The sequence below is a fragment of the Asterias rubens genome, chromosome 14 (genome assembly GCF_902459465.1).
Source record: "Asterias rubens chromosome 14, eAstRub1.3, whole genome shotgun sequence".
Taxonomy (NCBI): domain Eukaryota; kingdom Metazoa; phylum Echinodermata; class Asteroidea; order Forcipulatida; family Asteriidae; genus Asterias; species Asterias rubens.
The window spans coordinates 14,341,857-14,413,024 of NC_047075.1; the positions used below are offsets into that span (position 1 = coordinate 14,341,857).

The following is a 71,168-nucleotide window of genomic DNA, read 5'->3' on the forward strand; positions in this document are numbered from 1 at the left end:
TATATTTTTTTTATTTAAAAAAACGTTTTAATCTTAGATTTTGTGTTGTGTTTGAACTACTTTTCTTTCTGGATTTTGCAAAGATACAGTCGAGTGTTCATTATAGTGTAAGCTGAGTAAAAAATAATTGCTTTCGTCATGTTCGTATTCTTTCTCTTTGCAAACAAACTGACAAATAAAAACATTACAAGCCATGAAAAGACTTGATTGTGCCCTCCCCCGCACTAAAATTAACCAAATGATTTTTCTTGTTTTTACAGAAGCCTAAAACAAATTTGCTACAACTACAAGATGTCTTCTACAAGTACAAGTACAACCATAATTATTATTATTATAAACGTCACGTAAAAAAAACATGAAAATCGTTTTTCAGTGTGCATCTTACAATAAAAACACTAAAAGGAGATAAAATAAGGTTTTCAGCATTGCTGAAGGAGGTTGCTGCCATAAATCCGTATGGGAAAGAGACAAACGCCAAAGAATGGGACTCCATTGTGGATAACGTCAACTCCACTCTTAAAAACGGGAAAACAGTCACACCCAGAGGTTGTAAGGACAGAATGAAACCTTACTGAAGGCACACCGACAAGCAGAAATGCAGTCCTTAAAAGCGTAAGGAACGTTTTACTTCAACCTTGCATTAGGGCCTACTTTGAAATCACATTGTTGTTTTGGTTGGAATTTGTAAACAAAAATTGTGTACACCTTTTTTTCCGATCTATATGGGTCAAACCAAAATTAATATCCATCTTTTTCATTAAAAAAGCATAATAAAACATTAGCCACACAGCATAGGAAAGCAGCGAACGTTGCCAGGACTTTTTCGGTGGGGGGATTGCTTTTAAAGGGAGGGGCAGTGGAACTGGTTTGTGTGGTGGGGGTCATGCTTTTATTTTGGAAGCGGGACTCTACAGAGGGTCCCCATCCTCTTATATTCTTGCCATTTTGTGGTCGCAGTAGCAACCACAATCGTTTACTAGATTAGATTATGCAAACACCCATTTTCCTCAGTTTCTATTTTTTAAAGTTGATTCAATAATAAATCAATACAATAAAATAATCACCTGTTTTAACAGTTCTCTATATGTTTTTCAGTTCAGGCACAGAGGAAGAGTTCACTGAGCGTGAAGCACTCCTGACAGAATGAATTGTGCACTGAAGCAGCGAAAGTAAAGGAGGGGGAAAAAAGACTCAAGAATATGAAAAGAAGAACCCAGCTAACACACGAGCTTACTGCAACGTTGCCTGCAGGTTGCGGCTTCGTCATGTTACCTAGTAACGTTCACACAATGTTGCAACAACGTTAAATGGTGACGTTGTATCGCAACATTGCTAGAAAGTTCTGCCGCAATGTTGCTGGAAGGTTGCGCTTTCGTCATGTTACATGCTGACGTATGTACAACGTTGCAACAACGTTTTAGTTGTACATTGCTTTGGAACATTGCTTCCACGTTTTGTCGCAACGTTGCATGAAGGTTGCAGTTTCGTCATGTTACATTATAACTTATACCAAACGTTGCAACAACGTTACAATTGTCTGTTCCCTAAACATCTCCCGCACGTTTCTTAGAAACGTTGCCTGAAGGTTGTGGTGTCGTCATGTTACTAGAAACGTTCATACATTGTTATGACAACGTTAAATGGTGACGTTGTGTCGAAACATTGCCAGAAGGTTTGGTCGCAATGTTGCTAGAAGGTTGCGCTTTCGTCATGTTACATGCTGACGTATATACAACGTTGCAACAGCGTTTTATTCGGACATTGCTTTGGAACGTTACTTCCACGTTTTGTCGCAACGTTGCAGGAAGGTTGCAGTTTCGTCATGTTACATTCTCACCTATACCAAACGTTGCAACAATGTTACAATTGTCTGTTCCCTAAACATCGCCCGCATGTTTCTTAGAAACGTTGCCTGAAGGTTGTGGTTTCATCATGTTACTAGAAACGTTCATACATTGTTGTGACAATGTTAAATGGTGACGTTGTGTCGAAACATTGCCAGAAGGTTTGGCCGCAATGTTGCTAGAAGGTTGCGCTTTCGTCATGTTACATGCTGACGTATATACAACGTTGCAACAGCGTTTTATTCGGACATTGCTTGGAGCGTTGCTTCCATGTTTTGTCGCAACGTTGCATGAAGGTTGCAGTTTCGTCATGTTACATTCTCACTTACACCAAACGTTGCAGCAATGTCACAATTGTCTGTTCCCTAAACATCGCCTGGACGTTTCTTCCAAACGTTGCCTGAAGGTTGTGGTTTCGTCATGTTACTAGAAACGTTCATTCATTGTTGTGACAACGTTAAATGGTGACGTTGTGTCGAAACATTGCCAGAAGGTTTGGCCGCAATGTTGCTAAAAGGTTGCGCTTTCGTCATGTTACATGCTGACGTATATACAACATTGCAACAGCGTTTTTTTCGGACATTGCTTTGGAACGTTGCTTCCACGTTTTGTCGCGTTTTGTCTGTTCCCTAAACATCGCCGCACGTTTCTCTTAGAAATATTGCCTGAATGTTGCGCTTACGTAAATACAACATTGCAACAACGTATCAATATTGGACATTGTTTACGAACGTTGCTTCCGCGATTTGTCGCAACATTGCAACAATGCTACAATTTTCTGTTCCAATAACATCGCCCAGACGTTGTTTTAGAAACGTTGCGTGAAGGTTGCATTGTCGTCACGTTACCGCGTAACCTATATAAAATGTTTCAACAACGTTTAATGGTGACGTTGTATCGCAACATTGCGAGAAGGTTTTGCCTCAAGGTTGCCTAAAGGTTGCACTTTCCTCATGTTACATACTGACGTATATACAACGTTGCAACAACGTATCAGTTGGACATTGTTTTGGAACGTTGCTGCCACGGTTTTGTCGCAACATTGCCTGAAGTTGCAGTTTCAATTTCATGTTAGATTGTAACTTATACACGTTGCAACAATGATACAATATTTTGTTCCCTGTTTATAACATCGTCCAGACGTTTTTCTAATAGAAACAGTGACAAGATGCTAAAATTCAACATTTTGGCGGGTAATTTTGTTCTTGTTTTTTGGATTGAAAAATGCTTTTAACCCTAAGTTTAGGTAGCTGATGGGACATCTCAAACTAAATTTTGTGCAAATCCCATGTTGCATTAACATTTTACAAGCAAAAAGCTATACATACTCACTGGGATTTGAGAGCACAGTGACAAGATGTTAAAATTCAACATTTTGGCGGGTAATTTTTTTCTTGTTTTTTGGATTGAAATATGCTTTTACCCCTAAGTTCAGGTAGCTGATGGGACATCTCAAACTAAATTTTGTGCAAATCCCGAGTAGCATGAACATTTTACAAGCAAAAAGCTATACATACTCACTGGGTTTTGAGAGCACAGTGACAAGATGCTAAAATTCAACAAATTTACTGCAGTAAAAACTGCATCAAAACCCAAGTCAAACTATAGTGAATCTGCAGTATTTAAGAAGTAATACTGTAGTATTTCTACTCTTAGTTTACTGTAGATTCATTTTAACTTTACTGCAATAAAACCTACAGTAATACTGCAGTATCCTTGTAGTAAAACAATGGTAGTTTTTTTGATAATACTACAAATTTACTGAAGTAAAAACTGCATCCAAACCCAAGTCAAACTATAGTGAATCTGCAGTATTTTAGAAGTAATACTATAGTGTCTCTACTCTTAGTTTACTTTAGATTCACATTAACTTTACTGCAATAAAAACTACAGTAATACTGCAGTATCATTGTAGTAAAACAATGGTAGTTTGTTTGATAATACTTGAAATTTACTGCAGTAAAAACTGCATCAAACCCCAAGTCAAACTATAGTGAATCTGCAGTATTTTAGAAGTAATACTATAGTGTCTCTACTCTTATTTTACTGTAGATTCACTTTAACTTTACTGCAATAGAAATTGCAGTAATACCGCAGTATCCTTGTAGTAAACAATAGTAGTTTGTTTGATAATACTTTAAATTTACTGCAGTAAAAACTGCATCAAAACCCAAGTCAAACTATAGTGAATCTGCAGTATTTAAGAAGTAATACTGTAGTATTTCTACTCTTAGTTTACTGTAGATTCACTTTAACTTTACTGCAATAAAACCTACAGTAATACTGCAGTATCCTTGTAGTAAAACAATGGTAGTTTTTTTGATAATACTACAAATTTACTGAAGTAAAAACTGCATCCAAACCCAAGTCAAACTATAGTGAATCTGCAGTATTTTAGAAGTAATACTATAGTGTCTCTACTCTTAGTTTACTTTAGATTCACATTAACTTTACTGCAATAAAAACTACAGTAATACTGCATTATCATTGTAGTAAAACAATGGTAGTTTGTTTGATAATACTTGAAATTTACTGCAGTAAAAACTGCATCAAACCCCAAGTCAAACTATAGTGAATCTGCAGTGTTTTAGAAGTAATACTAAAGCATTTCTACTCTTATTTTACTGTAGATTCACTTTAACTTTACTGCAATAGAAACTGCAGTAATATTGCAGTACCCTTGTATTAAAACAATGGTAATTTATTTGACAATGCTAAAACTTTACTGCATCAAAACTGCATCAAAACCATAGTCAAACTATAGTGAATCTGCAGTATTATAGAAGTAATACTGTAATATTTCTAACCATGGTTTACTGTAGATTCACTTTAACTTTACTGCAATGATAACGGCAGCAATTCTGCAGTATCCTTGTAGTAAAACAATTGTTTTTTTGTGCATGAAACTATAAGCTTTTGTAATACGAAAGTATCATTGTCGCACTTAGAATGTTTTCAGAAGATGGATGCTGTCAGTACATATTATAGTCATGTAGCAAAGTTTATTTAAAAATTGGCTTCCCCACTTTTCTATAGAATTTTTAAAGTTATTGTCTTTAGAAATCAGTTTCCTCCGCCGCCTGTTGAATTCTAGTTTTCTATGGATCTAAATTCTAGTATAAAAACTTTTATTTTCAAAAGAGTCCCGTTTCAGGTTGTCTAATATTCTATAGAACTTAGACTTAGTTTCTTTTATAAATATATCCATAAACAAACAAAAAAACTGTTCAAAAGTAGAATTAATGCCACAGGTGTCCGTTTTCAGGTTTTCAAGTTATTTCCAGTAATAATTATGATTTAATACAAAGACCACTGTCGCTGAAGTGTGTAGGCCTATTTAATGACCAGTTAAAACGACTGTTTGTACAGCCAGTTATTGTCCGGCCTAAAGACTTGTGTAAACCTAGTTTATAATCGAATGCAGGTTCCCCCCCCCCCCCCAATACTCTGGCACCCAAAATAGTGCATCACATCAGTAACAATGTGCTGCCTTGTCCGCCTGTTCACAACAATCAAACTTAAACAAATTATGCTGAGCCTGCCCCACCCTCTACAAAAAGTTCCTGGATAAGCCGAGGGGCATAGTAATTTAGTTGTCAGTTTGTGGTTTAAACAATTTTATATGCCCGACAAAAAAAACATATTATTTAAATATGTCAAGGAAAAATTCATTTTCCAGATGAAGCGGGTTTGGGGTTATAAACATGACTATGAAAATAATTAATATTAATAAGCATATCTCATTATGATTTTTCCAAAGAGATCATTTTATAACCAGGAGTACATATTAAGATATTGCTCAGTGAAAATTTTTTAATTACCCAACCACATATTGACAAATTGTTCTTAATTCATTAAAAATTAAAAATGTAAGAATAAATATCATTTATTAAATAATACTCTCAACCATCGACACAAATATAAACACATTAACTTCTTCAAGAAAAATTATTTGAATCGTTTAATATCATAGCGAAAATGAAAGTAATATGCACATCTGGTCATGCAGAGGTCAATCAACATAATGACAAAAACCACATACTGACAAAATCAACAAACTGACAAATTAGAAATGCTCAGACTACAGAGTGACAAAAATACCATTAATTAATTGTCAGTTTGTGGTTGTTACAGTAAATTGCTCAACCACATACTGACACTCTGTGCACAATTGTATAGCCCTGGTATTCCCTATTGGTAATTACTCAAAATAATTATTAGCATAAAACCTTTCTTGGTGACAAGTAATGGGGAGAGGATGATGGTATAAAACATTGTGAGAAACGGCTCCCTCTGAAGTGCCATAGCTTTCGAGAAGGAAGTAATTTTCAACGAATTTGATTTCAAGACCTCAGATTTAGAACTTGAGGTCTCGAAATCAACCATTTAAAAGCACACAACTTCGTGTGGCAAGGGTGTTTTTTCTTTTATTATTATCTCGCAACTTGGATGACCGATTGAGCTCAAATTTTCACAGATTTGTTTTTTATGATTATGTTGAGATACACCAACTGTGAAGGCTAGTCTTTGACAATTACCAATAGTGTCCACTGCCTTTAATAAGTCTTTTTAAGATTGTTTTTCTAGTGAGAAGTTGCCTCAAGAGGGATTCATACCTCACAATGCTTTATACTGTACCAATACGTTTTTGTGCAGATACATGTACATAAGTAATTACCAAACGCGCCAGTGCCTCCTAAATGAAATAGCATAAAATCGATAAAAGCATAGAAAAGAGTATAACGAAAGAAACAAAAAAGGAACAGATATTTTTGTACACAGAATGTCAAGAAAAAAAAATCGATACCAGAAAGAGGAAACAGCATAAAAAGCAACAACACCAGACAATTTATTCCGTTTCCTTTAGAGATGAGCCTGCTTCATACTGGTTATATAGAACAACATGTTACAATGTTCTGGTATAGAAACAAAACACATGAAAAAAACCAGTGTCCACAAATTTACAATTTTACACGGTGTGAAGAAAATGGTGGTAGAAAGTTTTCCTTTCTACTCATAATTATGCTTTAAAATATCACTTGCTGAGGTGCTGGGGCGGTATTCACGAACCTTAACTTAGTGGAGTACTTAAGTTTTCACTTAAGTCTAAAGCACCCCGCTAACTTAAGCGGGGCGCTTAAGTAGCTGTTCACAAAACATCTAAGTACCCCACTTATCTTAGTACCCCACTTAAGTCAAAACAAGTTAAGTTGTTTAGATCAAGTAAGTGCACATGCGCACGAAGCATACGTCATCAATGGTTACCATGATGACTCAGGAGCAATCAATCAATTATCATTAGGCCTACCCCGAGACGAGAATGTTATAATACATTTTTTTCACGACAGCGGTGCCACAAAATAATTACAGAGGGAGTTGATAGTTTGAAACAAATTAATTGTGTTTTCTTTGTTATTTTGTGCGTTGGCCTCATGTTAGAACGCGCGCGTCCACGCACAATATGAATTTAGGCATGTATTAATGGTAGAAAAATAGTATGTTTTAACACTTTAAAAAAATGTTACACGCGCGCGTTTTAGCACTACATAGTTTAAACAGTTGTAATTAATTGTATTACAACAATGGCCGCAACCTTGAAGGAGAAAAATGTCCGGAAACCAAATTTTTCCGAGAAGGAGAAGTTGCTCCTTCTTAGTGAGTGGGAGAAGCGGGCCGATGTGCTCCGACCGAAATTTTCGTCAAAGGTCACGTCCCAAATTAAGCACGAAGCATGGCGACAAATTGCAGAGGCCCTTTATTCAAGCTTCCCGTCAGTCCGTCGAGATGTGCCGGAACTTCAGAAGAAATGGCAGAACATGAACAGTAAGATGAAGGAGGAAGCCTCCAAATACCGAAAGGAATCAGTCAAAACCGGTATGTAGTACTCATTTGTTTTATTGTTTTAAATGAGTGAACTATACAAAATACAACAAAATAAGTACAGATAGTCGAAATTGAATAAATACATTTTAAAATTACTAACCAATAGGCATAACTACACTTAAATAAAAAGAAATTAATAAACGAAGAAAATAATAATATGATTAAAACAATATTTCAAATGAATAATAATATTAATAAATAAATAAAGAAACAAAATTACAAAAAATAACACAAAATATAAAATAATAATATATAAATAAATAAATAAACAAATAAATAAATAAACAAATAAACAAATAAATAAATAAATAAATAAATTAATAAACAAACAAATTAATAAAACAATATTATAATACACCAATCAACCAATCAAATCCGTTCACAAATCAATCAATTAATGGGTCAAAAAACATTTGGGAACTTGTAACTTATTTATCATAAACAACATACTCAACGAATAATACCTCCATAAAGAACACCTCCTCAAAATAATCATTAGCATAAAACCTTACTTGGTAACGAGCAATCTAATAGTGAGAGGTTGATATTATAAAACATTATGACAAACGGCTCCCTCTGAAGTGACGTAGTTTTTGAGAAAGAAGTAATTTTCCAGGAAGTTGATTTCGAGACCTCAAGTTTAGAATTTGAGGTCTCGAAATCAAGCATCTAAAAGCACACAACTACGTGTGACAATGGTGTTTTTTCTTTCATAGTTATCTCGCAACTTCGACGACCAATTGAGCTCAAATTTTCACAGGTTTGATATTTAATGCATATGTTGAGATACACCAAGTGAGAGGACTGGTCTTTGACAATTACCAATAGTGTCCATTGTCTTTAAGTTAACTTAGTTATTATGCACACTTAACTTGGAAAAAGCACACATAATGTTTGATATTGACTTTTTCGAACTTGCAATTTTGGGAAACTCTCAACAATTTTAAAACCGTTTCTTTCAAGGAGGAGGACCTGCCCCACCTGATCTGAGCCCAATGGACCAAAGATTGATGACCCTGATAGGAGAGAACTCTCCAACTATCGTAGGGATCGTTGGTGGCATTGACAGCCTCCCTCCTGATGATAACTTTGAGCCCGCAGTCGCCATATCAGCTGCTCATGGTTCCATTGCTGATACACCGGATGACAGGTAAATATAGTTACTATTATTGCTTATAAACACTAATAAAAAAGGCGGTGTAAATAACTGGTGGTCAAGCAAATTCAGTGACGTGTTGCTTTTAAACAAAGCGTTTGAAATTAATGATAACTGGTATGGCGGATAGTTATTACTAGTTAAAGCTTATTACGTATTACTCAAATTATTATTTTTTTTTTCCTTCAGCACTTATACTGAGTTGCCAGTCACATTTGGACCATCATCGTCAGCGTGTAGATTATCGATGGTGCCTACAAAAAAAACAAGATCAGAAGAAAATGAGGAGTACGGAAAGCTGCTCAAGCTGGAACAGCGGAAATGCGAAGTGGAGACAAGAAGAGCAGAGATAGAAATTGAGAAACTTCTCATAGAGAAAGAGATGATTATCCTCAACATGGCAGTATTGCAACAGGGGTTATTAAACCAATAAGTTATAATTATTTGTTGTCTTATCTATTATTTATTTGCTGACGCTTTTTTGTACATTTGTATAGGTTTTGCCTGTGATTTTCGGGCAACCATATCTTTGTGTATAACAAAAAATATGAACAAAAATTAACAATGTTTATTGTCTCTGAATTGCCCTGTGTGACAAAGAATTTTGTTTGCAGTCGTGGAGCTCCGTATAACTATGTAGAGTTATGATTTGACTGTTTTTGTGTCGTGATAATAAAATGAATTTGTTCTATGAATCGATTGAATATGAAATAACTGTCATTTTTGTTGTCATAGTTATTTTGAAGGTGGTGTTATAACATAACGTTTTCTGAAATATAACGTTTTTCAATTAAAGGGTCTGGATGGGTACCTTCTGAAGGACACAAAACAAAATGTCCACAGATTCACGCGGTTTGAAAATAATGATGGTAGAAGGCTTCCCTTAAAATAGCACTAGGTGGTAGTCGAGCATTGATCTACTCCTCACCTGTGGCAATAATTTGTGGGTTTCTTCTGATTAAATTATAGAGCTATAATTGTTACGGGTGTAAAGAATATTTGGATGATGAATGGGCTCAAACAAATCTTAAAAACAGATGGTACAATTTAAATATTTTATTTATTATTATTTATAGTCCCTAGCCATCCCCAAAAAGTAAAAAAAGTTGTGTTGTTGACAAAAATTATGTTGTTTACATTACATCCTCCTCCTACCCGGCCCGCAAGCACAATAAGTTTCTAGCGCCCTATTTTATTAGACAATATGTATCAAAATAAAATGTATCAAAATGTAATTGTATCAAAATAACGCAAATTATTTCATGAACTTTGCCGACTTGGTTATTCAGTCAGTCATTGATTTTTGTGTGCAAAAAACAACAGTGACACGTCAGTTATGCTTAGGTCACGGTGTAATGCAGACCCGGGTGGTGCTCTCTCTTTTTTTAGAGTGGAAACGTAAAATTCAGAATGGTGGATTATAACTTAAACTCACTGGAAATAGGTGTGAACTACGTGGTTCCTGACTAGGTTGCCATCATCGTGGTGCACTGGTTGTTCTGGCTGTGGATGTGGAGGGTTGTTCATGTGATCCTCTTCAATGTCTGGAAGGCCTCGTTGCTTTGCAATGTTGTGCAGCACAGCACATGCAGCAATCACTCTGCACGTTCTTTCTGGGGACAGCCTTATTTCACCATGAAGGCAGTGAAAACGACGTTTCCACTGCCCAATCGTCCGTTCAACAAGACTTCGAGTTGTTCTACCAAAAACACAAAAAGACGCAGCTTATGTCAACGTGTGAATATGAAATTTTGTGAAACATGAATTTATAATTAAAACAAAACTTAAAAAAGTATTGCGAAATGAAACAACTTACTTGTGTGCACCGTTGTATCTTGCCTCTGCACGATTTCCTGCCTGGAGAAACGGTGTGAGGAGCCTTGGTTTTGACGGGTAGCCAGTGTCGCCTAACAAGTAACCTTACTCATTGTTTTCCCCTCTCCCCGCCGGCCGGTGGCGCCCAAACACGTCCGCTAATCGGCTCTCTCGAAGCACTCTTGAGTCGTGGGTACTTCCCGGCCACTGGGCATTTATTTGCGTCCACAACAACTTGAACATTTATGGAGTGGTAATTTTTCCTGTTAACAAATTGCTCTTTGTGTGTTGAGGGTGCCAAGATTCGGACATGAGTTCCGTTGATGAGTCCAACTACGCCCGGAAATCCAGCGATGGTGAAAAATCCCCTTTTGATATTTTGTTCATCTGCAGCTGCTGGCCACCTTACAAATTCAGCAAGTTTTCTAGCTAGACTTGATGACACAATGCTGACCATTCTGGATACGGATGACTGAGAAATTTTGATTGTGTCTCCAATAGTTCTTTGAAATGTTCCACAAGCATAAAACTGCAATGCAATTATGACCTTGATTTCTGCGGGAATAGCGCAAGATCGTTCCGTTGGCGACTGAATTTCCTCTCTTAACAGCTGAGAAATAAATAAAATACCGTTTCTGTCGAATCTATACCGCGAGTAAAGTTCACCGTCAGTAAAATCTGCTAAAGGATTACTCCTTTCTCGAAATACTCGCTCTCTACGAAGAATTCTAGCCTCAAAATTATGGCGGTGTGCGACATGCAAAAAAGCGGCCATGACACCCTAGTGCCCCGCTTAAGTCAGCTCGGACCACACTTAGACTTAAGACGCGAAAGTAAGCGGGGCACTTAGCGCAAACGCTTTGTGAATACCACTTAGTCGGTGAGATTCGTCTAAGTTGGGAATTTAAGTGGGGTGCTTATTATTTTGTGACTTAAGTAGTTTCATGAATACGGCCCCTGGAGGTCTCAGGACGGAGACAACCTTTTTTAGCATTTAAATCGGAAACCAGCACTGGTAAAAACGTTTTTTTTTTGTTTTTTTTTACATGCAAAAAAAAACAAGTCTCCCGAGACGAAAATTATTATTTCCAATCTCAAAACATACGGCTGCTTAACAAGTACTACTTTAAGGCAAACTTTGGACATTGTATTTTGTTGTCGTACACAAATTACCCACATAAAAGCATTTAAAATAAAACTTAAAGGCCCACACCGTGGGCCGGTGCCGTTTTATGTTTGTCGAAAATTTAACAAAAAAAAAACCGATTTCTTCTTTTTTTCAGTAGTGTTTTTATTTTTAAAAACAGGATTCACTTAGGCTGACATATTATTATACTATTATAGCTAGCTACCAAGTTAATAGGTATTATTACCTAGCAAATTTGAGCTTGCATGCCTCACCAAAAAAGGCTTGTAAACCGTGGTGGGTGTAGGCATACTTCCAACGTAAACTTACATGTGAATTTACATTCATGAACTTTGTAAACAGGGATGTCGAGTTGTCCGAATGGTCTAGTTGTCAGACGGACGAGTTGTCTGAACACCATAATCATCGCCTGTGTTATATAATGATCGAAAGTGTTGTGCTTGATGTCACAGTAGTCATCGTGTGACATTGCATTGCATTGCATTGCATTGCAATGTGGGCTCTGCGTGCAAAGCGCCATCATAGGTACACAATATAAGACCTAGATCGGCCGGGGTCCGCCCGATAGTCCGAAGGTCCGTTAGTCCAAAGGTGCAATAGTCCGAAGGTTCGATAGTCCGAACGCGCAAATTTTCCATAAGAGGGGGTTCATTAGTCCGAAAATGTAATAGGGTTCGTTAATCCAAACATATGATGCGATAGTCCGAAGGTTCATTAGTCCGAAGGTGCAACGATCCGAAGGTTTACTGGTCCGAAGGTTCGGTAGTCCGAATTTAAAAAAGGTTAGTTGGTCCGAAGGTTCGATAGTTCGAAACAAAAACGAGGTTCACCAGTCCGAAGGTTCATTATTCCGATCGACGATAAGGTTCGGTAGTCCGAATCGACGATAAGGTTCGATAGTCCGAATTGACAATAAGGTTCGATAGTCCGAATTGACAATAAGGTTCGTTAGTCCGAATTGACAATAAGGTTCGTTAGTCCGAATTGACAATAAGGTTCGATAGTCCGAACTGACAATAAGGTTCGATAGTCCGAATCGATAATAAGGTTCGATAATAAGGTTCGAAAGACGCACACCATAGGGAAATTTAAATAAGAAGTCCGTTTTGTTCATAGATATAAAATTAAAATAACTGAAATAACTAGATCGGCCGCGCGTACATACACGGGTTCTGGCATGGGTCTCCCCTGTTCACTTTCTGTGCGTTGCCGTGGTCACATGACTTGTTGCCATCGGCACGTGACATTTAGCGCGTCCAAAGCCTATCTCCCGTGTGCATTTTCTGCGAGTCGGCTTTCGAACGTGAAATCGTTACCGCGTCACAGCTGTTTCACTGCCAAATAAAGAGCGCCTTCTGTTGACCACTAGTGGTTAGTGACGAAATGACGTCCCTGCATCAAATTCGCGAACGGAATGGGCGTGGTATGCAGACACACTAATGTTGACGTAATGGGAGGCTATGAATAAGATTGGTTTTTGATTGGTTAAAGACCTCAAAAAACAATGAATATTCATATATAGTTTTTTTATTATTTAAAACAGATAAATAACTGGTCCTCAAGCCCCAGAGGCTTGAAAATTAATGAATAAAGGAGATTACCAGGTGCATTCACAGCGCGGAAAAATTCTACGCAATTTTGTGACTTTATTTTGCCACTATTCGAAAATCGTTCATATTTTAAAAGATCCGGTGGTTTATGGGTGACGATGATAAACAGTTTACTATTGAACAATTATGTAATCACTGGGAATGTAATTATTTGTAGGACATTGGCAGTATTCGAACAAATGTGATTTTAAAATCACCATTTACCATGGCTGAAAGTCTTTTGTGGCTTGTTGAAACGTCACACGTGTGTTATAGTGCATGTGTTTACGTGTGGCTTTTCATCGTCGCGATGCCTTCATTTGAAGTCGTTCCCTACCTACATCCATCGTTGTCAACCAATTATCGAGACATCATTGGATTGTTGGGTAAGGTATGTTATGAGATTAAATCACAATTACTGGAATTTATGTATATTTTAGTGGAAAATATATCCTCATTGTTTCACTTTCAAAGAACGTTCTTGTAGAAAAACGGTCGTCGGTTGAAATAGAACATACACGAATGTATACGTTAAAAGTTCTATGTACGGCTGTTTCATGCTTTATTTTTTATCTTATTGCTCCTGATCAAACCAGATCAACAATTAAAAAACATATATCATTATTTACACATAAGTCATTAATTATTTATTTTTACAGTTTATATCATGGATCAAGCACCCCTACCTTTGTTTTACATATACTCTGGGATATTTGTACTTAAATAATTATAAAATAAAATCAGTTTGCAATGAAAGCTTTCTGTTCTGAATCTTTGATGACAGTACCAATATTCCAGGACAACATTTTAAAATATTTATCAAATGTTTTTTTACAAAAATATGTGTCACTATCATCGTTAGATGCAGTGTGCACACATCGAGGATGCGGTTCAAGAATGAGTCAACAATTATCAAGCCAAAGCCAAAGGTCACTTAGAGTGTGTGCGTGCTTCAAACCGTTTACGGTGAGTTGATGGAGTGGTACTGTGTCGATCCCTTACTTCTACCTAGAACTATGAGGTTGGTTCCGCTACCGTCTCTCGTGGAGGGGACGATAGCGGAACAAACCTCGGTCATGGTTCTACGAGTACCGTGTCCCTGGTTTACCGGTCACCTCAAATCAATGTCTCAGCTGACTTTAAAGTACAATTGAAGGAAGGCTGCGGCGGTAGACCTGCATTTTGTTTAATGATGGGAAATCTGGGTTGTGTGTATATGTTTTTGTAATGCTTTTATTATGCATGTTGCATCAAATAAAATTTTACGTTCGTAGAAAAATACAAAATTTGTTACGTTCTAATGGCTTGTTAATTTTCCCATGTTTATGCAGACCTCCGGTAGATGATGTGTTGGATGACGTCTCATTATGACAGTGAGCTTCAGATCTCAATTAATACCCGGCACAGCTCCTGCAATTTGTATCACCATTCAGAGAGATTTACTGAGCGATAAAGGTACCTGCCAACTAGACTGTCGATATAAGTTAATTTTTCGCCACCCATACATCTCATTTACTGTCAAGGCCATTTTAATTTATCAAAGTTTTTATCTATCTATTTACAATGTACATTTGTATCTATTCTTCTATAATATATGTTACCAGTGTAGTCCATCATTGATAATTTTGATTGTTTCAATTTACAGATACCATTGCACTTTACTGAGGCAATCCTGCTCAAGGAGGCAATCTCTGATCATTGCTAGAGCCATGTCTGCTGTCATTGCCTGAGATACCTTGGGTGTACCATCTTCTGATTGCACGGCGAAGTCGGTCTTTCCAGACAAATAACCATACATTTATCATAAGTTAATTAGTTATTGATTTAAGGAAGTAATAGTAAAGCCTGTACATGACACGTACTTTGTAGTGGCGGAATATTTGTCTGAAAGCCAGCCTTTATCTTGAACGAATGTCATGTCACTATTGTGGGATGCCAATCAAAGCGCACACCAATTATTCACAATAAATTTGAATGCTCCTGCAGCTAGTGTGACAATTAAGATTACAGTTACTTTTGTGTTTAAACAAACGTTCAGCGTTATGAGTTGAAGCAGTTTCATTCAAATTGTGTGATTTATTTATACTTTGTTTAAAATTAAACGTAAAAAATAAATCAAGTTTTTGAAAATGGACTGGATATTTAAATAAATCGGTGTTTTTTTGACCTCGAGTAAAGTTAACTTAGCTGGTCTGCAGTGTAGATGGCTATTAGATAGACTTGTCGCATTGCAATGTTTCGGAGACATCTACCTCCGGAGGGGTCCGTCTCATCAGGGTGGCAGGGAATTTTTACTTGCGCAATGTGTATTTTACACCCGGTTCATACTTCCTGCGAATGCGAAGCGAATTTGACCTGAATATGATGTCACGACCCTCCTTTCGCAGCAATATTTGTAAGTGAGTAGAGCAGAGTTCAACTGCTGCGAAGAATTCGTTGCGAATATGTGACGTCAACATTCGCTTCGCAATCGCATGAAGTACGAACCATGAAATTCAGCCTTTGCGTTTACCATTCTTTGATATGCACCAAAAATCTGCGCTGATCATTATTTGAAGCTAAATCGTAGATAACCTTACGGAGTAAACAAGCGCACAGGCAAGGGCGTAAATACATGTTTTCGTAAGCCCCAATGTCATGGCTCTGCTAACTGCGGAAGGCCTATCAACGTCAGAGTACTTTAGCCACAAGCTTCCGTGCTAACGGTATAAGCAGAGCCATGAAATTTGGCCCTGGTGTTGAAGGGTATTTGTTTTAAGGGGTGTTTGATTAAGTGCTTTCACTATTCACAATATGAGGTTTTTTTTGGGGGGGGGGGGGATTTGGTATAATAATAATGTTCAAATTCCTAAGTTGTTCCTTAAATATGTACTGTGTAGCCACTACCTCCAATACATAACCTCATTGCTGTATAAAATGTGTGTGGAGCCACAGCATTTTTTGTGTGTACTTGTTTACCCCCAAACGTGTCTTGATGAAGTAGTTTATTTTTTCGTTTTGGGAGGATTAATTAATTAAGTATTAAACTTGTGATGCAGCAGCTTTAATTGTGTATTTTCATATAAAATTTATTGAAGTAATATACGAAGTAATTTAACAACCCTTGCACCATAGAGAAAGGACATGTACATAATGTACTATTACAGCAAGGGACCCAGTATTGCATTAACGCGAACGGCGAAGGTTCTGCATTCAGCGAGAGTTAATGTCCCATCTTTAAAAATTATTATAAATTAAATTTACAAAAACAAAAATACATGAGTAAGTGGAAGCTATTGAAAGTACTTTTTTCTAGTACTTGGTGAAGTTTGCGAATAAATGGAGCTTTAGTTTCGGAGAAAACTACAATTTAAATCTGTTAAAAGTTGTACGAACTCGAACTCGTTGTTTGTTTATACACTGCCCTGCCCTCTAGCAGTACACGTACGCGCAGGATAAATGCTCACGGGTTGGTACCCGGTACAGCCTTGTTAGCGGTGGTGCTACGCGTTTACATGCGTACCAGAGTGATATAAACAAAACTTTGTGTCTGAAATTAGGTAAAAATAATGACGGATAAGGAAATATTCGTTGTTTTCTCTGATTCTGAAAATGCGTGCAATGTCCTACAACCAATATTACTGTTTTTGAATAAAATACAAGACAGTTAAGATGATAATAATAGTGTTGATTACCAGACCACCGGCGTTTCACTTTTGTAGTGCAATTTCTAACGAAAATTAAAACTAAAGAAATACTTTAAAACGATAGCAGGCAACCACAAAAACATTTGTTTTTTATAATTTCCGCCGCAAAATAGTCGGCTCTTATTATATTTATTCAAAGAACAATAACTTTACCAAACATAAATAATCATAGAAAGGACATATTGATTTGTTTAGGGGTTTAAATTAAGATTGTTTTGTATGGCCACTGCGTCGTTGACGAACGGAAGCGACACCATTTTGTTTCTAAACCACCAGCTCATCATTGGAGGTATGAAAAAACGAACAAATACATTTGGCCTACTTTTCTTACGCACAGGCAACGTGAGTGAAACAGCCGTGGCGTCCATGGCGAACCAAAACAAATTCTACACAGGCAAAAAATGGCGCGTGTGTATTGTCGATTCGGACTATCGAACCTTATTGTCGATACGGAATAATGAACCTTATTGTCGATTCGGACTATCGAACCTTATTGTCGATTCGGACTATCGAACCTTATTGTCAATTCGGACTGTCGAACCTTATTGTCAATTCGGACTGTCGAACCTTATTGGCGATTCGGACTATCCAATCTTATTGTCAATTCGGAATATCGAACCTTATTGTCAATTTGGACTGTCGAACCTTATTGTCAATTCGGACTGTCGAACCTTATTGTCAATTCGGACTATCGAACCTTATTGTCAATTCGGACTACCGAACCTTCGGAATATTTAACCTTATCCTATTTTCGGACTAACAGGCCATGCGGACTATCGAACCTTCGGACTGTCGGACCTTCGAACTATTGAACCTTCGGACTATCGAACCTTCGGACTAACGGACCTTCGAACTATTGAACCTCGGACTATCGAGCGGTAACCGATCGGCCGCGCGTACATACGTACGTGGGACGCGGCTATAGTCAACGGTGCCGACGGTCTTTTCCTTTTATTTTCAATTTCATCTATGAATGAAAATAATGTGTGTAAGCAAAATAACGCTTTTCATAAGCCATTTGACTCACATCACTTCCCAGTCATAATCTTTCCGAGTTTTCATTGTAAAAAAACAAACGCTTTAAGTTTGCTTCAGTGACCATGGCGACTTGAGAAATAATTTACAGTTAATCCAAGCCAGGGGGCGACTTTGCCGGGGGTTGACAATGCTAGGGGCGAGCTTGCCAGGGGGCGCCTTTGTTGAAGGTACATTTTTTCGGGGCGGTCTTGTTTCCTAGGTTGAGAGTTGTCAATAGATGTAGATTTGGGCACGTAACCTATAGGCTACCAAATTAATAACAAGTCCTGCTTTTTCTTTTTGCTTTTTAATTAGTTGCGATAATCGTAACCCTCCATCCTCCCGACGGTCGGAGACCGGAGGGTTACGACACAAGACTGATATTATCGGTGTAACTAGCAGTTTTGACCAGTTTTTGCCAGACTCGTGATCAGATTCGTCCTTTTTTTTCCACTTTCCAAAATCATGACAGACATTCTAAACACATGGAGTTGATCTTTATTGTATGACAACGTCATCTGGAACCCTTAAAACTACATCATGAAAATATTTGGCAGAAAAAACGACAAAAACTTACCAAAAGACTGACCGAATATATCCACAATCCATAGCGGGACCAACTACGTCGCACTTGCTTGGCAACAACCAATCAGCGTGACCCAACCATCGATGTCGTATGCGTATCGGCCATTCCAGCTTGCAAACTCACCGCCTGTGTGTGTAAGCACCGATCCCCCGCACCGAGTGCGCAGCATGCAGGCATGTACATGTACATGTATTGTGTACACTTGCACACACACACACAACGTCAGGGTGTGTTTGGCCATGTGGGGGTATGGAGCAGCACACGGTACTACGAGCTGTATAGTTTGTGCACGCACGATGTTCATACAGTACATGTACATGTACATGTACATGCCTGCATGCTGCGCACTCGGTGCGGGGGATCGGTGCTTACACACACAGGCGGTGAGTTTGCAAGCTGGAATGGCCGATACGCATACGACATCGATGGTTGGGTCACGCTGATTGGTTGTTGCCAAGCAAGTGCGACGTTCAAAATCACTAGTTGGTCCCGCTATGGATTATGGATATATTCGGTCAGTCTTTTGGTAAGTTTTTGTCGTTTTTTCTGCCAAATATTTTCATGATGTTGTTTAAAGGGTTCCAGATGACGTTGTCATACAATAAAGATCAACTCCATGTGTTTAGAATGTCTGTCATGATTTTGGAAAGTGGAAAAAAAGGACGAATCTGATCACGAGTCTGGCAAAAACTGGTCAAAACTGCTAGTTACACCGATAGTATCAGTCTTGTGTCGTAACCCTCCGGTCTCCGACCGTCGGGAGGATGGAGGGTTACGATTATCGCAACTACTTTTTAATCAGCCTTGGAGAAGCGTGTAGTCTATATTGCGGAAATACTGTTCAAGTTGGAGGCAGCAAATCGGCTGGAGTATACGACCCACGCCTGCACTGAGAAAGCATCCATATGGAACCAAGATTTTCTCAAAGGAACAGGGCTCGAACCATATACTGTCAAAGATCTTTATTTTGTCACGATTCGAGTACTTTTTAAAAATTATTTTTGTGACATTGTTCTACTCATTTCTCAAAAACTACAGCACCTCAGTAAGTAATATTTTAAGGGAGGCTTTCTACTATAATTATCTTCAAACTGTGGACGTGTAGTGTAAATTTGTGGCCATTGTGTTTTGTGTTAGAAAATAGTACACAGACCCTTTAAACCACGTTATGACAGGTGTGGACAGATCAGGTCAGTAAAATCTAACGTGGATGTCACTTTAATGTCACTTTAAAAGCCACTCTAGAAAGTCTTGATCTGTACACACTTCGACAAATTAACCCAGACGCTTGTATATTTTCCCTCCTTCCAAAAGAAGATGATAAGGAAACAGTCACCTTCAGAAAACGAAAATAACATGACAATTAGGCGGGAACAACAATAAAGAAGGTCCAACAATGAGATCAAGCTGTGTGCACAAAAACAGTAATTTAATTTTTTGAAACAGTTCAAATAAATGTACAGTTTTTTTGCAAAATATAGGACAATAATATGTTTTTGGCCAGGGACCCAAGATTGTACAACAGAAACAATCGCAAGAAAGATACTTCAGGATACAGCAAAATCTGTAATATGGGATCGGATAATTGTAGTAAGAGGGAGGATAAGGATGGCATACACCTTCACTTATTGTTATGGGTCAGACGATCCATGCCAGAGATTGTAAACACATACAGGTACCGTCTTTTCACAAAGAATGTGAATAACAATGTATAGTCTAAGTCGCTAAACAGTGGTAGTCAGGCCCTTCAATATATTCTATGTCCCCCCCTGATGGGTTATTGTCAGTTTAGATGATGTATATAAGAGAGACTCAGGCAAATTGAAAGAAGGGGACATCAGGTATCTGGTTAGAGACTTGGACGGGACATTAGAAGCCTGGTTAAGAGCAACGTCTGTCATCTCCTTTATGGAGGTGATGGTTAACAAAGAGGAGAAGAGAGAGAAGGGAATAGTTATGAGTAGGAATCTAACACAGGATGGGGTTAAGTATGATACGGGAAAAAACAGAGCGTGTCTGAGCACAGATTCGATCTGTTTTACAGAGTCGTGTGCAAATATGGTGAAACATCCCTAGATAATGTGCCCGAGTTAAAGAGACACATGGCACGATTGTGTAACCAGCTGACCTCAAGCTGCGGTCATTGATTACTTACTTGGAAGTATTTTAAGTTGTTCGTTAATGCCACTCCCGTAAATTAAATACTAGGCTAAGTTGCGGTGAGTGTAGAAATTTAATTTGTTGGATAAGTGTAGAAATGGAATGTGTTGGATAATAAATCCACTGGGAGAACATTCTTCTAATTGGAAAAGTAAATTTCTGAGCACGAGAACCCAATAGACACAAACATTCGGAAATGACTTGATGTCATAGCTGAAATACCAGCAGTCGATTAACAATTTGTGTACTCCCTTTTCTGGAATTTGAGATTCATTCCTGCATTTGCCGTCAGAACGAGAGGTCGACTGTAGGGAACAGTTTGTTAAGTTAGCCAAGTACGTTTTATGAGTTGCGACTTCTGGGGACTGAGTTTAAATAAATGCTTTTACCACCTGTAACAGTATGGTGTTCAAGCGATGAATTGGTGAGTTAAAGTGTAGAAAATAACTATTGTAATAAACCTTCAGAAACGCTGCATTGAAAATACAATGTGTAATGTTCCATTGCCGTAAATTTGTTAATAATAGAATGTCCAAATAGTGGAAATGCTAGAGAAATACGGCATTATTTGTTTCACATGTTTAAGATTGCATCTAGTTAGCACTGAACATATTCCTTCGTGCATTTATTAAGTAAATTCAAATTCATGACCCGCTTGTAGGATTTGTATCGAATACTAATCAAGCTAATTCCAGTTACAAATGATGTAGGCCATACCGGTAATTTCTAGAACATTAGAAGACTTCAGAAAAATATTTATTCGGCAAATTACTATTTTCCATGTTCCACATTTTCCACAAACTTTATAATATTATCAGAATGCTTGGCATATATTTTTGTCTTCAGTTAAAATGCCGACCACCGTGACGTGAAGCTCATATAGACAAGGCTATTCCACCAACGTTACGACACTGTTATTTATTGAAGGTACGGAATATTTAACTATCAGTATGTGGAGAGTTTTATGTAAACTATAAGTTATAATGAGGCAACTTGTGGTCCTAGAAATCCTCGTGCATGTACTAGATTTATGATGTTTGGAATTGCAGTTACGATGTTTGGAATTGCAGTTAATACTTCCGTACACATATTGGTTTGCTAAGAAATAGTTGAACTCCCATTTAAAGTATCTATAGTTATACGAATTATAACTGTTTCATTGTAATGCAGTGATCTTCGTGGTCAAAAGATCGTTAATATTAGACGAAGACGAAGATTTAATATTTCGCTGAACCAGTTGTAGTTAAGGTTTTTTTTTATTAATCAGTAATAATGTTTTCTCTATATTTATTGTGTTTTACAGACTGCCCCTATTATCTGGTAGCCTTAAGAATCGGGTTTAAACTATACATGAGTCAAATTAGTGTAACAAATTGTTATTTGTTCTAAGAAATAAAACAATAATTGATCAGACCTGCATCAAATTGTTCCAAGGCCTTTCCTTAAACTCTCCCTGGTTACAGATCCAGATCAGTCCCTATTGCATAGAGCAACGATTAATCCCCAGGTCTTTAAGGGAATATGGGACAATGCCTCTCGACATTATAAGTCAGTAGAGTATGCCAAGACACTTAATAACTATATTGTGACATATGAAAATAGATATGGCGTAGATATGAGAGTAGTAGCCACAACATTTTCAATAAGGACACTACAAACAAGAAAAGAAATTCTATGTGCATATACGGCCCAAGTAACGCAGGCAAGTCATGGATCCTAAGGCCGTTACATAGGGCCTGCCAGAACCATGCTGTGATTGGGGGAGGTGGTCAATCCGACGCCTCAGTTTTCCAATTCATGTCAATGAAAGGAAAGAGATGGACCTTATTCAATGAGCTAATAATAACTGACCAAATGAGCGAAAAAATTAAAGAGCTCCTCGGTGGCGAGAACGCAGAAATTGCGGTGAAATTCTCAGGTGCCGCAAGAATTGGCAGAGTGCCTTGCTTCATAACGACAAACCAGCATCCTTTCAAATCGGTCCACATTTCTTTGAACAAAGAGGCATTGCAAAATAGATGTAGTGTAAGAAAATGGTAGAAGATAGATTAGGCATTGGATCATGGGATGACCCATCGGCCGATCTCCATCCTGGATGCTATAGCAAGATATTAAAGGGTGTGGCTAAAGTAGAAGACAAACACCAGGAGCAAGCAATGCTCAAACACATAAACAACATGGTGGGGTTGATAGTACGTACAGTCGGGATCAAGGATTTTGATTATACAGATAGAGGGAAGGTTTTGATGGGGGCTTTGATTTGTGATGTTATGAATAAAACTAGTATGAAGGAACAATATTTCAATCGGTTTGAGGCTACAGCACATTGGGAGCACATGATGAACGCAGACGCACATGATAAAAGCACATGTGATAATGGGATTTTTAAAAGAATGAGAGAAGAAGTTGAAGAGGTAGAAGATGTAGAAGCACCGTCACCTAAGAGAATAAAGTACAGTAGATCTAAGCCGTTGGTAGATTATGACAGTGATGGTTGTAGTTAAGATGGTATAGAGCCCCTTGTAGATGAGGGAGACAATATCCCATTCTTTGAGCTAAAGAGGGGAAACCAAGAACCCATCGCCGATGATTTAATCGACGATGATTTTAGATTTGCGCAAGAAGCCGTAGAGGCTGACAATGAGTTCACAGAATTTATAGATTCAATTAGTGTATTCCAGGACGAAACAGACCCCCAGCTAGAATCACTGATAGCTTCGTTGGGCACAAGTGACCAAGAAGACATACTTGCAGATATTCTGGCTATCAGAGCAGATCTGCCAGGGGAAGCTTAGAAATTATGAAGACAAGAGGCCAGCATAAAATAATGGACGGGACAACGGGGAATTTAATAACATATGATATGTACAAAATTGGTGTTAATTATGAATCGAGGGTTGATCCATCAAAAACAGAAAAAGATTTTTGGGAAGATTTCTTTAAGTATGGTTTAAAAGCATATAATAGTAGGAAGAAAAACTGGAATAATGATTTTGTTAATGATGATGATGATTTTAAAGATTTGGTAGTAAGTGTGGTGTTACAATTAAAGGCGATGCATATTGATAAAAGTAAAAGAGATAAAATTAAAGAATTAACATGAATCAATAACCATTAATATGGGTGTCTATTATGCACACAGGGGTAAAGCATGTCGAAAAAGGGGGGAAACGAAGGGATGATGCACCGCCAAATTCTAACATCAACACAAAATATACCAAGATAGATGAAGACATAAGTTTTGTGGATAAAGATGAATTTTTAAGTGACAAATTACATGTGCCCACCAGTAAATGTGTAGGTCCTAAAACTAGTAACCATAACTTAGATAATAATGAGCCCCTAGATGAAACTGATCGCATTGCCAGAGACCATGATAGACATTATACAAAAGGGGGAAATAGAGCAGAAGCTGATGCAGAATTTATAGGGGAACAATTTGCGCGGGGAGATAATCCGTGGTCGGGAACTTTAGGTATATTAGGCATAGCAGCTGCGCAATTAGGTAGAAGATTTGGCATAGATTTAACAGAGGTCGCGACAAATTGCAAGAAAGAATTTACACACAGTGCGCAAAAAGTGGGGTATAAAAATTATCTACCTAAAACATCTCAGAATAAGGATGAAAAAAGTCGAGCAGGGTATCTGGTAATGCGAAAGGTAAATGATTATTTATATTCATAAAACTAATATTAATAAAGATAAGGTAGAGAAGGTACGTATAGACGGTAAAACTGTTAGAAATTTTGAAGCACTTGAAAGTGTACCTGTAGATCACATTCCAATAGAACATTTCAGTGTTAACAATCTAGAAAATATTGGTAGAGAAATTGAAGAAGAAAATCATGAAGAAGCTGAAGAGAAAAATAAAGAAATTTCAGCTACTGAAACAAGTGACTCTGACTCAATTCATTGACTCAATTTCGTATTCCCCTAATGATACAGACAGTGAAGACGAAATTTATGAACCTCCAGAAAAAATAAGTGAAGACGAAAGTGACGAAGAAACATTCGAAGAAGCTTTAGAACATAATAATAATAGTGGGGAACACAACGAAGAAATAGCAATGGAAGTAGATAGGGAAGATGAAACAGATGCGGGTAGGGAACCAAGAAGTGCAGGAGGTGGAGGGGGTTCACTTGGCAACTTTAATTTTCCTGACAGTTATCAAGAAAGTTTTAAAGGGAGGCCTCAGCAATTAAAGGTAAATTTTGGTCCACAGGTATTTAAGAGAGAATTTAGTCATTCAATTGGGGAAAACAAACACCCAGGATTAAAACAATTAACGATTAAATATTGGTGGGCGATCACTAACAGGTAAACCTTCACATATTCCACAATATCATTATGAAGGAGGTTGGCATATTATAGGTATAAATCAATTTCAACAATATATGGATCCATGTGTATGGCAAGAAATGGCAACATTATACGATTGTTGTGAGATTAAAGGGCTTAAGGTTAAAATGAAGAACCTACGACAATACATTCATAAACCAGGTAGAGATGTAAATCAAGTAGATATTGCAACAAGTACAGACACCAGAGTTGAAATGTTTGTAGATAATAGTGGTTCATTTAACATCAAACCAATGACGATCTCACCAAATAGAGGATATTGACGATCTCACCAAATAGAGGATATACTTGTCATTATCCATTAGAAGATGATATAAAGACGTTACCTTTAATTTCAGCAATGCATTTCCCTGTTTCTGAAAGAATGGAAGAATTAATGAGAAGTGCAATTGATGAATTAGGAGAAGAACAAGATGATAAAGCACAATATTAAGAAGTAGATGATGAAGTAAATTGGAGAGATATTGGGTCATTTGAAAGAAAAGCAAGTGGAGAAACATGGGAACACACAATCCCCGTTGGTCCAAAAAAATTGTTTGGTGGTGACTTATGTAGAGATGTTGATACTGCCAAATATAGCGATACAAATGCAAAAGTAGGCGTTGATAATACAATCACAAATTATGGACAACAAACAATTCGAATAGATAGTGAAACAATGTTAAGAACTGAAACTGTTTTACAAGCAGACAAAACATATCCATTAAGTTGTTTTGGATTACAAGCACAAATAGGCAACTACTGGAGAAATTCAACATCAGTAAATCATGATCACTGTACAAGAGAAAGATAGCCGCAAGAGAAAGATTAACACAAATCACAGACAACTACAGACCAATTAATTATAAATATAATCAACGTCCAAGTGCAACAAATAAAGAACTGCAAAACCATCAAATATATACAACAGTAGAAGATGGAAATTTCAGTTATCCACAAATAGATGAATATTTGTTGAATTTTACAAATATCGAGCCAAATGATCAATTCGATGCAACAGGTGTACCAACGTTCTCACATAAACCACTACCAATGATTTTACCACGGCACCTGTTCTTATCGACTTTGCTAAAAACTCGCAAAAGACAAACAATTTCTAAAATGAGCTCTCAATGCCTAGGACCACTGCATCCTTAAAAATACAGTATGGTTCGAAGAAGGTACTGAAAAAGTTTTAGGAGTATGCCATTTTCAGTAGGCGCTGCTACTATCTTCCCTTTTTAATAAACAAAAACCCACGACAACAACTTGTGTTTAGTTGAACACAAGAAAGCAGCCTGCTCAAGTCATCAGAATGGTAATTAGCACTGTCGCCATCTGAAAAAGATTATCAGGTTGATAGTGATGATCTAGTACTAGCAGAGCTTGTTCTGAAAAGTGAAATTCTAGATAAGTTATCTCCTATGGACAAACGTATGGTTGATAAAGGGTTTAAGATAAAAGGTGAATTGTTAGAGCATGGTGTAGATCTTATTATTCCACCATTTGTAAACAAAGTGCAACCATTTACTGAGTAGAAGAATATTCTCAACAATGATTCACACATGCTCGGATTCATGTACAGCGTGTTTGGTAGAGAACGTGAACATAGATACCTAGCAGGTCCACTGTTGTAAATCAGCTTGATTTGATTGGAGCTGCATCAACAGTGTGCTGTGCTCATTATGATAGAGACATCAAGGGTGATTCATTTGGCCTCACTCCATATGCGTGTCTCACTAGAACAGATAAAGAGCTACCCTTCATTTTCGTTGGTGATGACGCGTTCAATATGCAACCTCGCGTCACGAGACCGTACCCAGGAGGACATCTTCAAGGAAAGCAAGTAGTCTTGAATTACAGGCCGTTTTGTGGTAGACGCACCACCAAAATTGCATTCGGTATTTTATCTACACGATTGAGAGTTGTACGGCGACAAATAATTGCCAAAACATCAGGGCTGCCTGTGCCCTTTCACAACTGCCTCCAGATGGTTGATCATTATCAGCCGACAAGTTATGGACACTACTGCCCACTTGATCTTGATGGCCCATTTAGCAATTGGTGGCATCATGAAGAAACTGCCATTTATGGGTTGATGGGACTTTAATGTGGGCAGCAACAAACACAAATTAATTTGTGATTCTTAATGTGGCAACGCCTAATGTAGTCTAATTTTGTTGTGCCCTTAGAAAATTTGTGATTGAAAAGCCTGCAATGTCTTTATAATTTTATAATTATACATTAACCTCGACTCAATCAAATGGTCTAACCTTTTTTTAACTGGACTACCACTTATCAGCATAATTTTTTTGTTATCCACAACTTTAAATAATAGCTTCTTACTTTCTTGCACCTATAAGTTTGGTGTCAAATCGGCTACAATTTTTAACTAGCATCTTCAACAACACACAGCACCACTGTAAGAACAACTGTAATTTACCACTAAACAACCGACCTGATTGATCCGTCTCTACTGGACCACAAATAAATTCATACAAGTTTTCCATTGTGTTATGGTACTTGCATTAGTTTTGCTGAATCTACTGAACTTGGACCTGAAATTATTTTGCAAAACTGCTTCAAGAAACCCACTCTCTCTCTCTCTAAGCAGAACCGCCAGTAGTTTCCGGATCCAGTGATGGAAACATTTAAAGAACAATACAGGGATCTGGACGAGTTAATGGGAAGACGGACAACAAACAGTTAAAGGCCATCTGCTAAGCCAACATACAGAAACAAAACAACCACAAGAAATCATGTGTTAAATAACTGCATATTGGTTGAAATGGTGTGCTTATATATTTATCTTGTTATCGACTTAGCAGAGAAAGATAAAATAGAAGAGTATGCATTTTGATTGACACTGGCAAAACTCTTTGGTTGACCGATCGATGCAGCAATAGAATTTCTGTCTACACAATTATCTGAACTAGACATACTCCAGGTGTCTAAAGCTCCGGTAAACCGCAAAATACTAATTCAGGATTAAACAACTTTATATTAATTTAAAAAAAAAATCCGAGTTTTAAACTTTAATTGAATTCCATGTGCAAACTATGCAATCAATGATAATTGGAAAACAAGCCAGGTAAATTATTCACCTTGCCAGCCTATATTTTCACACCAAGGTCATGTTTTTAGCCAAGCATGTATTTAGTAAAGCAATGGGGATGCCATGAGTAACAGAATGTTTTTACTTGCCAACAAATGAAACTATGACGGAAGTTATTATTTAAATCGAACGTTACATTTTGACAAGCATAAAAATCGCTTGGGTAGGATGGGTGACTTTTCTTCAAAACTTCACAATGTTAGAAAACTAAATATTTAAACAGGAACTTGAAAAAAGTCAGAGGTAGAATAGTTCAAATTTTAACAGCAGCGTGTCACCACCAGACTGATCAACACCATGAGGGATGCGTGGTGGATACAAGCATTACTGAACTGCAGATTTTTTTCTTAAATTTGAGCTTTAACAGACATGAATCCATGGACAACTTTCATTTTCAAACAAATAGGAAACATTTCAATTAACTATGTCTAAATTAGGTGCATAAATGGTAAAACGTTTTACTAAACCATGTCATGACGAAACTGCTGAGGGGAGACTTGGAATTTTAGTTAATGTGTTTATTTTATTATGCGTTTTTATTCAACACCAAAAACCTGACCAATAAAATATGCATATAACATGAGTCAAATAATGCTTTACTTAAATATATAATCCAATCAATTTATGTTAGCGTAAAAACTAAACAACCCTTTTTCATAAGGGTCGTTCACACAGCATCGACAAGGAAAGAACTGCGCAAATCCCACCTCCATCCAGTACTTGTGTATTACATTGTACGCCCATGCTCAGTGTATTACATTGTAACACCATGCAATGCAGATTTTATTTTATTTTCGTGTTCTTCTTGCACGTGACATTTGTTGAATGCTCAACGATATGTGTACATAACGGACCTTCGCAATACATCCTGGATCTATTAGAGGAATATGACAGCTAATTATTTAATTACATTTTGTAATGGTTTAATGTTTTGTCTCAAATAATAACACCTTAGATAGGCCCTATAAATGTTTGCAAATATTTTATTTTTTTCAGATCTGGACAGTTGCAGTGGGACGAGGGGCAACCACTGGATGAAGTGTGGATAAAGCTTGGAGGTGACAAGGGTCGAAGCAGTTTCAAGTTCATGCTCGAGATTGCAAATGAAAAGAACCAGAACTCCAAACACAACACCTTCGTGATTTGTGCTTTTGAAGCGACAGACTCGGCAGTCAACCTTCACATGGGACTTGACAGGTACAAAGACCAGATAGAATCCATTGCATCAACTTCATGGATGTATGTACATGTACATATAAATGTACCTTGAACTTTCAGACACATAATTTTCTGAATTTCTTTAAAGATGTCTTGTCCGTGCTCAATGCTGACCAAAGTTATGAATCCATCAACGCATATAATGACAGAGAAATTAATTTTAAAAATGAATTAAAAGGGGGGGCCTTTTTAAATACAGCTGGCCGTGTGGTGACTTCGGCACTGCTAATTGATATTCATATATGCAAGATGGATTCATTTGGATTCGTTTTGAAGGTAAAATCAGCTTGAGCACAGACAATACATCTTTAAATACATTTAGGCATAAACTAAAAAAAATTAATTTTCATACTTTTCTCCTTCATGCAGGGAAAAGAAACTTGTTGTATACCTATTTGGAGACTACGAATACTTATGTAGGATGGTTGGCATATCTGGTGCAAGTGGTAAGTAGCTCTGTTGTTCAGTCAACTCAAATTCAACTTGGAAAAAATCCTTTTGACAGAGCAAATTTATTTTATATTTTTGTAAATTTTATATTTATTTAAAGGACGTTACCCCTGCATATGGTGCAAAGTTACAACTGCTGATGTGGCCAAGGAAAAAGAAACCCGACCAGTGAGTGAAGCTAGAACGATTGAGAATCTGCACAGTGACAACAAACGGTTCATTGATGCTGGAGGCCTCATCAATAATGCCAAACTTTACAATAATGCTATCGACAAGCCATTCTTCTCCATCCCGATATCTTCAGTAAGTATTAAATATAAATCAAAAGTTGTCTTTGTACCGCTTCTAAATGTGTCTTATATGACACGATAATCCCAATGGTTTTGTTATTCTTTTTCTTAGATATGCCCCCCTGCTCTACACATGAGCTTGGGTATCTGGTACAAGCTGTTCACTATGTTTGAAGAGCAATGTAAGACCCTTTGGGAGGAAATCGCGGAAGATCTTGCCTCATCGGATGGAGCAGCTCATATTGGGGATGGACCTTACTCTCTTCATATTGCTAAGCTATCCGACATCCATTCAGCCAAGCTACGAGCTCATGATATCAGAAACGAGATTCAAGATCTACAAGAACAACTAGCAGTGATCGCACTACTTAACGATGATATTGACTCATCTGAAGTAGTCTCTGATGTCAATACGCAAATGGACAACCTCACCGCAGAACTAAGAAGACAGGTGAATATTTAGCTCATCACATTAAAATGTACAGTTCTGTAAAGATTGTATTATCAAACAGTTTTGTATTTGAGAAATTGTTTTCTATGTCTATGTTTCAGGAAGTACTGCAAAATACCAACATTGGCAAACTCGCAAGCTACCATAACCCTCTTGTAAAGATACTGGATCAAGCACTACTCAAGATCAAGGTCAGACGGCAGGCTTACTATTCAAATACCTTCGTCGGCAACCATGTACACAAGTGCCTCAAGGTATGTAAAGTATGACAAAACTTGTTCTTAAATTTTTGCTTTGTTTAAAAGCAGATATAGCTGAATTATTTGTATTTATAATTATATCCTTATTTTTATCAACCAGACATCAAACATCCACATAGTAACGCATGCCGTGATGGAGGAAGTGACTAAGCTTTGTCCCGCGAAACTGGATAAAGCATCTACCATTGTTGAAAAGTTGTCAGCAATCTTCAAGCTGTTTGCAGATTGCCACAACTTGTACAACAAAATAAAATTCTTCAATGAACCTGAAATCACACAACTTAGTAAGTATAACTAAGTTTTATTGCCGTATGAAAATCTTTCTAAAGATTTTACAAAACAAGTTTCAAATTAGTTCATACTAATGTTTACAAATAACTTTCAATTTAATGTTTTCTGTTTTAAATCAGATGAGAATATAAAAAAAATCCTCAAGTTCTACAGAACTACAGTTCTACAAAGTTTCACATGCTGGAGGACCACACACTCCAGTTCATCCAGCAGACACGCCATTGACTCGGACTACTTGGTGAACAAGGCGGGTAGGCAATGCATGCTGTCTTCAATCAACTCAACATTCGGTTCAATGGTGCCATGAACACATCAAAGAAAGACCCTGACGTGTAGAAACTCCACCAAGTAATGACAGAGCACCACCTGAGTGTAAATCCAAATATAAAGCATCTTCGATGTAAATCTCAGCCCCGTAAACGCAAATCTACATATCCATAAACTTAGAAATTCAACAAATGCATAACAGTGTCATATCCACAGCTGTTCATAATAAGCTTAATAGTAAACCCTTTTACCGTAATAGTTAGGCCCCATGCTTTTGACATGCAAAATCGCTTATTTCCAACACTCGTTGCTGTCTGCGACACGCACTCTCTCGATGATTGTGTGAAGTTCGATATGTCATTGACGTTCGAAGTAAATACATTTGCCCTGTCAATAGTAGTATAATATTATTCTTATTTGAGCCGGGTTAAGGGTGAAAAAGCATGAAAAGTGGCTATACGATACAGCATCTTTTTCCAGAATGATGTACAAAGAAATTAAAAACAAACAAAACAACTCAAACATTTCTCTTTTGACATGTTTTAACTATACACAATGTTCTTGTAAGGGGTAAAAAAATCAAATGTAGGCCTAGTAGAACTGTACGTGTATGTTGTTATGAAACATTAAATAAATACATGTCATGTGTTTTAAAGTCTCAACACATGCACTGTGGAATTTAAAAATGGCGTCTTGTTTACAAATACAATTACGTATTTACCTGTACAACGTTCAAATCATGGAGGATTTCACTACATGTTCACACGGCTCCGATGAGGTTTTTAACTTTGATTTCCCCATTTAAGCATTCTCGGCGGTCATGTCTTCCCATGGAATGTTGATTTTTTGTCATGAAAACTTCATATATCCTGCTATAACATCGCAAAAACGGGCGTTTTTACCCTTTCGAAATGCCTGATAAATACGCGAAATCACACGATGTTTTGGTATTCTTGTTTACATCGAGCTATACTACCCAGGATCCTGTGTATGTGTCATATGTTAAGCAGCAGGGATTACCCTTCTGATTGAGGTCATAAAATTGAATATTCATGAGCTAATGAATAATAAACAGCGATTTTAGACAAGGCATTTGATGGGCGTAACCAGCTTGTTTATGCATGGTCAAATCTTGCCACAAGAGGGCGCTATATTTTGAAGAGTCATTGCGCGCCGCAATGTCGTCATGAAAACAGCGGTGCAGAGTGAACAAAAATATTCCAACACGATACAGTTCAAGTATTCACATGATGACGATGACTTTGAAATACTCAGAATCGATGGCAGGTGTCGACACTCTACTGATCAAGCCCAGCTTGCAGAACCACTACAATGTTACCCTTTAGGTGCTCATAGCATTCCAAAGGCAAAGTATGATGACTTTATTAGCCTGTGCACCGGACAGACTCCTGTAATTTCCCACCCCGACTATCAGGCCTTTTACAGGCAGCTTAGTCACTGAAATTGTGCAAATTAATTTATGTAATTTTCAATAGGAACTTTCAGCATGCCTTGTTGAAGTGGTTGTCTAGATGAAATAGGACAAATTGCCACAAAGTAAAACATAACATAAACCAAATTCTCAGAATAATTTAGGCTGGTAAGCGTTCGACTTCATGTTGTGTAAGGTTGTCTTTAACTGGGAGTGTATAACCCTTGCTCAACCAATCTAGATTGTCAGGGTTTCTACTGATAACTTTGATAGTAGACTTATTGAGCTTCTTTAGTACTGAAGTATTTAGTACTGATGATTATATGAGAACGAGGCTGTCTTCTTTTGAACATGACCAATCTAGGTTTTTAGGATTTCTACTGATAACTTTGATAGTAGACTTATTGAGCTTCTTTAGTACTGAAGTATTTAGTAATGATGATTACATGAGAACGAGCCTGTTTACTTCTTTTGGATGTTGTAATTTCAAGAGTAAACAGATATTTGTTGAATAATTTAATTATTTAAAGCGGAAAAGTTTTGGTTTGTTAATTAATACTAATAATAGTAAGAATGAATTGATTTAATTGATCAAATCGATGTAACTGTTTGCATATTTACAGTTAAAATCAAGACAGACTTATTAATTATTGCAGAACTCCAGAGACTACATGAATGGTCTGTGTAAACTTTCTAAATGACAAAATATTACAGAAACTCTGTTGCTGTTTTAGGTGACTCCTTAGGCTTTAATTTCCTAAATAGCGTGAGGAATGTCTCATACTTGTTTGGTGAGGGTTAACTAAATGTACTATTTGTAAGACACAGATACTTACCTTAGTGTGCATAATTGAATAGCTATGCTAAGCCTAGAAAAGTAATAAGAATACAATTCTGTAATTGGACATTTCGTTTGCAGGGTACATGTATATTATGTCGACAAGGTTGTGTGCAACTCTTATGATGTGACATGACTAGTTTTCGAAGTGCATTTTAGTGAATCATCTGGGCCCAATTTCATGGCTCTGCTTACCGCGGATTTCTGCGCTCACATATCATAGAAATGTACTAAAAGGGCTCCGTGAGCAGAATTCCGCGGTAAGCAGAGCCATGAAATTTTGCCCAGTTATGAATTTGTATGCATTTTTCAGTGAGTCTGAAAGGAAAATAATTTGTTCAACATTTCTTTTATGAACTGAGAATGATTTAAAAAATACCAAACAATGTTTCTATACACACTTATCATGGTGCTGCCATCTTGTGTCTTCCTTTCAAATTACTGTAGCCAAACTGACACGGGAAGTATAATACTCTGGTTCATTTCTATGAAATAATTTGAACTATGAATGTTGTTGTGTATACAAGGAACTTGGCAACGATGGTTGCGGTATGATGAAGTTCTATAGACCTTTCTTTTGTTGATAAACAAACCGCGCTGGTTGGCATGGAAGGCCAAATGTTAGCAAACCACTCAATCGTGTTAACAGATGTTTCAACAAAATTCAACATTTCCTGCAAACTTTCAATTCAGTAAAGTATACCCTCTCATGATTGGTTGCTTTGTGTCAAACAAATTCAACACTATTTTTGAATGTTTGTGTAACATTGTTAAAAACTGTGGCTATCTTTTTTCGTTTTGCAATTTTGGCTTTCCATAGTTTTTCAATCACGTTTGGCAAAAACTCGGGCTGTGACGCTGCAAAAGAAAGGTCTATACACGTTTAAATTTACGAATGAATTACAAATTTGTATTTATATCGATCAAATTGTTAATAAAAACATCTCAGCGTTCATCATTTTGTCCAACGGATTTTTAATTTTATAAAAGTTCATATTTTTATGTGGGGTTTTTGAGGGAAAAGCAAATTCTCCTAAACTCATTTCACAACGTTTATAAAAACACTTTAGTTTAGGAAAGAGTTCTCAAAGATTAATAACACATGTGGTGCCATACTGGGGGAATATAGGCCCTAATAGTTAATTATTTTGTGGTAGTTTTGCGCAACCGTACTTATAGTTTTGGGTTAGATTGCGTGTGTGTGCATGCGCGCACATACGTACTTTGTGTGGATTTTGTTTTCACGAAGTAGCACTGCATTGTGTGTGCGCGCACACACGTACTTTGTGCATAGATATAGAATAGAATAACTAGATCGGCCGCGCGTACAACACGCTGGTTCAGCCTGTGCGCTGCCATTAATCACGTGCTGACGGCAACGCGCAACATTTGAAACGATGTGACGAGCATAGACCTTATTGCAGATAGCAAAAATCCGACGTCCCGCAAAGGATTGTGGGAGATATTTGGCACCTCCAGTTATACGGTCGTCACGTAACGTGTTCTACAAAGTTTTTTTGTAAACAATAAGTTTGTAAACATTGACATTGTTTGTGGTGGACGGTCATGCTTCTGTGGCGGAAGACAGTTTCACCCACGAATGGGTGTACCTCCATGCTTTATTTAGCCATGTCAGATGTGTATTATTAATATAAAAAACTACGACAATAATGCCATCGGACCAGTGTGTGTGCTTTGCGACTCAACGGAAGAACGAGGGAGTGTACATGTACGTACATACGTACGTAGGTAGGTCCATGCATGTTCTTTTGACTTTGAATGAACACAAAATAGTTTAATAAAATATCAATAAAGCTTGTTGATGATTTAATCATGACCGGGTCATGATTAAATCATCAAGCATGTCAAACCCAACAAGCTGTAGGCTACAATTTGAGCATTGTATAGGCTAGATTTATGGGTGATTGGTGGTAGAAACTAAAAAAGAAACATAGGCCTATTCAATTATATATTCCTCGACATTTTTTAGAGATAACAGATATTGATATTATATTCAGAATATAATATCAATATTCTGATAATGATACTGCTCATTAATTAGCTCATAGTCATATTAGTCATGACTGACTTTCAGGGCAGAGTGTTTGGTTATGATTTACAAGGCAAAAGATCATTCATAAATGCCTCAATCAGTTTCGCTATCTGCATTCCTGTTGTGGTGGAAAGCGCTTCACGTGGGGTCAGGGTGTTTAAAGTTAACGAGTGATAAAGACCAGCTGGAGCTGTTTATAACCGGTTGTTTTCGGATATGTTTATGCATAATATGTGCTGGTCTTGGTGCTAGATGTTTCACCGATACGGGCGATGTTTGTGAGTTGGCCGCGCTGGGTATGAAAGCAAAACAAGAAACGTCTTGCACCAAGACTAACTACGCACACACCACACAGTGCATCCGAAAATTGTCTCAGTCATTAAAATGCAACACATGTCAGGTCATCAAGTAAGATAGGTAAAAGAGGAACAAGGGCTGAACGACCATGACCCTGCCTGTTTTAAACGCCTTTTTAAGAACTTGTAACCACTCATTTATTCCCTTAGTTTTTGTCTGCTTTATCTTTCAGATAATTACTTGTGCATCAACATGCTTCGTGACAGCACTCATATTGGAAGCAGTTATTCTCCCAGTTCTGTGTTCACTCCAAAGATGTGATCTGTACTGTTGTTTTGTGGACTCGACCAACCACATCCTACTTCTTTTGCTGCAGGAGAGTTCATTGACCATCTTCTGAATTGACTAAAGGCTGTGTGTGTGTATGTGTGTCTTCATGCTCTTGAGGCCATTTTTGACTGATGACACGTAAATTGGCGATGAAAAGATAAATGTTAATTGCAGAGTGAACTGTGACGCAAGCGTTCTGTCGGCTGTTGGGCTTTGAAAACACCTAAAGGTATCGCAAGTGCTTCTTAATATGCCTGTGCGTGGCGTCCTGCGGTTGTAGGCCACAATTCTCAGAGAAAGTAGAATAATACAATACAATACAAACAATAACACTGTCCAAACGTCCTTTTCCACTGTCTTGAAGAGTTTAAAGCTTCATTTATTCTGGTTACTTAAATCATACAATAATACTTCATAATGCAAAGATTTAAATAATACCAAGGGTTGCAATTGCAAAGATCTAGAGGGTTGTAGTTAACCGCCTCAGTACAGTCAACATGAACAATACCTGAGGCAAACAAGGGTAGATAATAATTGAGTAAAGTAAACTGCAATGTAAGTGTTTTTAAGGGGCCATGAAAATACCAAGTGTGTTATAAAGTTAATATTACCAATTTAAATATTTGAAGAAAAAAAATTAAAGGATGGAAATTGTAAATAAAAAATTGTTTGTAAACAAATATATGGAACAAAAAGTGTGACAGGTTTGGATTTATTTTCAGCAAGAGTTAAATTATGTGTACCCACAGTTATCAATGAAACCTTTAAACTCTCACCATAAAATGGGTCAAATAATTACAGATGCTTGTTAGATTGTGAACAATTGTTTTCACACCAACCCCAGGAGTTAAATTCACAACATGCATGATGTAGCATTCACAAACTAGAGTTTGTCATAGGTTTTATACATAGCTGCAGTTTTATCATGGCACAGTCATCTTTAGATTCCATTCCAACCTGTGGGTGTAGCAGATAGTCTGACCCCTCTTCTAGAGTCTTTTTGTGAAATAATGGCTTTGTGAAGTCATGAGACAGCTTAATACATAACAAATTGCCTCTGGCAGTACTGAACCCATTATTAGTGGGCCCTGAACCACCTGACCACAGTGCCAGTCTACTTACTTGTTAATTTAAATCCAAATTTTGAAGATGCAGAGTTTGCAGAGAATCACATTTAAGTGCTCACAATACTTCTTCTTTGATGGCAAGGTTTGAAATGACTTTTCACCCACTTAAACTACAAAATGAGACCTATCAGTATATAAGTTTAGAATCAGGTTTAACAGATGTACAAATATAGATTATTTATAAAGAATATAAAAGCGAGTTACTGAATAAATAGTCTTCTCAATATGGCTTTTTATTAGTCTATCATAACCAAAAATGTATTAATTGGGATAGTTGCCCCCAAAATAATAAAGTTAAATGGTGACAATTTCCAAGTAAAACTAAAAGGATTTATTTTTTGAGTATGCCCAATGCAGAATCTATTTTTTTTATTGAATAAATCAAACTTATTTGAAAACAAAAATTTAAAAGAAGTTATATTCTTTTTTCAAATTCCTACCTTAAGAAGGGTTTCGCTCATGTGACCTAGTCCTTGCTTTTCAAATTACAAACCTACAAAAACTCATAGTCTCATATCATATGATAAAATTATAGACATAACAAACATACCATTATTACAGTACCAGTAGGGTCTAACAATAAAGCTTACAACTTGATGCTTTATGGTACAGTGTACTAAAAGTATCATTTTTGTAATACATGCACAAAACAAAGCACAAAGTATGTAATTATATTATGCACAGAATCATGTTCGTACAATACGTGTACATCAAACTTGTATAAACTGAACCCTTGAATAAAAAATAGTTATGCTAGGACTACTTCTAAGTTCTAGAAACTAGAAGTATGCTAGGACCTACACCAGAACCTTGTCGTACTTGTCATGTCATGATCTACGGTATAACCATGGAGGTAGAAATAGATTTATACTAATAAATATAAGTGTAAACCACAATTACTTAGTCACTTTTGGTCACTGTAATTTTGAACCATATCAGTGGTAGACCTAAAAAGTTGATGGTGTGAGAAATAAGGAAAAAGTATCATCTGCCACATAAAGTTTTAAAAATGTACAACTACCAAGCTATTCTATTTACGTCCACGTCATTGCTGATTAGTGGCATACAATTACAGATACAATCGAATCAAGACAATGTAACCATTGATGGGCTTTATCCACAGAGCTATATCTAGACTCTATCTAGACCAGGAATAAGAAATGTTTTTATTTTTTGTAAAACAGTCATGACAGTCCTCGATCATCATGACCTTGGCAATGTTTCTCTGTTTTGTAACAGAACAAAATGTCTTACTTTTGTCATGGAGGTCAGCACAAATCGGAGTCACTGGTGGGAAGTTTTGGTTGTTATTTCCGATCCTTCGAGGGTGACTGATGGTTGCGGGAGGGTCACTGATCCGTGTTGCAACTTTTCGCCATTGACCTTGTCAATGTCAGTCTTCCGACGCCCTACAGACGTAGACGGGCAAACCTAAAAACAGTAATTTTATCACGAAAAAATGTCGCCTTTGGAGTTTGTCTTTAACTACTGTGTCTTGGCACATTCACTCTAGCTAAAGATTACCTTGGTTCGTCTATGCCAGAACTATTTATTCTATCAATCAGCTCTTTCTCGTTCACTCCTGCCACATCCATTTTGCAAACCGATCGATCGTGTACGAACGTTGAACGTTGTTTACTTTTTTGAGCGAAGTGCCAAATTTTTCCCACAGTCCTTTGCGCGCACATGCGCAGTTGTTCAAAATCGCTATCTGCAATAAGGTCTATGCTTTCGACGACCAAACACACATTTTGACTAAAACGAGGAGCCAAACGTAATTAAAATTTCCGGATACTGTAGTCTCTTTCCATCCATTTTAGAATAGGCCTAACGTTTACCGAGTATTTCTTATGGTGTAGATGAAATGGTGAATAATTGTGCAGCAGCTACATGTAAAAGCCGAGGGAGGAGAAAAGAACCAATCTCTCCCTAAACTGAGATACCATAGGTGAGTACAAGTACATGTACATGTACACTCATTATACAAATTTATGCGTGCACTATAGTTGGGATAAATGCTAGGCCTAATTTGTTGAGGGTGGTCGATGATACAGGAGTCCAGAGTCAGAGTTCGTTATTGAGGTTAAACTAACGGTTCTTTTCAGAAAACAAGAACAAAAGAAAGAAAAGAAATTTAGATAGATTACTAACACCAACGGCGAAGCAAACCGTATGCCCTACAAACTGGACAGTCAGTAACTATAGCATAGAAATGGTTGCGTTCTGATTAAATCCCAAGGTGCATTCATCAGCTGAGGCAACTGACATCATTTGAATTCATATTCGAAACAGACATCCAGCGCCAAGTTGCAGAGTCATTTTTCAAGTGTGACATACAAACAAGCAACATTAAAGCTCATATTAACGTATACACCCTATTGCTTTTGTTTCCATCTCAGATTTCCCCTCAAGGACAAAAAGAGGATGTGCATTTGGTTGCACAAAGTAAACAGGAAGAGAATGTTCCGTATGTATAATGGTACCACCACACCGTCACCTATGGCCAACCTTATGGAGACCATGGTAGGAAGAGCAGCCCAAGATATGGTTAAAAGTGGTGTGTTTTAGTCACCACAGCACACCCTTGATCCAGCTAATTCTTTCCTCCACGATCCATCACATGGAGAGAGCCTGGTATGTGGTAACCAGCATCGCTCGCCAGTATCTTCGAGTCAGGGCGTATGACTTCGGGGGAAAAACTACAGAGAAGCTTCACGGCCAGACATTACGAAGCGTGTGTTCCAAGTTGGTTTTGTTCAAAGGGCAAATACAACTGCAAAGGATATAGACAATGGGCCGTGAGGTTAATATCTCTTTAGTTTTTCAATTCAATGACCACCATCTGGGGTGGGGGTGAAAAGTGGATAATATGGGACCCAATACCCTTCTCAGCAACATATTTTTTTTCACAGTCGCAAATATTGCATATGAGCGAGAACGGCTGGCTCAAAGTGTCAGTTAACATCAAGTGTATGTTATAAATTCATTACAAAAAAACCTTAGTTACTAATACAAATTCAAATGAAATTTCACCCCGAGAGCAATGTTTATTGATTTTGATGAAGGAAAACATACAAAAATAGTAGATTCTTTAAATTAGATCAATAAAATAGTGGTTTTTAAAGTTAAAAAAAATGTTGTATTTTACAACGTGTAGTTCATGTTTTTTTGGAACAAAACAAGAATGTATGCCTTAAACAAAAGTGAAAAACTCGCTCTAAAGGCATACAAATGTAGAATATTTGTAAGGTGTGCTATATTATGCAACTACAGACTGCTATGGTTAAATCTCCAACTCCAGCGGTGAGCTTTGGAGGCGTAGCCTGAGGAAAAATAGAGTGCTCTGGGGGTCGCCATTGGATGCAAAGTTTCAACCACAACACTCCAAGCACTCAATATTTTTTTGTCGGCCAATAGGGGTCGAAATGTGCGCAAAAGGATGGTACACGTGTTTACACACCAATGCGCATGTAAACATGTATACCATCCCTAACCTTAGTGCATGTTTTGACCCCTAAATTGGCCTAGACCCTCTGCAAGTGGGCTGCGCGTTATGCAATGGGTGACATTGAGGTTTTAAACCTGCCAAAGTACATAACCCTGTACAAATATGCCATAACAGTGGGTGGTTTTCCTTTATTGTGAGAACTAAAAAGGTTAGCGTTTTTGTGGAGTCCAATTTTTGACACAAAAATGGCAAAAGGTAAAAGGAACCCACACATTTTCAGGGCATACTTTTGTAGATCATTATCTCTACTTTTAACATCTTTCCAATCATATTCATTGAAGTAAATTTCATTACAAACGCTATAAATCGCTATAAATCTCACAATATGCATAGGCACCCCGCCGCCTTAGAGTTCCCCAAATGGCATTGCAATAAGAACTTGATATACAGTATACTGTGGGGGGTTAAAGCATATTTTTTTATAGGTTTTTCGCTGTACGAGGTTGAAAAATCACTGTACGACCCCACAGTAAACTGTATATCAGGTACTGCGGTACCGTGCCAGAATTGTGCAGTTCGTCGTTCAACATGTGATTCATGCTACTAATGCTTCAAGCACCCTGCCGCTTTGAATTCATAACATTGCATTGCAGTAAAAACTTGATACAGTATACCGTGGGGATTGAAGCAAGTTTTTTTTATAGTTTTTTTGCTGTACGAGGTTGAAAAACCACTATTCGATCCCATAGTATACTGTATAACAGGCAGTACGTCGTCCAACATGTTATTCATGCTACAAGTGAATTCAAAGCGGGATGCTTGAGTAAAGAGCCTTGGACAATTTGCAAGATGCTGAATATTACACCATTTTCTGACTAACCTTTTTCAATTGGTAGATGATTTGTTTTTGTTAGAGGATATCAGCAGATGAATAAACAACTTTTTGTACCAGAATAACTGTAGTACTTCCTTAGGTTATTTAAATCAAACTACATCAAAAGAGTCCATCCACTCTATGTTAAACTTTTCTCTCCAGGATACAATGATGCAAACCAATAATGGGCCATTGGCACAACCTGCATAGTATATTAAGTATATTTTGTTTCATTGACGCAGCACTGTGGCTTATTGATGCAAGTCTTTGTACTCACATATTTATAAAAGCAGCTTTTCAAGTCCATCTGTGCGATTCTGTAATACTATGAATAAGAAAAATAATCCCCGACACAAGTGCTTCAAAGAAACAAAATATACTTGGCTATCAAGCATATGGCCCCAGTCTCTCTACTGTAATCATAGACAGTCAAATAATTGCTCTAATCTTCTTCAGGATCAGATAACTCGTCATCTTCATCTTCATCATCGAGGTGAGCATGTCCAGTTATATTGTTACAGTTCTCTCTGGCACACTTACAGAGATCAATACATGAAACAGTGTTCTGCAATAAGTACAGGTGTTGGTATCGCTGCATTTGTTCTTCGTGCAACTTCCAGAACAGTTGGCAAACTCCATGACACTATCTGGTGCTGGGGGAAGGGTCATCCAATTGATGAGAAGGTTGCCATTTTTCATCTTCCATCCATGGTTAGAAGGTAGTGGGATCTCTGGAGTGGGTTGAAGGCTTCTCTTCCATATACCTGCCAAATCAAAACAATGAGTCATAATTACTAAATAGGTATTATTTGGTAAACAGTTATTCCACGAATTACATGTCTGCAAATTATTAAATTTGAGAAAAAGGGGAACATGCTAGCCACAGACGATTTCACATCTAGAGTTATTTCCTTTTTTGCCAAAACGTTCAATGTGCTATAATAAAAAATAGCTTCACACTATTTTATGAGAGTTGATTGTGGATTTTAGGGTGATAAATTGCTTTGCCTCATTGATGAATTCATTTCAGAATTTGAAAACAACGCATGTGTGCATTAAGTTGATAAATTGTAAACTCAATTGAAAAGTTAACCAAGAAACATTGTTTTAAAATAACAATGGCAATTGTGGATACATGTACAACGATACCAGTTGTGCGTACATGGTAAAATTTAATTATTTCTTCGGCGTGTACAAAATGTTACAGTTTTGGCAAGACATGCTAGGGTACTACATACATGCTAAAATGAAATAATTTCTGCCATGAACAACGTATGTACCAGTTCCAGTTGTGGATTAATTTAGCATATTAACCTGTTCTGATATAAAATTAAATATTTTAGCAGTTGCGGTTTGTATAATTCTAGTAAATTGTAGTAGAACTTCTACATAGTAGAAGTAGGCCTACTACTAGGCCCACTATGCTAAAAATATAATTAATTTTAAAAGGGAAGCTTTCACAGTTTCAGTTTTAGAACAACCATATTATTATTATGATAAATAATATCTCCAAACCGTGTTAAAAACTGTAAGTTTAATGGAAATCTTATGATGGTGTTGACATTGTGTATTTTGTCCTACAACATGTACAACAAGTACCCAAACCCTTTGTATTATAATTAAGTTTTTGCTTGCTGCTTGATCTGTCCTTACTCATGATTGTAGTATTGTCGTCAGATCGGAAAGACTAAAATTCCATTAGACTATATACTTGTCATGCTTGTAAAAAAATACATTTGACATACCTGTACAAGCAGAGCTGCTGGCAACCATTTCTCTGCTCTTCGTCATCCGTTGAGTTACTCGTAAAATGTGTTGCTTGTCAGTAAATCTCGAATAACAAATGCGGTGGAATCCTGCATCGCACGGAATTGCCATCGCCGATGCAATGTTGACGCCATGTCTGTTGAACTCGGCAGCATGTTTGTTGACGAAATCTTTTGCTATTTCGGCCTGATCTCCCTCTAAATGTTGCCATTGAAGAACAAAATCTACAAAACGAGCCCATGTCTTTTACATGGGCTATTACATTACTATTGCACATGCTATTACATTTCACTAACTTGGGTTTTTTGGCCGGGAAAGTACACATAAACCACCGTTTCTGAAAAAATTCTTCGTCGCTCGATAGAATTTCGTCCGCAGACGAGTCGGCCATTTTGCGCTATCCCGTCCATCCTGATGCCGACAGTAGAGCGCTTCTCATTGGTCCGCACGGACAGTGGGATTTTTGTCGGAGTTACGGCTTATCTGATTGGCTAACCATTTTAATGGAGGCTCGTGTATTTTACAAAAGAATTGTTAAAATATTGAGACGTTCTTTGTAACATTGTGAAGTCAAAAGTCGGTATCTATCTTGTGAAAAGCTATGGTAACTAAGATTTATTTTTCTCATTACTATAATGGTTGTCCGACTTCCACCCCTTTCCTGGGTCATTAACTGAAAAGATAAACTGCCAGGGCCCATTGTCTAATATGACTGGTTTCAGACGATTGGTGATAGTTTTTACAAAATATTGTAGTCAACATTTAAAAGACTATTAGGACGCCAGTTGTTTAAATTAAGACGGGTCCTCAACTTCTTTTAAGTTTGACCAGAGCGGACCTCATAGAATTGCTTAAAACCCCTTCAGCGAAGCGAAACAGTCATTGTATTATTCCAAGATGTCATTACAAAGAATATACCAAAACATTCGGTAAAATTCTACCGTGGGGCCGTTTTCACATAGACTTTTGTTTTCGTTCATTTGAAAGAGAGCATGTTTTATCTCCTCTTCGGGGATTTTTTTACCCGAATCTTCAAGGATGCTTTCAGGAAATGCTTAAGCTTCAATGTTCGACACAATTTCATCTAAATGGGCTTTGGATAAATTCTCTGAATTGTACAGGTTACTTTGGAACTCAGTATATAGCGACATCGATCATTTTATTCAATCATTTGTTTATTTTTTTGTTTATTTATTTATTTATTTATTTATTTATGTTTCCATTATTTAATTTTGTTTATCTTTATTTTTTTTTTTAAGTGTTCTTTTTTTTTATCAATATTTTGTTTTTATTTATTGTTAACAATTCTTTGTTGAGAACTTTATAGTACATGGGGCGTCTTTCGATAATGATGAGTTCGTTGAAGCGTCTCTATAAATCTATTTTGTTTCAGCTGTCATGTCTTATGTTCGTCTGTACTTTTGTTTGCGTGTCTGTCTGTCTGTCTTTTTTGTGTTTTTTGTGTTTGTCTGTCTGTCTTTTTTTTTTACAAGGTTCTACTTATCAAAACAGTCACATACTCTTATCTTGTCGACCCTTTCACAGAAGTATGGAAATGAAATGTGTAACTGAATGGAACTGAATTAATTGAATTTAAAAACTTTACTAGTTAATTGGTTAGTTTGAACTGCATTGTAGCTACCCACAAACATGTTAAGTCAATGTTAAGACGATCGTTTAATATGTACCCTACTTGTTAGTCACACGAAACTGGCATTGTCAATTATTTTTATTCTGCGCGTTGCCGTCAGCACGTGACATTTTACCGCGTCCATGGCGAACCAAAACTGTTTCTACACAGGCAACGGCGCGTATGTACGCGCGGCCGATCAAGTTATTTTCATTCTATATCTATGACTTTGTGTGGATTTTGTTTTCACGAAGTAGCACTGCATTGTGTGTGCGCGCACACACGTATTTTGTGTGGATTTTGTTTTCACGAAGTAGTACGCACCTTCATAGTTTAATAGCTTAACTATTAATTAATCAATCAAGAAGAAAACAATACATTTACATTATTCAGATATAGTTCTATGACGACGTACATTTTGTTCTACCGTGCCCGCTTGTTATTTGCAAGATAAATGCATTTCAAACTTAAACACGCGTTATCTTCAGAACACATTTTTGGACTGTGGGAAGGTGCGTGCTACGTCGTGGCGTCGCTGACGATACGCAAACGCTCTGTATAAAGTTAAATCCTCAGTGTGTGTGTGTTGGGGGGGGGGGGGCATAGAGCTATATATATAGCTCTATGGTGTGCGTGCGTGTGTGGGGGGATACACTGTCCTGTGTGTATTTTAATTTCCATGGCCCGATTTATAAACCTACACACATTTCGCATAAAATACGACACAGAAAACGCAGAGCGCAACACACTCAAAATAGATTTGACTCGGCTGATGCCTTTTTTTTCTCGGGGGGGGGGGGGACACTAGCTTCCATTATTGGATTATAATAAAACAGTGTATTTTTGTATTGTAAACCTAAACACTATTCAGCCTTTTGGCTGCTAGTGCTACGTTTGATTTTTAATAAACCAATAATAATAATGATAATATAAAAAAAAACACCGAGCCATTAGCCACAAATCGCTGAAATTGAATGAACGTCATGAAAGCGCGAGGGATTGGCAAAAGGAACACAAAGTACCTCTTAGTTTTGAACGTGCAATGGTAATACAAACATCCAATGATGTATATAAAATGTTGAACATGATTAAGGACGATTTTATTTTCTTCCTCGGATGGGACGTAAATTAGAAAGCGAGGGTCCCTCACCTATACATCTCAAACAAACCCCTTAATATATTACTTTTGAAGAGTTTGCTTCCTTTTCCAGAGTGTAACAAGTGAAAATTTGTTTGTGTTCATTGTTAATAATTTAGATGAGAATACAGTTACTTCAGATTTCAATGCAATATTTGAAAATGTATAGAATTGTATAGCGGTTGTCCATTGATGTCCGTTCCTCACGCATGAGAATGACCCAGCTCTCAAAGTCTGATTTCCACTCGTACGAGACGAGATTGTGTTTTAAGAATCTACGTCTAGATTGTACAACACTGCAGTGTGCACGTAGCGCCTATGTACATGTATGCTGTAGTGAAAAAGTGCTACTGAACTAACGTAACAAAATGGATGTTTTCCCTATTAGATATAATACGCACACAATGTATAGGGTTATTTTCATCTCAAAATAATCGATAATGAAATCTAGATGTGTGTGGATAATACATACGTGCACATTGTACGTATGCGGTCTGTGCAGTAATTACAGCGTAATCGAATCTGCCAGGTGTGCAGTAAAACCATTGAATAAAAACGCCAGCTAACACATTTTTTATCAAGAAACTAATGCTTGACATATTCTTTGCTGAGCAAGAATTTAGTGGCCACCAGTCTTAACAATGTCAACTTTATAATGTAAAATTTCGGCTGGTTACCTGGTTCCTTATAGTAATACTTTTCTATTCTTAGCAGGCGACATGATAGACGTGCAATAACAATAACATGCTTTAATTAATGGCCCAATTTCATAATGTTGTTAAACAGAAAAATATTGCTTAGCAAATTTCTGTAATAAGCTTAGTAGGCAACCAGTTGCAAAAATACAACTTTTACGGAACTTTGGCTGATTACACGTTTCTTTTAAGCCAGATTTGGCTGTGCTTGGCGGTCAGTTTTTATGCTTACAGGCCTGATGAGTTTATTTCATAGCAGATTCAAGTTCATCAGCTTTATGAAATATGTCCTGTCTGAGTGAAATCCTCAATGCAGAGTCCATGTGATAATTTAGTGGCTCTACTTTTCCCCCTACCAGCCACTTGCACACAATATTCTCCACTGTCCACTTTAACGTGGATTACGCAACAAGTAAAACACGCTAGACGTAAGCACCGTAAGCGCTTTTGTTTTAACAGAGACATGAAACTGGGCCGGGTCATGTATCGTCAGCATGCACTGTGTGTCGTTGTGTTTATTATACCTATCATGAATGGACAGAATGCAATATAAGGGTGTCGGAACATAGGGGTGTCGGAATATAGGGGTGTCGGAACATAGGGGTGTCGGAATATAGGTTGAGCTGTTGGAATGAAGGGGTGTCGGAGCATAGGGGTGTCGGAACATAGGGGTGTCGGAACATAGAGCAGTCACCGAAAGATCCTCGCGCTTCCTAGCAACAGTGTTGATATGGAGTGTTGCCGCTAACATTATGATAATGTGATGCCTGTGGTCGACTCTACATTGTATTTGATCAACTACTTTTTTTGTTTACAAGAATAGTGCAGTTGAAAAATTTGACGCGAATTTGTTTCGTCTAGCAGCTTTTAAATGTTTAACTGAAACAAAACCATAAAACTTATTTTAAAAGAATAAATTATTCCGACAATCACTATTTGAGAATTACCCCAAATTATCCATGCCTAAAAGCTGACTTTGTGATGTAATATTATTAGTAATTTTTTTTTTTTTTGGTTCCTTCGAGCTTTTGTATTCGTAAGCTTCTTGGAGAACTGAGAGCTTCACGTGATGTTTGTTTGGTCCGAGTTGCTGTGCTAAGCAAAGTCCAACCAGCTTTACGTGAGAAATAGTTGTGTTCTTTTGCCGCCAAACAGTGGATATTCCTCATGTACATTGGTTGTGTAAACAGTATAACGGCCTAATTGATAAACTAATCTTAAATGATACTCGATCTAAAAATATGAATTTTAAAGGTTAAAATAATATAGTCTCCAAGTAGGGCAAATAAAACAGCAGATTCCGTCAAAATAAAGACTTGATTGGTTGATTCTGTGGATCGGGGCTTCTGTCATTTTTTGGTTACACCGCTTGCGTGTGGAAATAATTGCTGGGACAAGGCAAATGGGGGGGGGGGGGGGGTTCGTCTCATCAAAGAAACACGATTCCTTTGTTATGCCGCTCTAGTTTGGAGTTTTTTTTATTGTAAAGCCTTGAAATAAATCTGCCGATTCCGTCAAAATAAAGACGTAATTTGTTGATGCTGTGTTGATGCTGTGTTGATGCTGTGGATCGGACTGCTATCATTTTGGGGCCTACACCGCTTTCTCTATGAAATAATTGAAGAAGCTTTGTAAAGGCTACAAGAGCACGGCCGTTCTGCAAGAATCTCTGACCGACAGTTTTTTCTTTCAATGCATTACTATTTTGTTCAAAAAAAATTGGCAGCTAACGGATTATATTGTATTCACCGATTCCAGCAACAGTGCTGCTACGGAGCGTTTCCGCTAAGATTTCGCTGTGACGCATGCGATAGTGTTGTTTCAAACCTTTGTATTGTAACTGATCAATTTTCCTCAGGTCTTGTTTGTGCACTTCCTTTTGGGGAAAATACAAATTTGTATTGGAACTTTGCAGCACTGCAACTTTAACGCCTGCAGCTACTTTCCTTAACAAGATTGTAATTAAGAATGATATGAAAATAGCAACATTCAGAATGATGTTTACATCTCAACTTGTTCCCTCTTCATTAACACAGGACTAAACAAAATTAATTTCAAATCAATTTGGTTAAGAAGTTTTTTTCAAGTACTTTACGTTTCGAGGAAAGCATTATCTGCAATTATATTTTGTAAATCCTGGCTACAAAATACTTGGGGTGATTGACAGCTCCATTGTTCAACGGTTCATTTGTGATGCCGCTGGTTGTATTGTTGTGGCCTTTGATTGCGAGACATTCTGTTGGTGGTAATTTAATCCAACTGGGGAAAGATCGTGTGCATTTCCAAAGTTTCTAGTGCTTCTTAGCAACAGCGTTGCCATGGAGCATCAAACCGGGTTTATAATCCTCCCCGCGGTTTGTAATCGTCATTCAAATACAAATGTGCTGGTTTTTAAAGAAAGGTTTCCTTGAAGGCGATACAAATTGATGAAATGCACGTCATAAGCATGAGGCAACTACAATTATCAAATTATGTATATGGAAAGTTGAACATGATTAGGAACGATTTTTATTTTCTTCCTCGGATGGGACGTAAAGCGAGGGTCACTCACCTATACATCTCAAACAGCCCCTTACCACATTACATTTAAAGAGTTGCTCCCTTTTCCTTCGAGTGTAACAAGTTGAAATGTGTGTAAATTCATGAACCATTGCTGTTCATTTAATTGTTAATAATTTCTATGAGAACAGTCACTACAAATTTCAATAAAAACATTTAAAAATGTATAGGATGGCAGTGGTTGTCTATTGATGTCCGCCCCTTACACATAAGAATGACCTAGCTCAAAGTCTGATTTCCACTCAGTAATATGAGATTGTGTTATAAGAATCTACGTCTAGAAATGGTACGTGGAAGAAAACCTCAATGAAAACCTTATTCTATGGTACAACAGTGTGCACGTAGCGCCTATGCTGTAGTGAAAAAGTGCTACTGAACTAACGTAACAAATTGGACGTTTTCCCTGTTACTATACTGCTACGCATACAATGTATATAACGTTATTTTCATCTCAAAATAATCAATAATGAAATCTAGTTGTGTGTGTATGTGGATAATACGTGCACATTGTACGTATGCGGTCTGTGCAGTAATAACAGCATATTCGAATCTGCCAGGTGTGAACTAATACATTGAACCAAAACGCCAGCGAGTGCATTTTATCAAGAAACTAATGCTTGACACATTTCTTTGCTGGTAGGACGAACTGTCATGAAATGTACGAACATGATCTGATTTCCCCCTCTTAATATCCCCGTTCATCCCCACGTTGATTTCCCATGAGTGAGGGGCCAAATCCCCGGCTGACAGAAATCCCTGTGACACCGGCGGCGGCAGAAGGAGGATGATGTCAAAACACATGAAACTGTCCAATACAACCATTCACCTAAATATAAATCGCGTACCGTGACAACAAAATCATAAGCTCCTGCAGCCTAGCCGTCTACCTACATTTTAAAACAATTATTCCCGTACCCGGCCGGCCCCTGTCTATCTCTGCGCGTCGAGAGCTAGCTAGGCTAGAGCTAGCTAGGCCCAGCTAGCCGTCAATTGGATCATATCTGGACACACAGTGATTTCTGCCCGGAGATAACACAGGCTGGTCCCCTGCCTAATCTAAAGTTGTGACCAATTATAATGATATGAAGTTAACTGTGTACCAATGACAGTTGACTTCCTATTGGCTCATCTCAATGACCTTGATGACGAGGCGTCGCATTCTAATGATCTTTGTTTTAGTTACGCCGTATTAGCTATGATAGATGATGCGGGCAAGTTTAATATCGCATTTGGTAAACATATGAGACAGGGAGAAACTTATAAATAAACTGAGGACATCGTATACCCGCAACCGGTGGAAGTGCCACCTATTTTTATTTAAATGTCAATCTTGAAAATTGTAGAACAACTTTTAATGAGATTAATGTTCTATACTTGGAATACTTTTATTAAAGTAGTACCCCCCCCCCTGCTACAAATGAAGTGATGAGAACATCCCATAATGATCATAAAGAAATTTCACAGGCCGCCGTGACGACAAGCAATTGCGCGGGCTTTTTGTTTTAAGCTCAGTTAGTGTAAAAAAAATATCAGAGGAAGAGTAAGACGCAGTCATGATCAGATCCAGGAGAAATGGTAAATACCTTATTCTTGTTGTTATATATCTATCTACCACAAGCCAATCTACCAGCATAAATTATTCATTTAAATTTATATCATTTAATTTTATACATGAATACATGAATTTCTTTGGGGTCGGGCAGGAAAGATTAATATGTTTCGAGTTCTAAAGTTATATTTCAATGAGTACATTTTTATTTGTTTTAATTATTTACAAATTCCTTTTATGGTAGTCTTTCTTATAGGAATACGAAACTGTTGGTAATTACCTGCAAGTGAGAAACGGCTCCCTCTAAAGTAGTTTTTGAAAAAGAATTGATTTCTCACTAGTCTAGGCCTAAAATCCTAAATAATAAAAAATAAAAATTAAAATGATTGAATTCGAGACCTCAGCTGGGGTCTCGAACTAAACATGTTAAAGACATCTGGAAGCACAAAACCTGTTGAACATCCTACTCCAACTTCAATTCATTTCAAATTTTCACAGATTTATTATTTTAATTAAAAATAAAATGCATAGGTCTCTATGTAAGAGGACTGGTCTTTGACAAGTACCAAAGTTTCCCATGCATGTCCTTTAATTTAAATAAAATGTATAGGGGGCCGATGTAGGCCAAACGTTAATTTTCATGACTTCCAAAATCCACTGTTCATTGACTAGATATTTAAATTTTAATTAAAGAAGCTTAGGCCATAGGCTTTCATTAATTCCTCACAATGCGAGTCACATTTATTTTTCCTTCGTGTGATTTGGACTAACCATGCTAACTATAGCCCAAATAATTTTATGAATCTAGAATCGTTTTGTGACTTTTAAAATAAATTATGTTCTTTTTATTATACAGGGGTTCCAAAGGAGTCATTAATTGTGTTTGACATTGATCACAAGACGACAATTGTAAAGACAAGTTGTCTGAATGGAGGTGAAGCAGGCCACACACTTGCTGTGGGCAGCAGAGTCCTGATAAAGTGGGGGTCACAGATCTTGTCAGCGAAGGTCATCTGCATGTCAGGTAAACAAAAATGAAGATATAACTAAAAATAAAATAGTGGGCCTAGTACTGATTAAAACACTGACTCAAAAGGGTAGACATAGTCACTAGCTGCCAATTTAATTTATTCAGTTCGTTTTTTAATTAGGCCTACTCCGCTTATTAATTTTTCTCAAAACTAATTTTCATGACATCTTTCATAATCTGTTATGAGTGGCCTTGATTTATTGGTTCACCCAGGCCAAGCAAAAACAACCAAGCAAGTCAGTGATTCACAGTTTTTTTTTCCATTGCCTTGTTGCCGAAAAGTTTGAGTGGCCTTGATTTATTGGTTCACCCAGGCCAAGCAAAAACAACCAAGCAAGTCAGTGGTTCACAGGTTTGTTTTTCCATTGCCTTGTTGCCTTGCCTTGTTTGTGGCTATATAATAATATTTGAGTTTATATAGCGCTTTTTCACTCCCGAATGGGTGTCTCAAAGCGCTTCAAATTATTACCCCTGGTCACTGGGCCTTAATTCACTCCTTAAACCATCTCAGCTCCCTGGGGAGTATACAGCCTCGTGCAACAAATGCGCTACTCGGCTAAATCAATCACAAGAACCATCTCTGCCCTCACAGGTCCCCATTTACCCCTGGGTCGAGAGAAGCAATAATGGTTAAGTGTCTTGCTCAGGGACACAAGTGTCACGACCGGGATTCGAACCCACACACTGCATAGGGGCAGGTTTGGATATAAGAAGCTGTCATGCAAGCTTTTATCAGTGAATTGTGTGAATTGTTAAACAATATATTATGTCTATGGACTGTCTGAAAGAATTTGGGACTGCTTGGGGTCCATTTGTTGACTGACACGATTAGTGGATACTGTATAAACGTTGGTCACGCCCAAGGGCGTCGATGGGTGGGGGACGGGGGGGACATGTCCCCCAACTTTTTAGACTGGGGGGACAGCATATCAGATGTCCCCCCCCCCCCACTTTTTGATTGACTGTTCTTTAGAAATATGCAACAAAATGTAAAAATTCATATACACAATTTGCTTGATTTAATATTTCCTTACAATTTTTGTTAAAATAAAAGAATAGGCCTAGCGAATAAACGGTGAAATGTTTTTCTGCACTTTCATCTTTTTCTGATGGACCACGCGCAGAATGGTATTTTTGGGTCTATTTCCGTTTCTATAGTACAGACAATAGACGACAAGTTTCGTCCAAGACATGAACGCCAAATTAGCTTTCAAGTTATGCGTCGTTTGTTGTGTACGTATGCTATAATGTGCGGTACACGATCCCTCCTCAAAGAAAGTGTGTGCGCGCACGTGCAAATGTATTACATTTTGTTACAATCGCACAACGCACAAAATGTTAGTAAAATCAATTAAAACTAGAGGTACATGTACAGTTTTTGTTTACTACAAAAACAAGGTGTTCGTGGTGAGTGAGTGAATGAATTGGTGACAACATTTTACCTCAACAACCCAATGACTGGTTAAGGAGTTATGATTTTTTTACAAAATTAAACACCAACTTCCAGTTTGCATCGGATAAAAGGTCAAATAGGGGTTACTTTTGATGTAGCGCGTGATAAGTTTATTAATACCTTTTAAATGAAGGATGGGTTGTAAAAATCCAATAATTATTTGGTTTAGAAGTTATGATTTTTTCAACTGGAAGTCAAGGTCAAACAGGGTCGCATATTGTATAGCACGTGATAAGTCTATTAAGACCTTTCAGATGATGCATAGATTGAAAAAATCCAATGTATGGTTCAGATGTTATGATTTTTTTTAAATATTAAACATCCGGTTTGAACCGGAAGACAATTTTGTCAGGTCACAAATTATAGCGTTAGTAATGTTTTTTAAAGCCTTATCTGACGACGTTCAGATAATAAACAACTAATTTCTGGTTCTGGGGTAATATTTTTTCAAATAATTAACTGCATCTTCCTGTTTAACTGGAGGTCAACGTTTAATAGTCAATGTTGTGTATCGTTTCTTAAGTTGTTACATACCTACCCAATGACGTATAAATATATAAAAAATCAAATGTGTGGTTGTGAAATTATTTTTCTTTGACCAATTATTTTCAACCTCTGGTTTGAACAAGAAGCCAAGTTTAAACTGATTTCATTTGTGTAGATCCTGACTAGTTCATTAAAACCTTTCAGCTGATGTATGACTTGTAAACATTTTATAATTATGTGATGGACTATCTGAAGGTGTATAATGTATCTTATAACATCAATGCATATGTATTCCTACTTGTAGTTTTGGTGCGAGACGTTGTTCATTATTACTCAACTACTGCGATTCACCGCGATTCACTCAGCGCTCGATGTTACTAAAAACGTTACAGCGCTCTCTTTCGCTGGACTAAAGAGAGCACTTTTGGGAATTCCCGCGCTTGCACTGCATAGCGTACATAGCGTGCGTTGTTGATCAAAATGGGGTAAACGCGTGGGTCAACAGGTGCTTTGACGTCCCTTTTCGACTGATGTAAAGGTCCAAATTTTGTTATTTCTCTGCAAAAGATTGAGCGGGATTGCTGTTTTACAATCTGAAACAAAAATTACGTTGAAATGATCAGTAGTTTTAAAAACATGAATACGATAAGATTTTATGAAATTTTCAAATTTTGTTTTGCACTAGAAGTATTAAAAATATTTTACGTGTTCTGTGAAGCATTTGTCCAACTTTTAATGATCTATCCGATGATGTGTAGATTGTCAAAATCCGATTCATAGTTTTTGAGTTATGATTTTTACAAATATTAAACTTTGATCTAACGTAATTCAATTCCCGATGACGTCATAATGACGTAATTAAGTATGTGTTGTCTTGATACTGAGGTTCAACTATCTGTTGAGTTTCAACATTCCATTCAATCTCAATCTTGAGTTATTCCGTAGAAAAGCTCGAAAGTTGTTTTTTGACGAAAAAAACCCGAAGGTGAACTTCGACCCAGGGTAACGACCCGGATGCTAAGGTCGTACGATTTTGGCGTTAACTTTTCAAATGTTGCCCCAGCCTTGGTCTATCAGATGCGAAAACTTTGAACATCATAGCTTTCATATTCGTTGAGATACAGCAAAACGAAAATGGTCCCTTTTCAACTTTAAAAACCCTGTAATTTGACACCTAATGACGTCATCATGACGTAATGAAAACTGTGCCGTCTTCGTATTGAGGTTCAATTGTCTGGTGAGTTTCAAGGTTCAGTTTGGCTTGAATCTTGAGTTATGCTGTAGATAAGAGTTGACGGGAAGAAGAAGGAAGATGGAGAAGAAAATAAAAACAGCAATAACAATAGGTGTTCGTGCATCAGCACGAACACCTAATAAGCAGGAGCAGTTTGGGCCATGACAAGATTATTTTGTCGAAGACCTTCAAGCTGCCAAACGATAAACGCTCACGCTGGCCTCCCAAAGCTTTTCTAAAATGGATCTTAGAAAATTCTTCTCAGTGGCTACGTCCCAACAGGAACAGGATGAACATGATGCCCAAAGACAAAGTGAAATTGGTGAGATTGAGAAAGAACAAGGTGAATGTTCGAACGTTGAGATAGAGACTACTGCTGAACAGTTCCCCAATCAACCTTATCAACCTGATGATGTGAGTTGCATCCCAGTTCAAACACTCCAGAACCGTAAGCTTAAGTTTCAGCACAAGTGGTTCAAAGACTTCCCATGGCTTCATTGCGACCAGAGCATAGGTGGGGTACTTTGCCACTGTTGTACTAGTGCTTCTCGGCAAAATCTTACTCAGCTTGCCCGCTGTTCAGATGAGGCTTTTGTGTCAAAGGGATTTCGCAACTGGAAGAAGAGCACAGAGAAATTTAGACAACATGAAAAGTCGACCACTCACAAGCTTGCTTCTCAAAATCTAAAATTTTCGAAGAATCCAAACTGATATCAATGTGCAACTCGACTCTAGACTTCGAGAAGAACAACATACCGCACGGTCAGCTCTTCTAAAGATCATTACCTCATTGCAGTTTTTAGCCCAACAGGGTCTTGCCATTAGAGGAAAAGATGCGTTGGATGGTAACTTCCAGAAACTATTGCAGTTGCGGGCTGATGATGATGACAATCTGAAAAGATGGCTAACAAGGAAGACTACTTTTACAGGTGGTGACATTCAGAACGAAATTTTGCAGTTAATGGGCCATGCTGTTTTGAGGGATATCTGCAGTGATGTGAACAACATGTCTACACAGTTTGGAATCATAATTGATGGAACGCAAGACATTCAGGGCAATGAACAGGAGAGTGTGTGCGTGCGTTATGTTGATGATTCGTTTGTTGTTCAGGAGGAAATGCTAGGCCTCTACCAGGTTTCCTCAACAACTGGGGAATCACTTTCTAAGATGCTGCAGGATGCCTTGATACGACTGCAACTGCCTATAGAACACCTTAGAGCACAAACGTATGACGGGGCAAGCAACATGTCTGGAAAATACAAAGGATGTCAAGCAGAGATTTAAAAAATACAACCGATGGCAAGTTACTTTCACTGCGGAGCCCATGTGACACACCTCATCACTTCCAAAACACTGCAAACTGCACCATATATAAGGAATGCCCTTGGATATGTACAGGAACTCGGCAACCTATATAACAGCTCTGGAAAGTTCAAACACCTGTACTTGAATCTACATTCTGCTGACACTGATAATCCTTCCCCTACAAGACTAAAGCCAATATGCCCAACTCGCTGGTTAACGCATTCAGCTGCAGTTAAATCGGTTTTGCAGAATTTTGAAGCCGTATTGGACGCCCTTCATGAAGCAGCTGAAGACTTTGGGACAAACACTTCATCAAGAGCTAGCGGCCTTCATAGTTGTCTTTCGTCTGGAAAATGCATTCTTGGATTGTTTACAGCTTTATCTGTTATCCAGTGCCTTGAACACTTTAATAGGGCTCTCCAAGGAACAGATAAGACAGTTTCTGGGATGCTTGATGCAGCAGAAGTAACAAGGCGTAATCTACTCACCCTTCGTTGTGACCAACAATTTAGGGAGGTCTTTGAAGCAACAGAACAACTACTCATACAGTGCAACCTAGAACCAGTAACTCTTCCACGTAAGCGCAAACTTCCAAAAAGACACGATGATGGAGCTACCCAAGAGTACACTGCCAACTCTGCAGAGGAATTGTGCAGAGTGGATTTCTTCAAGGTCATTGACAGTGCAATTTCTAACTTAAAAGACTACTTCACATCCACTGACCTCATCTTGTATAAGGACTTAAGCGACGTGCTACTTACTGGGTCCGTTCAGCCACATACAATTCGTAAGTATCCTGAACTCACAGATTCTCTACAGCAACAATTGGCCTTCTTTCGGAATCAGTTTAGTGGATCATCCGTTGAGGACTACCGAAATATCTTTTTGGCAATGGTGCCGGAAGTCCGTATAATGTTCCCTCAAGTTGAACAGTTGCTCAGGCTTCTTCTCGTCTCCCCAGCAAGTTCATGTGTAGCTGAACGTTCATTCAGTGCTCTACGACGCATGAAAACATGGTTGCGAAGTACTATGACTCAGAAACGTCTTAACCATCTCATGGTCTGCCACGTACATCGAGACCGACTGGCAGCAGTAAATCCTCAAGCCATTGCACAGGAATTTCTACTCAAGTCAGCTGATACACGCGGTAGAATTATTGGTAAATTCTAAGGTAAGTTCAGTGTTATTATTTTTTATTTTAAAAACAAAATATAAATTAAAATAAAAGAAAATCGACATTTATTTTCAAGACTTGCTCGTCCCCACTACTTTTCATTAGCGATCGACGCCCACTGCAGGGATTGGTACTTTTTTCCGTCTCACAGGCCTTTTTCAATGGTAAATTTTGTAATTAGTAATCCGATTTGTTGGTGTTTACAATACTATTATTCTAATTATCATTACTATCGTTATTTGAATTTTTTCCGGGGGGGGGGATTTATTTTGTTGCGGGGTCGCCAATACAGAATTTTGGGTGGGCAAACTAGCATTTTCTTTTCTGTCTGTACAAAACTTATTTCTCGTTTAAATAATTAAACTCGCCTTATTAACTGTTCCAAACGTCAACTTGGGGTGTCACAATTAAGGTTCTTCCACTGACTGATGTCCTTGCCCCATTACTCCAAGTGCTGCCCACTTGGGGTTAGCGGATCTTTGGGACAAAATACATAAAATGTTACATTACACTCAATGCTTCAAGTCGTTTTATAAACTAGCAAATGGTTATTAATTAGGGAATAAGTGTTTAAGTGTTTGCCAAAGACATGTCTTTAAACAACACCCACGAGACACGCCTTTTGAAGAGTGCATAAATTCTCCGTAGTATTTACTATTCTAATTATGTTCATTCCACCATTGTGAAAAGGAATAAAAAGAATGAGAAAAGATTTCCAGCCCCACAAACTGTATAAAATTGGACCTTAAAATGTGGACTTTAATTATGAATTAATTTAATTTCTTGTTATTTGCACTTCAGATGACCGCCGAACGATATTGAATGAGGCCGACAGGCAGTATGGGCAGACGCTCATAACAGAGGCCAACCCCCCAAAAACCAAAATGGTAGGTGTCTAACAAACATTTTTGCTAAGCCACTGGGTATTAAGTCTGAGAATTTTGGTCATGGAGCAGAATTTTGTACCTTGACTGAGATACATTGACTGAGGTTGATTTGACTAAACTTAACTGATTTTTTTTCACAGGTGTTTTCCCAACCCAGACAAATTTTTACCATGAAAGTCATCCTTCCCCTTTCTATTTCTTCCTCAACAAGACACTTTTCAAAAGATATCCCAAAATTAAATTTTTGTGTTTTCTTCCCTTGCAAAGACCAAGTATTTGTTAAAACTATGTTCCAATACTTATGGCAGCCAAAAGATAACTTTGTTAGCTTGAGGCATGAGAGGATGGGACAACAAATTAGTTTTGCTCTTGTGTGATAACTTGTACTGCTCTTTGTTAGAAATCAAAGCTGGACGAATCAACATGTATTCTTAAGATTTTATCTTATTTGTTTTTGCAGGTGCAGATGGAAAAAAAGAAGAAAAAAAAGGTAAGAGTTTTGAAATATCATTCAAGACCGAGTCCCCACTCTTTTATTCTCTAAAAACAATATTTTTAAAGACCCAACATGGTTTCGCTATTCCGATGGATGTCAGGTTTTAGTCTCCTTGGGCATTGGAAATAAGCCTTAGGTAACCCTGACCTTTACTTCCGGTTAAACTAGATGACCGACTTTCAAATTGTTTTCAGCTATAGCTGTAGATATGAACATTGGGTAACCATGACCTCATGTTGACCTTTACTTCCGGGTCAACCTGATGTGGGACCATATCTATCTAAAGAACAATAGACCTGGGGTGCGTTCCACCCGTGCAAACGCACTTTGCCAATGTTGGCGCATGTTCGGGAACGTATCTATATTCATCCATATTCAATGACACGCTATATTTTTATATTTAATATTAGATTTAAGATCAGGTTTAGGTTTTTTGGCACAGTTTAGTGAAAAAAGAGCGTGCTAAAGATCAAGAGTCTTTCAACAGTCGTTTCAGCACGAGTTGCCACTGTCTTTTTCTCTTATTATTTTCAAAAATCTTAAATTTATGTGATATTGTTCCGAATTGGACATCGATTGAAGACCAATCTACATGTATGCTAAGTATTTTACCTTGTTACTGTAGGAGGTAGTGAAGAAAAAGGAGAGAAAAGAGAAGGAGAAAAGAAAGAAGGAGAAAAAGGAGGAGAAGGAGATAAAGGAGAAGGAGAAGAAGAAGTTGGAGATACTAAAGGTGGCAGCCACGACAATTTCATTTACGCCTGCTGCAGACGAGGGCATAATGGATTTTTTATTTGCAGAGGACATGAGGGTGGGGAGGGTTGGCGAGGTCAATAGGGCAGGGGAGGAGTTTCGTTTGGACGGGGAAGGGGAATTGGTTTAGATAGGGGAATTGGTTTAGATGGGGAGGGGGAGTTGGTTTGGATGGAGAGGCACAGGTTGGTTTAGATAGGGGAGGCTGGTTTAGATGGGGAGGGGGGAGTTGATTTGGATGTGGAGGGGGAGTTGATTTGGATGGGGAGGGGGAGTTGGTTTGGATGGGGAGGGGGGAGTTGGTTTGGATGGAGAGGCAGATGTTGGTTTGGATGGGGAGGGGGGAGTTGGTTTGGATGGGAGGGGGATGTTGGTTTGGATGGAGAGGGGGGGGGGTCGACAGAGATGGAGAGGGGGAGGTAGTGCAGGTGGTTGGTTTTAATGACGATTGGGGATTAGTTAGGGAAGCAGTGAGGGCTGAGGAGGAAGAGGTGAGAGTTGGGGGGAAAGGCCGCAAGAAGTTGATGTTCTTCATCAACTTCTTGTCGGCCAACAACTTATATTGGGAAGGTTACAAGGCCTGGAGAGGGTCCTTGGACAGCTACAGAATGCGCGTCTGGACGTCCAAGACCACCCTCGTCCCCCTCTCCAGGCAGCTGTCTACGACAACAACATGGTGGAGTTGGCTAGGATGCGCCGGGCCAGTAGCTCCAACAGGAACTTTGCAGTACAGCTGGCCCGGAGGGTTTTTACGGAGGCTGAAATTAGGGAGCAGAGAACTTGGTTTGGGGTGGGGAAAATAATAGACGAATGGATGAATGTTCGATACACTAGGCATATTCCCCCCCCCCCCCCAACTTGTTAAAAAGCCAATAAAGGATGATCTTAAATATATAGATATTATAGCTGGAGTCCAAAGGAAACAGAAGGAAAAAAATATAACGAGTCTATAACCTCAAGTTTAATATTAATAATACTAGAATTAGACCGATAACACTAAACATTGTTTACATGTGAGTCTATGACCTGCTGAGGGTATAGAAAAACATAGCTACACAGTAAACACATGAGAAGACTCAGACCGATGGACCATAATCGGCTGTATTTTCAATAAACTCAAAACAAAGCCCTTTTAATAAAGTTGAATGTTGTGACATTGATTTAAATCACATTTTCAGCCTGATACATGTACACCAATTAGTCTACTACAAAGGAGGTTTCTTTTTAGGGTATGCAGACCTACCAAGTCTCACCCATTAGACGTGCGACTCCGGGGCAGACCAGGGTAAAAAGAAAATAATGCACAATCTTCAGATTGCACACAGTTTTTCAAAATTATAAACTTGAGCTGGCATGCAAACAGAGCGCAAATTTGCTCTATCAGAAGATTCAGCCGACAATACAGCAGAGCGCAAAATGTGAATTGCGCACAAGTTTGTCCCGATTTCTTAGCAATTTCGTTGAATGCGCTCTACAAGCAGAGAAGTGATGAGTGGAGGATTTTGAACAACATTTTAGCCAGACATTTATCTTTTTGGGGGAAATAATATGACACAATCGTACCTCCACGTTAACCAGCAACATCTCCTTTGCACCTCATGTGAGTTTTAAATAAACTAAAAAGGTTTTTGAAAAAACATTTTTCTCCACTAATAATTTTATGCAAAATAAAAAAATATTGTATATAATAAATGTATTTGTCCTGGGCGGTGATTCTGTAAAAACTTTGTGGTGGGAGGGGTGTTGAAAAATGTCATGCATCTAGTTGGCCTCTGCATCTGGCATACCTGGGGTATGGTCAGACTTTATGAACAGAGGTTTGAGCAAGAACCTGGGCCATGGTTCTTGAGTTGTGTGCGGCTGAAGTTGGGTTGTGACAAGAGACCGTGAAGTTGTCCGATTCTAGCTAGCTGGAATATTTTAGAGTAAAATTAAATGAATTTGCAGCCTCTTCATGACATTTTTTTCTTTGCAGCAAAATCATCACAATGATGAGGGCAAAGTAAAACCACACTTTTATGCACTAAACACATGACATGACAGTAAACATTCGACTTAAATTACATGTATTAATTTCTGATCGTTTTGTGTGTACCACCTTATTAGTGCCTGTGTGCGTTTGTGTGTACGGACGTGTACTACATGTACTTCTGTACGCAAATGCCATGTGCAAAACATTGGGCCTGTTTTTGTTTAGTCGGCCAATTCCGTCGTACCACCATGACACGGGCCTGTATTGTACATACATGTACATACACATGTTATGTTAAAACTTATTATTATGGTGTAAATCGTTCGCCTCATGGTAATACTATGGATATAGCTTCATGGTACATGTACATGTACATGTAATACTGACTTGGGGACTAGTTGGAGGACACGTTTTCAACAAATAACTTCGGTAGAATAAAGCTGCAAAACATAGGAAAACACTATGTAGCTGAGCAGCAGTACGTGTTTAATTGTGCCCCAACAACTAGTGACATTAAATTGTCGGTGTTGAAAGTAAAGAAATATGCGACAGACATGTGGATCTTTGTGCAAAAATAAAGGTCTCGTGTGTATTACGACGCGTGCAACAATATTTTTGCCCCTTGTGTTTGTTTGTTTATAGAGACAAGAATGATAATAATTTAATGTTGAAATTCCGCTGGATGTTTTATTCATTATAGGTGTCACTGAAAATGGGAATTGTGTCTTGACTTTTGGCAAAGGGATTTATGTCTGGACTTGGCTCAATTCCAATGATAATGTTGTGTTGTATCTGTTTTTATTTACATTACATAACCTAGTTATTCCCACGCGATAAGACACTATTGAGCTTAATAACAAAAATGCGCGATAAATTAATTATTCCACATGAAGAGGGAAAAGGGTATAAAAGAGCAAGGGCGCGGCGGGGATTTTCATCTTAACTCACCGGGACCGTGGCTCAACATCCATCCGATCCAAGCATGACACGCTACAGCACGTACGTCCGTCACCGCATCATCACCATGAATTCTCATGGCATGCGTCGGGGCCTCATACGTTCAACTCTTCTGACGGAAGACGGTGTAACAGTTTCTTTGAGTGGTCTTTCCAATTTTTTGAGGAAGGTTTGAGATGATTCATGTTTGGTACACAAGCCTAGAGCCGGACGCAGCAGCAAAATTACACTGCAAGTAAAAAAATCGTCGTTGCGCGTTAGAGCAAAATGGCGAGCTTAATGCAACCGACTTGCAGAATCGCATCACTCGTGCAACGGGTAATGTTATTCCGCTGTCAACAATCAGGCGCGCTAGGAAGAAACTTCGATGGGTTCAGGAAGGAGCTCGGTACTGCCAGCTTATTAAAATTGCTAACAGGCCCAAGCGATTAGAGTTCGCACAGCGGTGTCTGGCAACTGCCGACACATTCGATGATGTCGTCTGGACAGATGAAAGTTCAATCCAAATTGAGCGGCACGCTGAAAAGGCATTCCAGAAAGTGGGTACGCCACCTGTCCTCAAGGGAAAACCCAAGCATCCATTAAAAGTCCATGTATGGGCTGGGATTTCCCTTCGAGGTACAACTGGCATAAGCACTTCCGATGGAATAATGCGCGCAGATTATTATGCAAACACAATTTTGCGCAATTGGGTTAAACCTTTTTTGTCCAGACGTTTTGGCGCAGCGCATCGCTTTCAGCAGGACAACGATCCTAAACACACAAGCCTACTTGCCCGAGCGGTTATGAACGAGCTCAACATAAAGTGGTGGACCACGCCCCCCGAATCTCCAGACATGAATCCCATCGAAAACCTTTGTGGCGGAATTGAAAGGCTACTTGAGGAAACATGTGAAGCCGTCTACGAAGGATGAGCTTGTTCGAGGCACCCAGGACTACTGGTCTCAGAGACTGACACAGCAGAAATGCCAAAAATACATCAGGCACCTGCGAAAGGTATTCCCAGCAGTCGTGGAGAGAGAAGGGCGTGCGTCTGGCTACTAGTAGTACAAGCAACAGTTATGTGATGCACGCATCGCATATCGGTCACACACATCATGCTCAGAGATCACGGGGAGAGTCACACGTGACCATAAAACCAACGGCTCTTTTCAGAGCCACACTTTTCGAAAAAGAGAGCTAGCCTATTGAAGTCTACCTTTTATTTTAAGACGTTTCATAAAATTGTATCTATATTATTAGGGCTGTCAATACGGGTCACGTGACACGCGTAAAAACGGCGAACTTTTTCACGTCCAGTGTCAATGTTTTATCTTCCAAAAGTTATTTTAACAAAATGGAGGAGAATAAAAAAAATTAAACAACATGAATGTATTAAGACCACTTTGATGTAGTACTTGATTGAAGTTGCCACTTACTATAATTTTAGTTTTCTAGAATAGGGCAATTTAAATCCGTACTTTGCGCTGAAAACATCGCTTTCTCTGCGTCCCGTCGATTTATTAATTTTTTGTTTCCGAGCGTGATGAAGTTTTCGTTGTGGTTGTAGTCTCACGAAATATGTCCCAATATTGTCATACTTCCCCTTAAAATCAAGCTTAAATGTTTATCTTTTCATCTATAACCCGGGTCAGGGCGATAAACATGATCTTGAATTAATAAAACACCGAACAAATGTAGTGTTTGATTAAACGCAATGAGAGCCTGTCAGCCCGCGATACAGTTGCATACCGTTGGAAAGCCCCATTCATGATATAACGAATGACAGCAGTGTCAAAGTTCAAGAACGAGGCAGTTTCCGATGAAAGCGCAATCTACACGAGGGGTTGCTCAAGTGGATGCACCTATTTGGTACAGAGGTTGTGTATACAGCTAGTTGTCTGGTTTCCACCTCTTGTAAAGAGTAACGCATGCAGCACACGGCAAAGCTGTTTACGGGGTGACGTCATTGGGCCGAAACCAGACTATTGTATGCTGCGCAGTGGTTTTGCAAAATGGAGACTACAGCGCCGCGTCCCCCGTGAGAGTGTGCATTGTTGACGTTTCCAAGGTTAAGATCGGACGTGTGGAAAGTGTCGCAAGTATTGTTTACCAAAATTGAAGAATAACAGCGGGAATTTTAAATTGTTTCTAGAGAAATTTTGGTTGTTTATAGAGTGTATTCGTATTATCTTCGAAAAACAAACTTTTGAGTTGATTTTTATACTCTTTCAGTGTCATTAGTGTTCAGTTTTCAGAATTCAGTTCTCATTTTTCAATTTTACTAAACTTTAACTGAAACGTCCAGTAGACTCAGTGCACAACCTAGCTTCTGTATAGAAGAACAATTATCAGTCTGTAAGTTAGAACAAATTAAACAGCAGTTCAGTTTTTCTTTGATTTTTAATTAACATTTACTTTTATTAATAAAGAACTTTAAGTTTAACACATATTTTCTACAACAACTGCCCTTATTTTGATGAAAATTCTTTAAACAACAATTACACCTAATTTGCATATTTAAAAAAAATAACAAATTTAATAAGTTAACAAATTAGTTGGTGGATATTGTTTTTGCATACATATCCTAAAGGTATCTTGCTTTCCTATTCCTGGTTCAAAAATGAAGGTGGTGACATATTTACTTTTTGAGATATTCCTTTTTGAAAACGCGAGTTTATTATAGAACGGGATTCAAATTACCGCCAATTATGCATAATTTGCATATTTAAGAAACAAAACAATAAATAAGATAATGTTTTTTTTGTTTTTTTGTTAAATTATCTGAAATGAATCTCACTTTCGTATTCCTGCTCCAAAAATGAAGGTAGTCAGACATTTACTTTTTGAGATATTCCCTTTTGAAAACACAAGTTTATTCATTGTTTATTTATAAAACCGGGATCAAATTACCCGCAATTAGGCATAATTTGCATATTTAAAAAACAAACAATAAATAAGATAATGGATTGTTATTGTTCTTCTTTATTTACTTTTGAGGCACCTGACTTTTCTATTAGTGCTCTAAAAATGAACATTGTCAGACATTTACTTTTTGAGATATGTTCCTTGGAAAACATGGGTTTGTTCAACGCTTGTTTGTTTGTTTATTAAAGCCGTGACAGTCAATATTCACACCATTCACTAATCCCTCGGGATTTTAGGTCTTCATTTGAAATTTGTTAATTTAAATTCCTTGCAATCAAATTGTTTTATTTTTTCTATTCTCATAAAACTTTTTGCAAGGAAGTAATATATTTAGGTTTTGTGTGACTTGAAACCTTAATTTGTTAATTAGGACCCTGTTAACATTGTTATTTGTTAGTTTATTGTTTACGTTAGTAACGACCTTGTTGAACTTGACCTATAAATTAATCATAACTTTGGAATCCCTTGACCGATTTTCTTCAAACTACCACCTAACAACTCCTATCACTGTGTTCTTTCATTCTAGCCACATTGCAAAGCAAAAAAACAAACATTAAAATTTCACCTGACATCCCTAATATTATTGTTTATTTAGTAGTAGGGCATAGTTAGGCCGGGTTAAACAAAAAACTTGTTTAGCGTCCGGGGTTGTGAAAAGGGGGAACTTAGGAAGGGCTTTTTATTTTCAAGTGGCCACCACTCTTGAACAAAAATTAAGTATCCTGTTTGTCTACTGTTCAAACACACAATACATGGATGCAACATGTTGAACAAGACATTGGGAAAACAAAATGAAGGAAAATGCCCCCCCCCTCCCATTATTTTTAAATGGCTGCTCGGCGTTTTTTTATTTTTTTTTAAGAAGACTGGGCTATTTTTCAAAATTTATACTCGTATTTTTGCTGAGACCGTCCAAGTGTGTAATTGTTTTCGTTAAAAATAATTATTAAAAGACAACAATCATGAACAGAATATAATGGTGTCTCTGATCTACTGCATGAATGCACGCCCCGCCCACTCCGGCGATGCACTAAGCTTCGCCGGTAATGTTTTACAATTTCTTTGTAGTAAACATATTATGTCACGTGTACAATTTGATGCATATAGTAAGTATTACAAACACAATATTATACATTCATTCATGCAACAGTCGTAGGTAGCGCACGGTACTGCTGGCCGGCTGAGACCAGGAAATAACAATTTCGTTGTAATTGCTAGTAGTTAATATAAACACGAAAAATAGGCTAACCCAGACATTGCTACATTACTATAGAGACCGGTCAGTGATAGGCCTACTCCTAATTTCATCACTCGGAAATCTAAGGCTAGAAAGAAATAGACCAAATAACGAATATAAAGGACTTACCTTTCCATATACCAAGATATCCAAAGCAGATCAAAAACCATAAATGTGAAGTTTTGAATGCGAAGAGAGTAGAGGTCATCATCTTGCTCTAAACCGATTTGTTGCTATAAAAGTCGCCATAATTATTGTAGGGCAAACCGTACATCAATGAAGCACGCAGCATTCCCGGTTTGATCATAGTTTTAGTGGCCATTACTCAATGTTTTACGTAACTGTAAATCATAATGGTTTTAGTTCCATGCCTCAGTTATTTCTTTCTTTGGAGGGGGGGGGGGGGGGGGGGCTCAGTTTAGTATTAAAAGTCCCCGATATATTTTCCTCAAGTGATTGACACTTTTTTGGATGTTTAACGACGTTCAAACCTGGGGGCGGGGGGGGGGTAAATATATGATTACAGGCTTCTTGAGTTAATTTCATACCCAGTATTTTCCGTTTTATTATTGGAAACTGGTCTTGTCTGGGTGAATTCCTCAATGCAGGGTCCATGCCAGCAAAACTCTGCGCTTGCATCACTCCGCCTTTAGGCAAGCGCCGCATTTCTGTTAACTCTACAGATTTCGGGTAAGGCTCATAATATAATGTAGGCAAATAATACCTAGTAAAAAATAGTAACGTGGTGGACGCAAGCACACAAGCAAAAACATCGTTGCTACTAAAAAAACAATCCGTGAAATTACGCTATAAAGATGCTAGGCCAAGCACCCCTCAAGCGCAGTTTTTGTTTTGCTGGGCCGGGTCATGTATCATCGTTGCGTTTATTAGCTGGTCCGACGTAGTCAAAGGTCTGATTTAACCTATTCATATTTATCATGAATGGCACAGAATACATTACACATCCAAAGTTGCTTACATACAATAAATGATACGTTTTCTTTAGAAACTGTTGGCAATCGGACTTTCTATAAATTATTAATTGGGGCCTTTTATAGGAAACTAATCTTGGTCTGGTTTCCCTGAAGTAGATCCACATAAACACTTTTACCCCTGAAACATTTAATTGTCTATTAATGTCTCCCGAAGCTAGATTATCCTGAAGTGATTGACACTTTAAACCGCATTCAAAGGGGGGGGGGGGGGGGGGGTAACGAGGTTCATCAACAGAGAAACCCAACTTCCTCAGTGATGCCGCTGGAGTTCGGAATTTCTTTATTGTTAAAGCCTTCAAATAAATCTGCCGATTCCGTCAAGACACAGACGTAGTTTGTTGATGCTGTGGATCGGACTTATATCATTTTGGGGCCTACACCGCTTTCTCTATGAAATAATTGCCGTGGCAAGGTCAATAAGCTTTGTAAAGGTTCTTACGCCGCCTAGCAACAGTGTTGCCATGGTCAGAGGAAGGTGCCTACAAGAGCACGGCCACTCTGCAAGAGTCTCTAACCGACTGTTTTTTTTCAATGCATTACTATTTTGTTCAAATGTGCGGCTCGAAAACAATTTGGCAGCTGACGGTTTTTACCCTGACTAGACTGGAAATTCATGAAGATACACAAGCAACCCCTCACATACGGAAATTAAATGCATGCAATTAAACTCACATGTGCCAATAACTCCCCGACAACACATTTCACGCGCCAAGATGAATACAAATTAAGGTGTTACAGTGTAATACATTGCACATGAAGTAATACCTTGAACATGAAGGTACAATGTATTACTCGGAATCAATTTGTTTTCCAAATGTGCGCATGCGCGATTCTTGTACCGCCGGCGTATTGTTATCTCCTAAGATAGTAGACTTGTGGACAAGTCGTTAAATCGGCCCCACGCGCTGAGATAGTGCTCCCCCCGACAACACTGCTCTCGCGCGAACTCACTGCTCTCGCGCAAACTGATGGCTCCCCGATTTCGACTCCTCATTAACGACTTGTACAAGCTGACAGCGGTATGTATTCATGTATTCAAGTATGAACGCGGTATACCTTCACTGTTGCCGCGGAGACAATCGTGCAGACGAGTTCATTTTTATAAGAGGGTAGTAATAGTTTCTAATATTGTAAAGCTTGAACCGGAGGGCATCTGTGAATCTTTTTTATTTTGATTTAACTGCTTTATTAGTTGAAAAGGGCCTAACTTTAAAAAGTCATCTTCAAATGCATTACTATTTATCTGTTTAATATCCGTGAGCTGCCTCATGCAAATTGTAATGTATCACTGTGGCACTACTTATTTACAGCGTATTGATATATTGCACAGTGCACAGTCTTGTGTGTATACAGGTTAAAGGTCATATGAATCAACCATACTTTTCAATATGGCAGCTATGTGCTTTGGCTACTCTGACACTTAGTATTTCCCCCCACGTAAATACACCACAACTGGCGACGAGGATGGCCCTTATTATCCTGCTATGTTAAAGATCTAAGTACTGTGATCTTAAGAGTACAAATTTAATGTACAAATTCGCCAGGGTAGCTGCATAAAATGTGGAGATTTGGAGTGAATCTTGACAAGGTTTCATATAGCAGCTGTACTTTTAATTTTTTTAAGCAACTGTAAGTGTAACCACGAAAAATACTTCTCACTTCCAAGCAATAATAACAATTGATATAAGGCTCAAATAGGGTAAAGACACCGTGAAATGCAAAAAAGGAACAGTGACTCAAATTGTAGTTTGCCTCAAACAAAAAACAAGAAACAAATTTATTGATAAATCGATCAACAAATGCAAACCTGTGGTTGAAATAAATAAATTAAATTGAGCAATAAACAATTAAAATACCTTCAGACTAATGGATATTGATGGTAGAAACTGCAAATCTAGGAAAATGTGGAGTGTTTCCCTTGCACCTCCAGGTTGCTATATTAACATAGTGAGTAGTTGACCACGGATTTTGCAAAACCTGTTTATTACAAAACACTTTAAACAATTTACAAACTAGGCGAGTGCTAGAAGGGTTACAGCTCGATGGTCCGAAGGTTCAATAGTCTGAAGGTTCGATAGTCCAAATTGACAATAAGGTCCGATAGTCCGAATTGACAATAAGGTTTGATCGTTGATTCGGACTATCGGACCTTATTTTGACCAGTGAACCTTCGGATCAATGAACCTTCGGACTATCGTATCAAATGTATGGGTTAATGAAACCTACTTCATTTTGGGACTAATGAACCCCCTGTTATGGGAAATTTGTGCGTTCGGACAATCGAACCTTCAGACTAATGGACCTTCGGGTGGACACCGGTAGAAGACCGTAAAGAAATGTAAACAGTGGTGGATAGGGGAAAACTAACTTGAATGAACATTTTTAATGGGTTTTCTACCTATGTTGCACAACCGCCTAGCCTTAATACATTATCAAACCCTCTCAGTCTGTGCTTTGGATATTTAAGTATTTGGATTGGAAAGAATAAATTTTAACTAAAATGAGCAAAATAATTTTTGGTAATTGCACAGTATAAATGTCATCCTTACATTTGGAACCATTCAGAATGCACGCACCATCCACATCAGTCAAGAACTTTGGTGCATATTTTGATTGAATTGTCTATGACTGATCAAATAGACCTGCTTTCGATTTCACCAAACTCTTTCCAACTTGTGTTAATCTTACGACTTGAGTTGAGTCCCAGCCTTGCACCGTAACATGAAAACCCTAAGATTAACGTTTCATGAAATCGGCTCCAGCTTTGCAAGTGTGTTCGATTTCATGTGTCACAGATTAGGAAGTATGAATCTGACGATGCATAACATCATGTGATTCACAGCCATGTTCTTTCTCGGTTAGATTGTTGTATTGGGCTGCTTACAGAAATCCCACATGTATATTTTAAAAGAGACTTCACAGTTTGCAGAACTGGGCTGCTCGTGTTATATTTAGGTTAAATCGCCGTCGTGATGCAATA

General features: G+C 37.9%; 5 protein-coding genes across 5 annotated transcripts; 3 read left to right on the forward strand and 2 right to left on the reverse strand.

The window, feature by feature from the left end:
* The first annotated feature begins 7,426 nt into the window (after positions 1 to 7,426).
* LOC117299211 (nuclear apoptosis-inducing factor 1-like) lies at positions 7,427 to 8,881 on the forward strand. The gene is made up of 2 exons (XM_033782670.1): positions 7,427 to 7,718; positions 8,691 to 8,881. The coding sequence occupies exons 1-2, from the start codon at positions 7,427 to 7,429 to the stop codon at positions 8,879 to 8,881; spliced, it is 483 nt and encodes a 160-aa protein (XP_033638561.1).
* Positions 8,882 to 9,011: 130 nt separating this feature from the next.
* Positions 9,012 to 11,155, reverse strand: LOC117299212 (putative nuclease HARBI1). The gene is made up of 4 exons (XM_033782671.1): positions 11,108 to 11,155; positions 10,700 to 10,740; positions 10,319 to 10,582; positions 9,012 to 9,137 (listed from the first exon to the last, which is right to left on the reverse strand). Exons 1-4 carry the CDS (start codon positions 11,153 to 11,155, stop codon positions 9,125 to 9,127), a joined length of 366 nt encoding a protein of 121 aa, XP_033638562.1. The 3' UTR covers positions 9,012 to 9,124.
* A 29,735-nt stretch (positions 11,156 to 40,890) lies between these two features.
* LOC117299363 lies at positions 40,891 to 43,851 on the reverse strand. Its single transcript, XM_033782893.1, has 2 exons — positions 43,709 to 43,851; positions 40,891 to 42,727 (listed from the first exon to the last, which is right to left on the reverse strand). Exons 1-2 carry the CDS (start codon positions 43,839 to 43,841, stop codon positions 42,471 to 42,473), a joined length of 390 nt encoding a protein of 129 aa, XP_033638784.1. The 5' UTR covers positions 43,842 to 43,851; the 3' UTR covers positions 40,891 to 42,470.
* Positions 43,852 to 55,744: 11,893 nt separating this feature from the next.
* On the forward strand, positions 55,745 to 56,789 carry LOC117299213 (zinc finger MYM-type protein 1-like). The gene is made up of 2 exons (XM_033782672.1): positions 55,745 to 55,918; positions 56,301 to 56,789. The coding sequence occupies exons 1-2, from the start codon at positions 55,745 to 55,747 to the stop codon at positions 56,787 to 56,789; spliced, it is 663 nt and encodes a 220-aa protein (XP_033638563.1).
* Positions 56,790 to 56,801: 12 nt separating this feature from the next.
* LOC117299214 lies at positions 56,802 to 60,250 on the forward strand. The gene is made up of 4 exons (XM_033782673.1): positions 56,802 to 57,969; positions 58,786 to 58,871; positions 59,332 to 59,361; positions 59,993 to 60,250. Exons 1-4 carry the CDS (start codon positions 56,802 to 56,804, stop codon positions 60,248 to 60,250), a joined length of 1,542 nt encoding a protein of 513 aa, XP_033638564.1.
* Positions 60,251 to 71,168: the final 10,918 nt, after the last annotated feature.

Coding starts and splice junctions, on each gene's coding strand:
- LOC117299213 (XM_033782672.1), top strand. CDS start 55,745: ATGGATCTTAGAAAATTCTTCTCAGTGGCTACGTCCCAACAGGAACAG. Junction 55,919..56,300: donor AACCTTATCAACCTGATGAT/GTGAGTTGCATC, acceptor ACCTCATTGCAG/TTTTTAGCCCAACAGGGTCT.
- LOC117299214 (XM_033782673.1), top strand. CDS start 56,802: ATGGCAAGTTACTTTCACTGCGGAGCCCATGTGACACACCTCATCACT. Junction 58,872..59,331: donor ACCCCCCAAAAACCAAAATG/GTAGGTGTCTAA, acceptor TTGTTTTTGCAG/GTGCAGATGGAAAAAAAGAA. Junction 59,362..59,992: donor AAAAAAAGAAGAAAAAAAAG/GTAAGAGTTTTG, acceptor TTGTTACTGTAG/GAGGTAGTGAAGAAAAAGGA.
- LOC117299212 (XM_033782671.1), bottom strand. CDS start 11,155: ATGGTCAGCATTGTGTCATCAAGTCTAGCTAGAAAACTTGCTGAATTT. Junction 10,741..11,107: donor CTAGAAAACTTGCTGAATTT/GTAAGGTGGCCA, acceptor CCGTTTCTCCAG/GCAGGAAATCGTGCAGAGGC. Junction 10,583..10,699: donor AGATACAACGGTGCACACAA/GTAAGTTGTTTC, acceptor TGTTTTTGGTAG/AACAACTCGAAGTCTTGTTG.
- LOC117299363 (XM_033782893.1), bottom strand. CDS start 43,841: ATGGCAATTCCGTGCGATGCAGGATTCCACCGCATTTGTTATTCGAGA. Junction 42,728..43,708: donor CAGCAGCTCTGCTTGTACAG/GTATGTCAAATG, acceptor TTGATTTGGCAG/GTATATGGAAGAGAAGCCTT.
- LOC117299211 (XM_033782670.1), top strand. CDS start 7,427: ATGGCCGCAACCTTGAAGGAGAAAAATGTCCGGAAACCAAATTTTTCC. Junction 7,719..8,690: donor AAAGGAATCAGTCAAAACCG/GTATGTAGTACT, acceptor GTTTCTTTCAAG/GAGGAGGACCTGCCCCACCT.